The sequence below is a fragment of the Hevea brasiliensis genome, chromosome 9 (assembly GCF_030052815.1).
Source record: "Hevea brasiliensis isolate MT/VB/25A 57/8 chromosome 9, ASM3005281v1, whole genome shotgun sequence".
NCBI lineage: Eukaryota > Viridiplantae > Streptophyta > Magnoliopsida > Malpighiales > Euphorbiaceae > Hevea > Hevea brasiliensis.
In genome coordinates, this window is record NC_079501.1 from 24,093,474 (window position 1) to 24,164,577 (window position 71,104).

General features: G+C 31.9%; 7 protein-coding genes across 9 annotated transcripts; 3 read left to right on the forward strand and 4 right to left on the reverse strand.

Moving 5' to 3' along the window:
• Positions 1–2,111: 2,111 nt before the first annotated feature.
• LOC110659511 (uncharacterized) lies at positions 2,112–5,907 on the forward strand. Its single transcript, XM_058153488.1, has 5 exons — positions 2,112–2,687; positions 3,232–3,330; positions 4,217–4,261; positions 5,010–5,147; positions 5,326–5,907. Exons 1-5 carry the CDS (start codon positions 2,304–2,306, stop codon positions 5,686–5,688), a joined length of 1,029 nt encoding a protein of 342 aa, XP_058009471.1. The 5' UTR covers positions 2,112–2,303; the 3' UTR covers positions 5,689–5,907.
• A 518-nt stretch (positions 5,908–6,425) lies between these two features.
• On the forward strand, positions 6,426–11,944 carry LOC110659510 (DNA repair endonuclease UVH1). 2 transcript variants are annotated; one of them, XM_021817469.2, is made up of 9 exons: positions 6,426–7,386; positions 7,749–7,972; positions 8,060–8,145; positions 8,386–8,547; positions 9,163–9,984; positions 10,343–10,453; positions 10,539–10,799; positions 10,876–11,099; positions 11,492–11,944. In XM_021817469.2, the coding sequence occupies exons 1-9, from the start codon at positions 6,515–6,517 to the stop codon at positions 11,700–11,702; spliced, it is 2,973 nt and encodes a 990-aa protein (XP_021673161.2). In that variant the 5' UTR covers positions 6,426–6,514; the 3' UTR covers positions 11,703–11,944. The 2 variants fall into 2 exon arrangements, with proteins under 2 accessions (XP_021673161.2, XP_021673160.2); XM_021817468.2 differs by having other exon boundaries at positions 6,443–7,386; positions 8,057–8,145.
• A 753-nt stretch (positions 11,945–12,697) lies between these two features.
• LOC110659509 (phospho-2-dehydro-3-deoxyheptonate aldolase 2, chloroplastic) lies at positions 12,698–16,446 on the forward strand. The gene is made up of 5 exons (XM_021817467.2): positions 12,698–13,302; positions 14,274–14,551; positions 14,962–15,235; positions 15,672–15,917; positions 16,022–16,446. The coding sequence occupies exons 1-5, from the start codon at positions 12,775–12,777 to the stop codon at positions 16,304–16,306; spliced, it is 1,611 nt and encodes a 536-aa protein (XP_021673159.2). The 5' UTR covers positions 12,698–12,774; the 3' UTR covers positions 16,307–16,446.
• A 572-nt stretch (positions 16,447–17,018) lies between these two features.
• On the reverse strand, positions 17,019–17,973 carry LOC110659483 (germin-like protein 9-3). Its single transcript, XM_021817433.2, has one exon. It carries the CDS (start codon positions 17,830–17,832, stop codon positions 17,191–17,193), a length of 642 nt encoding a protein of 213 aa, XP_021673125.2. The 5' UTR covers positions 17,833–17,973; the 3' UTR covers positions 17,019–17,190.
• Positions 17,974–23,108: 5,135 nt separating this feature from the next.
• Positions 23,109–23,905, reverse strand: LOC110659482 (germin-like protein 9-3). Its single transcript, XM_021817431.2, has one exon. It carries the CDS (start codon positions 23,844–23,846, stop codon positions 23,220–23,222), a length of 627 nt encoding a protein of 208 aa, XP_021673123.2. The 5' UTR covers positions 23,847–23,905; the 3' UTR covers positions 23,109–23,219.
• A 2,201-nt stretch (positions 23,906–26,106) lies between these two features.
• Positions 26,107–32,048, reverse strand: LOC110659508 (putative glucose-6-phosphate 1-epimerase). 2 transcript variants are annotated; one of them, XM_021817465.2, is made up of 9 exons: positions 31,542–32,048; positions 30,540–30,614; positions 29,940–29,996; positions 29,697–29,857; positions 29,341–29,481; positions 28,234–28,336; positions 28,026–28,125; positions 27,016–27,041; positions 26,585–26,715 (listed from the first exon to the last, which is right to left on the reverse strand). In XM_021817465.2, exons 1-8 carry the CDS (start codon positions 31,638–31,640, stop codon positions 27,025–27,027), a joined length of 753 nt encoding a protein of 250 aa, XP_021673157.1. In that variant the 5' UTR covers positions 31,641–32,048; the 3' UTR covers positions 26,585–26,715; positions 27,016–27,024. The 2 variants fall into 2 exon arrangements, with proteins under 2 accessions (XP_021673156.1, XP_021673157.1); XM_021817464.2 differs by lacking the exon at positions 27,016–27,041 and having other exon boundaries at positions 26,107–26,715; positions 31,542–32,042.
• An 8,629-nt stretch (positions 32,049–40,677) lies between these two features.
• Positions 40,678–43,874, reverse strand: LOC110659481 (cationic amino acid transporter 6, chloroplastic-like). The gene is made up of 5 exons (XM_021817429.2): positions 43,413–43,874; positions 43,066–43,288; positions 42,343–42,673; positions 42,034–42,262; positions 40,678–41,511 (listed from the first exon to the last, which is right to left on the reverse strand). Exons 1-5 carry the CDS (start codon positions 43,834–43,836, stop codon positions 40,952–40,954), a joined length of 1,767 nt encoding a protein of 588 aa, XP_021673121.2. The 5' UTR covers positions 43,837–43,874; the 3' UTR covers positions 40,678–40,951.
• Positions 43,875–71,104: the final 27,230 nt, after the last annotated feature.

Genomic DNA, 71,104 nt, shown 5'->3' on the forward strand with positions numbered 1-71,104 from the left:
TTTCATTTTTTTAAATATTATCATTATTATTGATATTACTACTTTAATTTTTATGATTTAAATAATTATTTTTTTTTAAAAATTAATCGTGAAATCCACGTCCTTTGAGGTTAAATTTGTTATTTAAAATTTATTATATTATTTTTTATAATTTTGTTTATGTAAGTATAAAATTTTAATTTATACTTCACTTATATTTCATTTTCAATTGATGAAATATTTTTATTTTTTTTATACAAAATTAATTATTAAAATTATTTTATTTTAATTAAATGATAAATATGAATTTTATATTATTGTTACCCTTTACAACGTGCTTTTAACTTCTAAAAAAAATTTTGCATCGTTATTATAATATTTACTTTTATATGATTTTCTATTAATTTTTTATATATGATTATTGTTTCATTTTAAATAGTAATAAAATTAAATAAATAAAATAAAAATAAGTAATAATTGAATTTAAATGGTAAAATAAAAATATTAGAATAATAATTATCTTTTTGATAATAATCATAATATCTTTTTTTTTACCTATATGGCACAAGTTTTCTCTTTTTCAAACAAATCTTTAAAAATATCAAACATATTGTGAAATATAACAACTCTAATTTTAAATCCTTAAAAAAAAATTATAAGTGAAAAATCAAATATGAAATATAAAAATAAAGTTTATAATAAATGATAATATTTACCTTAAAATAATCTATGTTTCCATAAAATTTATTTATAGAATTAGAAATTAGAGATAACTGTTAAAATATTTTCAATGATTTAAAATTTTCATAGTTATAATTTCTTATTTGATTGATATACTCATATTCTTATTAGTTTATATTTATAATAATATATTCTTAATCTTCTCTCCATATATAATAATTTTTAGAGATAATTTTAAAAATCATAACATATGATTTGGTATATTATTATAATAAAAAATAAAATTTTATTTTTATCAAATTAATACATTATACCTGTATTTATTTATGTAAAACTTACATTTTTTTTTAATTTTATTTATTTCAATTAGTGTTAAAGTCAAGTTAATATTTTGTTAAAAACATATATATACACAGCTATATATGTGTTAACAAAAGTAGATGTATTTCGATTAATTATAAATAAATAAATTTAATCATTTCTCAGAGTTCATATATTTTCTTTTATATTTTATATTATTTTAAAATTCATTTTGTTCGTCTTATTTATAATTCATTTTTTTTAATTTTTTTTAAAATATGTTTACGTAATTATTTTTTTATCGCATTAAAGATTCCAATAAAATTAAAAATATTTATATATTTTCACAATTTCACATATTTATTTCTTAATTAATAAATTAAATTTATATCTTTTTTAAATAAATTAAATTTATATATTTTTTAAAACAACTCATGTAGTTAGAATTTTCATTTTTTTTTATCTCATTAAAATTGTAATTTAGTTATAATTTCTGATTAAAAATCTTAACTGAATTATATTTGTTGTACTTTAATTTTTAATATTTTAAGACTAAAACTACATATTTTCATTTAAACAACATATTTTTGTTTATTTAAATTTAAATAATTAATATTTTATAAATAATATTTTTATAATTATATTAAAACTATACAGATAAATAGATTATAGATTAATTATATTTTTTATTTTTTATTTATTAATTTTTTATTTAATTAATTAATTTTTTATAAAATTTTATATTTAATTAAAATTAAATACAAGTAAGATTAAAAATTTTAAATTCATATAAACTCTAAAATTAAAAATTTTAAATTTATATAAATATTAAAATTAATTTAAATAATAAAAATATACTTATAATTAATTTAAATAAAAATATATTTTTAGTAAAATTAATATTTTCCCTTCTTTCTTGCATTTATATGTAATACAGAATATAAAAAAAAATTCATATAATTTATAGATGAAAGTTTAATTAATAAGACTGAAATTTAATAAAATTATAAGTTTGGAATTATTTTTTTTTATCAGAGATGTGATAATTTATTTTGTAAGGAAATTTGTTTAAAACGATGTCGTTTTAAATCGTCCCTGTCAACTTCACGGAAAAAAACAAATGTAACCAACTTGCCTCAGATTCCACCGATCTCCATTGACTGAACCTTCTCTCTCCCTCACTTTTCTTTTAATTTTTAATTTATTGCCATGACTGCGCATCGTCCTCTCTGTCTTATCAGTCAACGCCAAACCAAACCCATAATCCCTTCTTTCCTCTCTCCTTCAATCCTCAATCTGAAACAATCCTCATCTGGATTTTACTCTCCACCCCAGAATCTCAAATGGGTCGCAGACTAAACGACCCAGAAGCTTCCCGTTTCACCTCTCTCACCCTTCTTCTGCTGGGTTTTATCTCCTGCGCGTTGGTCTACACGATCCTCTCCTTAGTGCTTAATCCCAGCGCCAATTTTACAAATTCAGGCTCCAAGTCTTTGGCATTGATAGAGGAGAGTTCAAAGGGTAATGATGGTGGGTGCTGTAGAGGGATTGATAATTTGGAGCTGTGGGGGGCTGCAGTGAAGTGGGGGTCAGAATTTAAGTTCAATTCTTCTACGGCGTGTTGTGAGGCCTGCAAGGCTATGTGTCATGGCAATGACGGGCCTTGTTTGTGTGATACTTGGGTGTTTTGTGGGAATAAAGAAACTTGTGGATCGAAATTCGGTGAGGTTAGATTACATTCAATGTCTTACTTACTTGAATTTTAATGATTTCAATTAAATTTCTATCCTTTATATATCTATATATATATATATATATATATATATATTCCTACTTTTGGGTTAGATTTTATTTGTTTGAGATAATATCTGATTTATTATTAGAGAAGAATAATAACTAACGGTTTTGTGATTATACACTGTCAAACTGGATGAAAGACAAGGTTTTGGAGTCGCTCATTCAGTCATTTATTTAATTTGCTTGGTGATCATTATTTTGTAGAAATCATCATGATAAAATCATTCATATCAAGTATAGTTTTAATGAGCGTCCTGCATTAATTGGATTTAACCTTTAGAAGTTTTCACTTAGCATAGCATGCTTGGTACTGAGCATTTGGCATAATTGAGAAGGTTTTGTTGGGAACTTATTTTTATTGTAGCTATATTCTATGTAATGCTGTTGCGAGTTATTTGGATGATTTTATGTAGTTTCAATTACTGCATTTATAATCTCACTAATTTAGCAGTTTGACTTACTGCATTTCTCCAGTGTTGGTTGAAGAAACAGAAGGATACATTGACCCCTGATCGGCAGGAAGCAGGTGATAAAGTCAGCTGGACTTCAGGACTCATCTTTGGAAAAGGAGAGGTATCAGTTTGGTTGAAATTTTTTCACTCTGGTTTTTAGTCAACTACATAAACTAATCCATCATCAAATAAATAGAATAATGCTATCACTAATAGACTACTCCCTCTGTCCCACAAAAATAGGCTTTTTTTTTTTTTTTTACATTTTAAAAATATTAGTATATTATGTATTGAAAAGATAAAATCTATTAGTTCCAAGATTAATTTATAAACATGAGTTATTTAATTTTTAATGGAGCAATATGAGTGAAGGGTATATTAAGAAAGGACTAAACAAAATTTATTGCTTTAGCTATATTAACTATGTTTTCTTAATCTATGTGAAAATAGAAGCAGAGGAAATATTTCATTCACAAACCGTAGTTCAACATACGCAATGATGTTTACCTTCTCAATGAAATCAGCCAAAAGCACACAAATCGTTATTCTCACATGCAAGCATAAATACTGTAAGCCAACCAAGCTTGGCTCTTTTCAGTTCATCACAGCAACTTGTGGCACTCCACTATCCACAGTTCCACACACAACGTCAAATTGTGGCACCCCGAAAAAGGATAGAAGCTCTGCTTTTTAGAGGCTCTGTTGGCTGGTCTACAAGGTCCAAATATAAATTTGGACATCTCCTTTCCAAGTTGAATTCAGTTGTGGATTACAGTATTCAAACTTCCACCATTTTTTGTTTAAATTCGTTTTTCTTCCTTGTCTGCTGCTCTCTTTTTTAGCCCTTACGGACTTAAATTCATAACACTGCCTCCTAAGAAATTCAAATACTGCTCTTTTTTTTTTTTTTTTTTTGGTATTCTAAGCAAAATACCTTCACTACTGTTGCCGTATTAAATTTAGTAATTCACAATATTGACATTCTAGCTTTTATTTGCTCCCTTCAGGGCATTGTTGGCTTGGAAACAGACTATGGCACTCTTCATATAAAAGTAAGTACTCATGCTTTTGGCTGGTCTATGATCTTAATTTGACGTAGTTGTAAATATATCAAGCAAGGTGCTCATCATTGATTATTTTTGGGTGCATTTGGAAGTACCTTTAATGTTAATTATTCCAGAGACCATAGTATACAACCTAAGAGCACATTTAGATGCGTCTGTGCCAAGTAGCATGTTGGCTTTATGCCTAGTCTCAGAGTAAATGAACTGAACACGATCATGATATATTTTATATTTTGAAAGAAATAATTGATGACTGTAACTGTATGACCAAATTCATTTTGTACGTACCCTGATATTTGGATTGAGGTATTCTTGTGCCATTTCATTCCTCACGTGATTTCTGGAATAATTTGGTTTTAAAAGTGCTATGGTTTTATGGGTTGAGACGAGTTAACATTGATTCATGGCACGCTATGTTCAGTGTTTATTGTGCAAAAGAATTCAATTAATATGGTATCCCTGTCACCATGAAGGACCATGCTGCAATCCTTATCACTGGATGAGAGGTTTATTTATTTATTTATTTATGTTTTTGAGATAAAACTGACTGCACAAATAAACAAACAGAATTCCCATGACTTGTATATGCTTTTCGATGCATACAAACATGTTTGTTTTCCTCTGCTACTGAGTCAGTTGAAACGTTCTTCATTTTCTTAGGTTTGTTCTGTTTCTAAGGATTTATGTATATCACATTTTAACAAATTGTCCCTTATAAAAATTTGGTTTGATGCAGCTTTTCCCTGATTGTGCTCCACATTCTGTAGCTTACATTCTTGAGTTGTTAGCATTGCGCCATTGCGCTGGTTGTGAATTTTTTCGTGCAGAGAGCCGGGGCCAATCTTGGGATTCAGAAGGAAAGCACATAAAAAATGTAAGGGATTATCAACTTTTCATTTTGTTTTCGTTTCTTTTCCATACAATATAAAATCCGAGTATATGTTTTTTTGCATTACTGGGGCATTGATTTCTGTTGCATTATTTTATCGTTGTCTTATGGATTTGATCACTTAATATTTCATAACCTGAAGCTTTTTTTATAAAATTTTCAGGCTCCTTTTGGCCCTCCTTTTGCCTTGATTCAAGGAACATTGGAAGCTCAAGGAAAAACATTCAAGAAAATCCCAAAAGAAGTTTGCCCAACCATAAGAAGGGGTTCAGTTGCTTGGGTTGGTTCTGGCCCAGAATTCTTGATTAGCCTAGCCAACCACCAAGAATGGAAAAAAGCATATACTGTCTTTGGTTCTGTTCTTCCAGAAGACATGAAAATTGCAGAGAAAATTGCCCAACTCCCTACCAAGTCAGATGTTTGGAACAACATTAATGTATCTGTATTGGAAAAGTCTGTTCCCTTGACGTTTCTAAGAATCAAGACAAGTCATGGAGAACTTGGAACAAATGTGAAATCAGATTGAAAATATTTATAGTATAACAATTCCTTTGTTATTCAGAAGAATCAACTTGAATATTGAAGAACCATGTACAAGAGTGAAGCTATATGGTTGGTGAAGCATACCGACGTGCCCTCTTATTTGGTTTTGTTTGAGTTTTGCTTGTTTATGCTCCCTCAACTGTACATTGTGAACTCAATTTTTGTCTTTCTTTGGTTTATATACATTACCAATTGATTGGCCGTCAGCGATCCTCTGTTTTTTACCATAATATGATCAAATGTTTGCATTAACGCCCATGTTTTAGCCCCAGAAAAAGCACCATAGATATTCAATTTCCTAATCTCAATGGATCGTCAATTGAAACAACTAAAAATTGAGATGAAAATTGGATCATCAATTGTTTTTGCTGTGCCATTTAGCAATGAGGAAATTTTGAAGAAAGTGATAGTGTCAGCATTTCAAACCAAAGATTGGTAATGGCCCAATGGCTCTGTTTATGGATGCGAGGTGGAAACTGCTTTTCAGAAAGGTTGACAAGTACTGTGTGCTAAATAATAATGAATGTTTTCACATTTTCAGGTGGTCTTTATTATTATTATTATTATTATTATATTTACTTTCTTTATAAGGCATTACTTCTGTGTTGAATGATTTATTATTAATACAGAATTTTTTTATATAATAATAACGATAATAATGATAATATCTGAAAACGATGTCGTTTAAAAGTTGAACTCTTCGAACTCAAACCTTGACTTTTGACACTCGACCTTTTTTAACACCACCATCATCCATTCTTCTACCCGCCACCGCCACTCTCCGATCATCAGTATCCAATCCGGCCACCATGGTCCAATTCCACGAGCACATAATCACAGACCTTCTGGAGGACCCCACTGGTGGACTTGTAATCCTTTCCTCCGGTCTTTCCCTTCCCAAACTCGTTTCCTCTCTCCTCCTCCTCCACCACCCCTCCCAAGGCACTCTCCTCATCCTTTCTCCTTCTCCTTCCCTCAAATCCCAAATCCTCCACCACCTCAAAACCCACCACCACTTCTCCCCTGAAAACCACCAAATCACTGAAATCACCGCCGAGCTACCCTCCCACTACCGTCTGTCCCTCTATTCGTCCGGTCAAATTTGTTTCATCACTGCGAGAATTCTCATTGTTGACCTACTAACTAACAAAATCCCTGTCACTAACCTATCGGGACTGATTCTTCTTAATGTTCACTCTCTCTCTGAAGCCTCGACGGAAGCTTTCATAGCTCGAATCCTCAAAACCCTAACTCAGTCTATTTACATCCGTGCCTTCACCGACAAGCCGCACGCTATCGTGGCTGGGTTTTCTAAGACTGAACGTATAATGAAGTCTCTTTATATAAAAAAACTGCACCTTTGGCCGAGGTTTCAGGTTTACGTATCCGAGGAGCTGGAGAGGGCCCCGCCGGAGGTGGTTGATGTGAGGGTGCCGATGACTAAGTACATGTTGGGGATACAGAAGGCGATTGTGGAAGTTATGGATGCGTGTTTGAAAGAGATGAGAAAGACCAATAAAGTGGACATCGACGATTTGACGGTAGAGAATGGGTTGTTTAAGTCGTTTGATGAGATTGTGAGGAGGCAGTTGGATCCCATTTGGCATATCTTGGGGAAGAAGACAAAGCAACTGGTTTCGGATTTGAAGACCCTAAGAAAGTTGCTGGATTATCTTGTTAGGTAAAGCTTGAACTTAATTATTTGGGTGAAAACGTTTTTACTTTTTGATTGCTGGGTTAATTGTGGGTTTACTGATTGATTTGTTATGGATATTCTGTTAAATGGAGAAAATTGATAGGCTCCGTGATATTGTTAGCTGAAGAATGTTTTATTTGCTGATCGGTTTTACAAATGTAGGTTAATTTTGCCAAGTTTGATTAGATTATTGGACTAAATAATAGTGAAGAAGTTCATATGTTTCTAAGTCTAGTTGAATTGTTGTTTTCAGTTATGCTGGATAATTTTTCATTGGTAGTTTTGTAATGACCTTTGACTAGTTATGAATTTTTGAATTGACTTGGATGGATGTATGATTTGAGTAGGTATGATGCAGTGAGTTATTTGAAATATTTGGATACGCTTAGGGTGTCAGAGAGTTTCCGGTCTGTTTGGATATTTGCAGAGTCCAGCTTTAAGATATTTGACCATGCAAAGAAGCGTGTCTATCGTTTGGCAAGATCAAATGATACAAAAGTAAATGGGCTGAGTAAGAACACTTTGGGCAAAAAGAGAAAACTAAAGAGGGATGATGATAATGAGGAAAAAGGTGAAGGCATATTATTCTATTTTCTGATTTGGCAAGCTCTTCTGTGGCATTATTTTAACTCTTCTTGTTTACATGCTTATTTAGCAGCTGATGGTGCTTCATCCACTGGTACAAATAGTGAGGTTATATTGGAGGAGGTTTTGGAGGCAGCACCAAAGTGGAAGGTGTTACGTGTGAGTGAGTGAGTGAGTGACATTGTCTATGTTATCTTATTGTTACATCAACTTGCTACCCCATATATGTAAGCAAATGATCTATAGCGATTGAGCCGCACCTTTTCACGTGTCATTTTGTTTTCTAGTTATATAGTGCCTATCATTGTTTTAGATTGGAATTTTACGGTGAAAAATAAATGATATAAACAAAGGTGTGGACTGTTTATGTTTATTTTAGAGGTGATAATTTTATTGCAGGAGATTCTTGAAGAGATAGAGGAAGAAAGACAAAAGCAGGCCTTGTCAAGAGAAGACCTGGTTGAAAGTGAAGAGGTTGATAGTGGCATCATCGTAGTGGCGTGCAAAGATGAATGCTCATGCATGCAGCTTGAAGATTTCATCACAAATGGCCACCAGAAGGTTTTTATGCTATTTTTACTTTTTTCCTTTTTTTTTTCTCCAAATTTTGTTCTTTCTTTGGAGCATTATGTTCATTATTTCGCCCTTTGTAAGGCATGTGCTTGTAGTTTTTCCCAGGCTAGAGTAGCAGTGTAGACCTGAGCGAACCATGCAAAAACAAAATTTTTATTTTGGTAAGTCAGTTTGGTTGATTTTATAAAAGCCCTAAGCTAGAGTGTGAACTAGTGCGCAGTTAACACCATCCTTTCTGGCCTAGCCAGTTTTTGGCAGCTCATGTCATTGCATTTTGCTTTCCATTTTGGAAGTGAGTGCTGTTGTTTTGGTATTTTACTGAGATATAGATAGTTTTCATTAATGGTCCAAGGCTAGGTTACAAATGCATGGCAACTCTCCCTTGTCACTAACAAAGTTGGGCTTCATACCGAGTCTTTGTTAGGAAGCCAAGAGACTTTCAGCTAAGCTAGTGCTATGAATCTACCATCTTCAAAGGCATAGGGAATTTCTGCTTCAACTCACTGAGAGTCATATCTAAACTATAAGTAGTTACTCCACATTACTGGACTTACATGTTAAAACATTATATGTAGCCAATTCATGGCATGTTTTCTTTTGAAGGTATTGCGAGAAGAATGGGAGAAGTACTTGTTGAGCAAGGTAGAATTGCGTCATTTGCAAATACCTCAGAAAAAGAAACATAAACCAAGGGAATCAAAAGGATTTGGCATTCTTGATGGAGTTGTTCCTGTTACAACTACAAAGAATGCAGAATCTACCAGTGTAAACAAGCAGGAACATGATGCCCTGTTGGCAGCAGCATCGGAGATAAGAAATCGGTGTAGGAGGGATTATATTGTTGACGATGAACCGCAGGCTCTTGTTGACAGCAAACATCAAAAAGGAAGGGGAAAAGGACAGGATAAAAGAGGTCGAAGAAAAAATGCTCTGAATTCCAGAAATAAAGATGATGATGCCAATAACAAAGTGGCAAGAAGTGATAAGCCTGAAATATCTAGTTCAGAGCGAAAAGGCCAAATAGCTGATAATTATCCAGCTATTGCAGATGGTTATCCTGAAAACAGCTTGAAGAGTGCATCTATAGACCAAGGGGATATTCGGAGGCGTACTCAACAGCCCAGTTCTGCCTACCGCAATGCTAAGCAAATACCGCCAGTGCACTTTTACGCGCAAGAAAGCGATCAGCCTATACTCGACATTTTGAAGCCCTCTGTAATTATTGTTTACCATCCGGACATGACATTTGTCCGAGAAATCGAAGTCTATAAGGCTGAAAATCCCTCAAAGAAGTTAAAAGTTTATTTTCTTTTCTATGAAGATTCTACTGAGGTCCAAAAGTTTGAGGCAAGCATACGCAGGGAGAACGGAGCATTTGAATCATTGATTCGACAGAAATCTTTGATGATGATTCCAGTTGATCAGGTATGTTCTTGAGTTTTCTCTCATCCTTTCCAGCTAAATTCATATAAAAAAATCCTATAAAAATGTAAAATATTAGGATCGTGATTTACTGAGCTTATGTCAGTATAATTAGATGTCTTTGGCCAATCCTATGAAAGGAGAAAAGGATGCATTTTTTTGGGGATCATAGTGTTTGAGATTCAACTGTTTGTAATATTATTGACAGATATTTTTTTTTTTTTTGGGGGGGGGGGGTTGTCTTTCAACAAGGGAATAAAAAAGGAACACTTAGTTATAGTGTTCTGTCTTTTAAACTTTTACATCTATGCTAGCTACTAATCTCTATTTTATTTGTGGATTTCACTTGACATTGGATCAGAATGCAAATTGCCTGGGATTGGATTCTTCTATGGAGTCACAGCCTTCTAGTTCCCAAAATTCAATAACCAGAAAGGCTGGTGGAAGAAAAGAAGTTGAGAAGGAAATGCAGGTTCGATAGCATATCAGACCTTTCCTAAGATTTGCATTCTTCATCTCTTCTACAAAATATTATTTAGAGAATTCTGCCGTTTCAGGTCATAGTGGACATGAGGGAATTCATGAGCAGTCTTCCAAATGTTCTCCACCAGAAAGGGATGCGTATCATACCAGTGACCTTGGAAGTGGGGGACTATATCCTCTCTCCATTAATATGTGTGGAGAGAAAGAGTATTCAAGATCTTTTTATGAGCTTCACATCTGGCCGCCTTTACCACCAAGTGGAAACAATGGTCCGCTATTATAGAATACCTGTTCTTCTGATTGAATTTTCACAAGACAAAAGCTTTTCGTTTCAGGTAAACTAAGTTAAATCTAAGGGAAAGGCCTCTATTGTTGTTTTGCTACGTTTATTAATTGGATATAAATTTGCAGTCAGCAAGTGATATTGGTGATGATGTCACGCCAAATAGTATCATATCCAAGCTCTCATTGCTTGTTATGCACTTTCCACGCTTGCGAATCATCTGGTCTCGCAGTTTGCATGCTACTGCTGAAATATTTGCTTCACTGAAGGCAAATCAGGATGAACCCGATGAAGCCAAGGCAATCAGAATTGGTGTCCCGTCAGAAGAGGGTATTGTGGAAAATGATGTGAGGTAAGAATAAGATACATGGTGCTATTTTCCTTTCCTGCGTTATGCTTTGAGGGAAGATGGAGGGAGAATTTGCTACTTTTATTTGGCTGGATGTATCTGGTGCTTTTTAGTGAGATGTAGGTGGATGGCTGGATGTAACTGGTTGAGCGCAAGCCCCAGTTGCCATCAGTTAATGTGGCATTTGACAAGGGACCTAGTAGTTGAGTTTCACTGAATAAACATGGAATACGCTAGGCCTCAAGATGCCAACTTTTCTGTTCGAGTCTATTGGCTTTTGTTACCTTGTATCCCACCTGCCTGGCGGCAGGACCCAATTAGAATTTGATTGGACTAGTTCCTGTCGCTCGTTATTACTATTGTTATTTCGTGTGCTAACATTTAATCAATTACAGAGCTGAGAACTACAACACATCTGGTGTCGAGTTTTTAAGACGACTCCCCGGAGTGACAGATTCCAACTACAGGGCCATAATGGATGGATGTAAAAGCTTATCTGAACTTGCCCTTCTTCCTGTAGAGAGGCTAACTGAACTAATGGGTGGTCAAAAGGCTGCTCGGACTCTGAGAGACTTCCTTGATGCCAAGTATCCAACCTTGTTATAATGTTGTTTAGTATGGTTCAAGTGGTACGGAAGTTGTTTCTTATTTATTCATTGCTGTGTTATCACAGAAATTCTGAATTAGAGTAACATGCAATTTATTGTTGTTGTAGAATTGGTAATTAGGGATTTTTATCATTCGAGCAGAATATTGTTATTTTCTCATCTTGTTTCTTTGCATGGAAAGCTAAGCTTTTATGCAGACACGTGAGATTTTTATCAAAATGTATACTTTGATTTCTTCAATTTCACAATTTGCAATTTTAGTTTCTCACATTTATTAATGGTTCAGTCAATATTCTAATATTTTTTTTAATTATATAATCTTGATAATTTAAATTATATCATTTTTTTCTGAAACTTAAAATTTAATTGCACTGTAGTTGATATGAATGACTAAATTATATTTGGTAAAATGTTTAATTTAGTTCTTGTATTTATTGAGAAAATTTAATCGAGTTTGTTTTTATTTTTTTATTTTTAACTTAGTTTAAAAATTTTAATTTAAATTCAATTTAGTTTAAAAGTTAAAATTTATAATTAAATTTATTAATTTTTTTTATTTAAAGTAAAAATCTTGAAGTTTATTTTTTAATTTTTAAATTTAATTTTTAAATTTTTAAATTTTTAAATTTAATTTTTAAATTTAATTTTTAAATTAAATTAAATTAAATTAAATTAAAAATTTTAAATTAAATAAAATAAAAAATTTAAAAATAAAATAAATTAAATTTTTTCTATAAATACATAGTTAAATTAAACTTTAAGCCAAGTATATTTTGAGACGAACCTCAGAATATTTTTTTTAGTTAATCCATATTTCTGTAACAGCTTAGAAACTAATAAAACGGTGCGTCAGGCTGTCGCCTGTCAGCAATTGGCAAGCTACTCTTTTTTTTTGTCTTATTCCAGATGTCTGACAAGCGACTGCAACACGGTACCGTTTAAATGCAACCACTATTAGCAAAACGATGTCGCTTGATCCGGATTTCTTAATCAGAACAAGTTGATAGTGGAATGTCATCATTCTTCAATCATCAGTCACACTTATCCATCCTTGCGCTTTTCACAGAGAAATGGCTCTCTCTGCTGCAGCCAATCTCACCGCCGCCAAGACCTCGATCTGCCATTCCGCCGCCACCTCCGCCACCGACACCTCCGCCTCCCCTTTCAAACCTCAAATCTTCCCTGTCCATCTCACCAACACCACCATCAACAAAAAACCCAGACCTACCATCGTTGCCTCAGTCTCCACCTCCTCTTCCTCATCATCATCTTCGTCCAACTTAATTTCTCCCAACTGGTCCTTGGACAGCTGGAAAACAAAACAGGCCCACCAGCTTCCGGAATACCCTGATCAGGGAGAATTGGAATCGGTGCTCCACACCCTCAGCAGCTTCCCGCCAATTGTTTTTGCAGGGGAGGCGAGGAAGCTCGAGGAAAGAATAGCCAGTGCAGCCGTGGGAAATGCGTTTTTGCTTCAAGGTGGAGATTGTGCCGAGAGTTTCAAAGAGTTTAATGCCAATAACATTCGTGATACCTTCCGGGTTTTGCTGCAGATGGGTGTTGTTCTCACTTTCGGTGCCCAAATGCCCATCATCAAGGTCCCAGCTTTATGCGTAATATATAAATGTGTGTTTGTTCTTGTGGTTGAATGTGAGTTTAAATGGATTTGTGGAGGATTGGATTCTCTCTTGGATGCCAGTTTGGTTGCGATTGCTATAAATCCAATTTCGCGCAAAAACCAAATATTTACAATTTTAAAATTTGAATTTTATTGCAATTCTACACAATCAAACGCTCTTGAGGCTCATTTGGATTTGTTTTTGTCTGTTTCGTTTCTGATTCAGTTTTCTGTTTGCGATGAATGTCGGTTTTAAAGGATGTCATTCGTGATGGATGCTTTGATGCATTGAATTTTCTGTAGAAGCCATGTGAATTTGGTTTGATACCTGTATCTTCATTTTTATTTCCATAGTTTTTTTTTTTACACTATCAGTTACTGAGTTGCTTGACTAGTGAGTCCTTAATATGTTTCTTTAGAGGAGTTCCCTCGAATGTTTCACGAGTTATGAAAATATTGGAACTTTACAAATGTAAGTTATGAACTGATACTCTTTTCATCAACATTCCAAATATTTAGATTCATTTTAAATTCTTTTATTCATTGGAGATTCATTCCAAATAATGTGCTTAAATGTGAAAATATTGGAACTTTTTGAATGCTTTCACTATGAACTGAAATTCTTTTCTATGTACAAATTTGCGAGATGTGCTACAATTCTTTCAGAACTTACTATAAGTTGTATTTGCAATGATCTACTTGTATAAATTCTGCGTGTAGGATCCAAGTCGCTTAGTTGCTCTCATAATTTATCATGCTACTAGTTTATGTTTTTGAAATTTTAGCTTCTAATATTAGTGGATCCTAATTGAAATTTGCTTCAGTTTATTGATGTGGAGCATTTACAGTAATCACATAATTTACTTGGAGCCTTGTATTCCAAATTGATTTAGTTTCTTATAAAGAAATGGATTGTGAAACTTTTGTTCATTTTGATTAACCACATGACAGGTGGGAAGGATGGCAGGCCAATTTGCGAAACCTAGGTCGGAGCCATTTGAGATAAAAGATGGTGTGAAACTCCCAAGTTATCGAGGAGACAATATTAATGCTGATGCTTTTGATGAGAAATCTAGAATACCTGATCCTCAAAGGTTGATTAGAGCATACCTGCAATCTGTTGGCACCTTGAATCTTCTTAGGGCTTTCGCTACTGGTGGATATGCTGCCATGCAAAGAGTTTCACAATGGAATCTTGACTTTGTTCTGCATAGCGAGCAAGGGGACAGGTGTGTCCTGGATTTATACATCTTTATATGTTGTTTAGATTTTTCATCCACTTTCAACTTTAGCTGCAGTTCCAGCTTGGCCTTGCACATATGACCAGCTCTCTAATTGTAGGTCTTGCATAGTCTAAAACTGAAGAGTGAGTTACTGTTGCATAAATTGGTGTGCATGATATTTTCACATTGAGGTTCACTTTTTAAGCCATTTTTTATGACAGTAATAGTATGATGGCCCAAATGTTTTCTGCTATATGATTTGTGAATTTGGTTGTCATTTTACTGGCATCATATTAGTCAATTAAATCTATAAGAACGAAAATGTTTTTAGATGTATTGGTAATTGGTATTTATATTTACAGAAGCTGGTATCTTTTTGTAATTTTTATTGTTGAATATCTTTTGCACAAAGCCAGGTACATGGAACTTGCACGAAGAGTAGATGAGGCTCTGGGGTTCATGGCTGCCGCTGGTCTCATTGATCATCCTCTAATGAACACAACTGAGTTTTGGACATCTCATGAGTGCCTTCATTTGCCATATGAACAGGCGTTAACCAGAGAGGACTCAACAACTGGCCTCTTTTATGACTGTTCTGCTCACATGCTCTGGGTAGGTGAGAGGACTCGGCAGTTGGATGGAGCTCATGTTGAATTCCTCCGAGGTGTTTCCAACCCTCTTGGGATCAAGGTAGGTCGCAATTACAACCTGTAGAGTCTGAAAGCCTAAACTGTATATAACTCTAAAACCTTGCCACAAAATTAGTAAATGGCAATTGAATGCTGAATTTCATTGCTAAGAAGGGGGAAAAAAATCAACATCAAAATTTGATCCAACTTTAACTCACATGGGATTCATGTTTTCCTTGAAATAAATGAGGACACTTGCCCTCGTGGCTTTTTGATTGTTGCTCGGATTTAATCACGAGTTGAAATATTTTGTTGCATATATTTATGGGGAAGAAATTTTTTCAATAAGTTGAGAGTTTAATGGATTGATAGGATTGAATCAATCAAGAAGGCTCAATTGTTTGCATGCAGTTTACTGTCAAAAGAAATGAAAAAAACATTTTAGTGTCAATTCTTCTTTTACATTTTTAATTTGTTGATACTCTTGACTTGTACAGGTGAGTGATAAGATGGACCCAAAGGAGCTTGTGAAGTTGTGTGAAATTCTTAACCCTCACAACAGACCTGGAAGGTTAACGATTATTGTCAGAATGGGAGCAGATAACCTGCGGATAAAACTCCCCCATCTCATTAGAGCTATACGCCAGGCTGGGCTTATAGTCACCTGGGTCAGTGACCCCATGCACGGCAATACTATTAAGGCTCCATGTGGTCTCAAGACACGGCCATTTGATGCAATTAGGGTAAGAAAAGTCATGAAACACCTTTTCTCAGAACTTCGAATTCATCATTTCTGAATTCCTCTCCCTAGGGGATATTAATAGCAATTAACTTGGGCTTGTTTCAGGCTGAGCTTAGGGCATTCTTTGATGTGCATGATCAAGAAGGCAGCTACCCAGGAGGAGTTCATCTTGAGATGACAGGGCAGAATGTAACAGAGTGTGTTGGAGGGTCAAAGGCTGTGACTTTTGATGACTTAAATTCCCGTTACCACACACACTGTGACCCTAGGTTGAATGCATCACAGTCGCTAGAGCTGGCTTTTGCTATAGCAGAGAGGTTGAGGAGGAAAAGGTTAAGGTCTGGTGATGGCATCCTTAGAGGCCACAATGTTGGTGGATCTGTGGCATAAGATGCTTGACTTTGGACTTTGTTACTTAGTTGTGGAATTTAGTTTGTTCTTTTATGCTTTTGTAAACTGAAATAAACTACTGGTACTTCTACGCAAATTTTTTTTTGTGGAAGGCCTCTTAACTATATTTGTCCTCTTAACCATATTTGTTTCCCCTCTCTCTCTCTCTCTCTCTCTCTCTCACACACACACACCTCTCTCTCTCTCTCTCACACACACGCGCGCACACACACACGCACACACACATGTGCTTTGTATTTGTATTAGATCTCTCTCTCTCATATATATGCGCTTTGTATTTCTATTTGAAACTGTATCACCGAAAGAGTGGAACTGAAGCTTCCATGACTAAATGCCTCCGATCACTCATAATCGAGCATCTACGAATTCAATGTTGCTCCATCCGAAGAAGATTATGGTAGTTTTTTTTTTTTCTTTTTTTTTTAAGTGCAATTGGCTTTGATTTGAATTCGAATTAATTGTCACAATTAGTTAGAGAATAAATCAGCTATTTTTTAAAATCGAGGGCGTCAAAGTGTTAATAACGGTGTAATCTAAAGATTACAAAATAACTTATTTGCATAGGGAGAAAATATATCAGTCCAACTGAGAGATTTAATGTGTTCTTTTTTCTTCTCTCCGTTTGGATTTCAGCATTAATTATTCAACTTTATTTGATCAAGATCCATAAAATAAGAGTTGGCAATACTCATACCCTCAACAAGAAATATTGCATTAAACATGAAATAATTATTTCTAAACGGATAACAAACAACAATACACAAGTTATTGTCTATTTCATTTGACATCAGAATGTTGTTTTTGGCTTGATCATGTTCATCATCATTTTTATTTTATTTTTCTTATTATCAGAGTCAACAACTTTATGCTGCTTTTGTGATGTTATTAGCAGCAATTAGCTTGGATATGGTCTCCAAATCAGTTTTGAAGGCCTTAGCAAGAATTTCTGCACTAATCCCACTTGCAAACACAGTACTAGGCAATGAAACAGTCCCTGCATTTGCACTTCCGAACATCCCAAGAGCAAATGCGGGAGAATCGCTCCTTGTGTTAACCTGGAAATGAACCAGTCCTTTCGGGAAGATAAACATATCAGGAACCTGAAGAGTTTGTTTGAAAAGCTTGTTTGTCGAGTCGACGAACCCAACTTCAAGAACTCCTTGTAAGACTATCAGGAGCTCTGCTGCTCTTGGATGAACATGAGGAGGGTTGCTGCCTGAGGGAGGATATATAAGTGCAGCAATAGACACGGCTTGGCCTTCCAGGGCAGGGAATTCTTTCATTGATGCTATTGTTACTATGGCTGCAGTTTTTCCTGTTGCATTCACGTTTACTAATTCTCTGAACCCTGTGTAGGTGAAGAATTGGCTAGTTATGTTGCTGGGGTCAAGGCCTGTAGGTATTAAGAAATCCTTAAGGATATCTGGGTCTCGTGCATTACCCAAAAATGAATTGGCTAATGCCAGGATCATGGCCAAGGCTATGAAGCTGCAGACCTTTCCCATTTGTGGATTGAGGATTGAGAATTGATAAATATTTCAAGATAACCTGAAGTTCCAAGATGTGGCTCTAGACTATATATAGGTAGTGGATTAAGATGGGGAAAATTCAAAGCATTTTGCAGTCGCTTATCTCATTTCTTAGTTGCCTGCAAACTTACAAGAGTGCAATAATACACAATTAGTTGGCAATCGATGCTTCATAGGTGATTGATATGACCTATATTTTGTTTTCTGCACGTAGCCAGCTTGGCATTAGATTCTGCAAACTGAACTATGCAAGTAATGTCAAGTGTTTTTTTCCCCTCTTTTTAAGAAAAAGTTATTTGGTAAGCGACAAAACTAAGAGGAAGTTTGGCAGTCTCAGTGGCCTTGGGAGCACAAACTTTCAAGCAGCACCACTTGTCTAGACCAAGTCTATATTCGTATGAATGGACCAAACTAATAGCATTACAGATTTTTGAGTTTTATTTTACAACTTTTATTGCATTTCACTATATGCAAGTCTTTGATTCAAATTCAAAGAGCTGCAATATCATTGATTCTGTTTATTAGGCTTAACCTAAGCAACAATTTTCCAAGAAGGCCAACATCTTCTCTGAGCTTTAGAAATAAGTTTATGGATTAAGTTGCTTTTTCAGGTCTGAGAGCTAATTTGTACCGCCAAGGCCAAGACTCACCATACAACCAATTAGGCTTTAAAGATAGTTCTGTCCTTTCTCATAAATCCCGATATCTTCTTACAAGAGTTGAACAAGAAACTTTCGAAAAGTAAATTGCATATCTATATGGCTTAAGAGTTCCCTTTGGTAACATTATTCGCTAAGCATTTTCAAGAAAATGCAAGGTTTGGATTTGCTCCAGCTACTGTGAAAAGAGCCTGAAAGGTGACAAACGCAATGCTAAATGTGTCATTAATTGTAACGTCTTGACAGAGTATTATTTTTGAAAACAAGAAGGTGCAAATAGGAAACTGATCATCTCCTCTTACTTGCCAAACACAAGAATTTTGGAGATTAAAAGAGATTTTAACTTACAAGTTGCAGTTGTTTTATATTGAGCATATCCACATATTCTTTGCTGCAATGCTTGATTAATTGTATATCTTGATTATCATATTTAAGTACACTAGGTAGAGGATGCCAAAACTAGCAGTCTTGAATCTACCTGGAAAAGCAGTCTTGGTTAATTAAATAATATAATTTATGACTAGCAATCTAATGAAACAACCAAAATCTTCCATTGGAGCAAGTGAAATTTTAAAATCCTCATATGTACTAATGTCTTTATATTGATCTATTATGTGCCTTTGCATTTAGCATTGGGTAGACCTCTCTACCTTATCTTTTGTTTCTTTCTTCTAGAACAATCATAAACACTTTTTTTGGCTTTTTATTGATATATTTGACTTAATAGACAAAATTTGTTGTTTTCAAAAGATACATCAGCCAGTTGAATAAAAATTTTAAAAAATATATAAAATATAAAAGGACACATTAATAGCTCATGTGTTTTCGTGCTTCCTTTTATATATATATATATATATATATATATATATATATATATATATATATATTTTTTTTTTTGTAACACTTTGAATTTTTAAATAATTATTTTATATGTAAATTATAATATTTTACTTTATTAAATATTATGGAAATTAAATTTGAATTTTTTGGATTTTTATAATCGGATTTGATTTTCTTAAGATAATAAATTCATATATTTTTAAAAATTAATTTAAAGACCATGTGATAAATTTAAAAATATATTTGAACTCCACAAAATTTCCTGAATTTTCTATAATTTTTTTAGAATTTTTGAGCCTCTTTTTAGGTCCCAGGGCAGAGTAAAAATTTAATTTCGAGTACCTTGAACCGAACCGCCAAATCGAACTAGATTGGATTGGACCAGTCGAATCGGACCAGCCATCTTCTCTTCTCTTCTCCTCCCATGCGTTGCTGCTCAGCTCCTTTCCCTCTTCATTTTCTCTCTCCTTTCTCCTCCCCACCACCGGCCACCAACTCCCCCTCCTCCCCAGCTCACCGTCGCACTACTAGACCTCCTCCCCGCCGCCCCAAATGTCGGAAAATCCGGCTTGAAACTCTCTCATGCGCAGCGTGTGACCTTTCATTTTTCCGACCAAAATTCAATCGATCAGGGCACAAATTGGATAGGATCTTGTGTCCATTTTTCTACTCTTTGAGAGCTTTTCAAAGACACCAAGTAAATAATTTTTCCTTGAGCGGTTTATTCAATTTAAGCCCGATAAATTTTAGCACATTTCGATTTTTGGACTAAATTTCTTTCAAACTGGGAACCTTACGGAGATTCCAAAAGTACTAGTGTGCTCCACTCGGTGAGAGCTTCGCAGTGATATAAATTTTAAAATTTTCTGACATCAAAAATCTAGTGGGTCCCACAAACTTCATATTGTTTTTTCGAGCTTTAAATGAGCCTATTTAATTTCATAAAAATTATATTCTAACTCCTAGTGTTGTGGGTTTTGCGTAGGTACCTTTGTTTCGTGAAAATTTCACTGGCACTCATATCTACATTTTTGGGCGGACAAACGAGCTGTCGGAGCCACTTCAGAAATTAGTCGAAACTATTGTCCTTGCCATCATTTTCAGATGCCCTGAACGCGTTCCAAGTGTCAGAATTGGTGTAGGTAAATTCGAACTCTAAGTTCCCTTATTTACCTAGTACTGGGTTTAGAATAAAAATTCATAAAATATTTGTGGGCGGTTAGAAAATTATAATTCTTTTTGCAATAGCCTTATAATATTGTTAAGGACCATGGGATAAATTTTTAGAATTTTTAGAGCTAGTCTGGCCGACTTTTGCAAAATATCAATTTTAAACCTTATAATTGAATTGTCGGACTATGTGAGATTTGTCTGGATTTGAGGGCTCAGGAGGGGCCAGGTGATGTTGTTGAGTTGACTTGTGACTTTAAAAGTATAATTTGAGCTACTTTGTAGGTTGGGTAGGACCTAGGTGTAAGGAAAGCTCTGTTGGATTTTTATCATAAATTAGGGTATCTTTGGACTCTTTAAAATATTATTTTGAGTTAGTGTTGATAAATTTATAATCTAATTATTTAGGTGATCAGGATCAGTCATCCTTCTCCATTGAGCCACCACAGTGATTCCGGTGTACTGTGAGTAGATATTGATTTTATTTATAATTTCAATATTATTATATATACACGGTATGCTTATACATTCACTTATAATTATATGTATATGGCTATTATAGGCACGCTTTGTGTTACATTATTATTATTTGATGAAATTGATGTGGGTGTCGCCTTAGGGTAATTTAGAGCTGTGTGCGTGCGTCGGCATGTGTGAGGTGTGGTACTGGATATGAGTAGGACGGGCAGATCGGTTTAAGCAAGTCTCAATTGGGGCTCGGTCCTTTTTATGATAAGTCGGGGTGAGTACAACTTTGAATTGATCTCGCTGACCCCCGCATTTGGATTATTAAGAGAAAGTCTAGCTCGAGTTGATCTCGCTGGCACAGGTTAGAATTAAGAGAGCTGTGTAGGAGATCAGCTCCCATATATATATATATTTGATTGATGTGACACACGAATGTGTGAGTGCTCTAAATTATTCTTTGTATAAATATTATTTGAACTTGATTGAATGTGTTGATATATGCTGCATTTTCATCCTTAGGGATGCATTAGCCCTAGATTGTTATAGAAATTATATTTAAAATCAATATCTTACTCTATGAGTCAAACGCTCATTCTTGTTCACCCTATTTTTTCAGGTTACAGGAAGTTCTCTTTCTTTGTGAGTAACCTGCTTTCTTCCTCGCAAGCCTAATAGCAGCAAATATCAGTATTTCATAGTATTGATTAAAAATCTAGACTCCGCATGTGCTAGGAATATATATTTGGCGTGAGACTGTAAAAGATTATTTGTTTTGAAATTATAAACCTATATTTATGCATGTGTGATTGAATGGGATGAATACATACCTTGAATGAAGGAACTGAGCTCCCATTTGATATAATTATTATGTTGAGGATTGTGAGGGTGAGCATAGCTTTCCAAATTTATATATTTTGTGATCACAGTTCAAGTGAGCTAAAACTTCTCATTGGGTAGTCCAGTTTATGGCCAGACTCTGTCCTGTTGATTTCTTGAAAATGGGCTCTAGATATGGGTTTTATGGTTGGGCTAAAATTAGTTAGCCTTACTACAGACTTTAGGAACTTTATGCTGACCCAAGTCCTAGTGTCGGTTCGGCTCATTTGAGTCATGACATATATATATATATATATATATATATATATATATATATATATATATTGAAATTATTAATAGTTACGTCCTTTAGCACGAGCAATTCCCTAATTCTTCTATATAATCTATGACATTGATGATATCAATACTCTTCCATTTGATAATACCTACTCATATGATCTATGACATTTATGATATCGATACTTTCCTGCTATTTGATAATACATACTCATAGGTAGGTAATTTTATCAATAGTCTCTCAATTTAAGTGATTGTATTAGCACAGTCCCTTAATTTCAATTATAAAAACCTTTAAATTTCAATTTTAGTATCATTAAAATCCTTATAAACCGCTACCTATCACCAACTTTCCTATTAACATATAGCTAAATTTTATGTACCGTCACTCAACTGAAATAGGTGTATAAAATCATCCTTCAACTTCAATTTGCATTAATATATTTTGACATATTTCTATGTTTTATGATTATGTTCCATGAATTAGATCAAATATGTTGAGTCCCCCGTTGCTGCTGGTTATATTGCGATTCTAGCATGTTTGATTATTGGAAAGACATCAAGTATCTAAATTTGAAACTCAAATTTTAGAGCTCAGGAATGGCTTGTGCTTTTGTGAAAAATAAAAGTTGATAGATTTTATAATATTATCATCGAATGATCATAAAATTTTATAAATATAGTTAGGTGGGTAAATTTCTTCTATTATGAAGAAGGATTCAATGCAATGATGATCCTAAAATTTTATTCTTTTTTTGGTAGAATGAAAATTTATTAATTCTTTTATTATTGAGTTGTCTCTTCATTATTTTATTTATGAAATTTAAATTTTGGAGGCATTCACTAATTTAATGGTTACTCAGTTGTTAAATTAAAGAAATTAAATGGACATGAAAATTATGAATGCCATTATTTCCAAATTTTGATGGGAGGATGAAACAGAGATACAAATATTACATAAACATTCTTGCTTATTACTTGGAACAGAATGTTGATCTTGGCTTGAAAATTAATTAATCTACATTTTCAATAGCATTCAAATGCTTTATGCTGCTAATTTATTATTCTTACTGAAGCTGCAAAGAAATTAAAGAAAGCATGACCATTGGGATGCTACTTATTTGCCTCAATTAGCTTGGAGATGGTCTCCTCATCAGTTTTGAAGGCCACGGCAAGTATCTCTGCACTTATTCCACTTCCAAATAAAGTACTAGGCAATGAGACAGTCCCAGCATTTGCACTCCCAAATACCCCAAGTGCTTTAGAAGGAGAATCTGTTTTGGTGTTCACTTGAAAATGAACGAGTCCTTTTGGGAAGATAAACATGTCAGGAGCCTGGAGAGTTTGTGTAAAGAGCTTATTTGTGGAGTCGACAAACCCAACTTCTAAACTCCCTTGGAGTACCATTAGGAGCTCAGATGCTCTGGGATGAACATGAGGAAGGTTAATTCCTGAAGGAGGGTATATTATTGCAGAAACGGATACTCCTTGGCCTTCCAGGGCAGGGAATTCTTTCAGCGTTGCTTTGGTCACCAGGGCGGTTGTATTGCCAGTTAAATTTACATTGCTGAGGTGTCTGAAGCCTGTGAAAGTGAAGTATTGCCTTGTTATGGTGCTGGGATCAAGGCTTGGAGGCACCAAGAAATCCTTCAGGATATCAGGATCTCCTGCAGTGGCAAGAATTGCATTCCCTATTGCAAGGATCAAGAAAATAGTTACATAGCTGCAAATTTTTTCCATTTTAACTTTTATGGATAAAAAGGCTTTACTAAAACTTTGGAAGTGGGTTCAAAATTCAAGTTGTGGTCCTCCCTATAAATAGGCAGTGAGATCAAGACGGAGACAGTTCACAGCATTTTCTGCCTTGGCTATTTCTGAATTGTTTCCTCACATGAAAGCCTGCAAGAGTTGGCAAGCGATACTTCTGAGTATTCTGATGGGACCTGGGTTTTGTTTGGAAATTGCTACACGTATCGTAATTTCAACTTGCAGGATTATCGATATAAACTTTGGAATAATAGATATATTCCTCCCCATATAATTTCATAGACGAGACAACCTAGATGCTTGAGATTAACTTTTTGACCTCACGCCCAAATTTAATTATAAGAAACAAGTGACTAGTTTCCATTTACTTAAAATAATGCATTTGAAATTTAATAATTTATCAAAAGGAGTACATAAATATGATAGAGATGCACAATTTTAATATGCTTAAACCCATTTAATTCAAATTATAGAAGTGAAATTGAAAGGAATCGAAATGGAATTACCTTTTTTCAATGAATTCAATTCCAAGATATTTGTTTTTCTTAAAAATTAAGATCGAATAATATTAAAATATGAAATTTAATGGAAATTCTCATAATTACATTTGATATAATTTTATAATTTCATGTATTTTTATGTTTTGAAATACTCTCAACAGTAAAATAACAAATACTTTTTATTATCTAACCAGATATTTGAATCAAATTATTGACTCTTTTTATCAAATCAAATACTCGAGTTAATAATGCTTTATATCCAATTATTTAGCAGATTTAAACTAAGGTATTTAGCTAAAAATAAGACTTAGTAAAACTCTTTTTTTTTTGGTAGAATTAGAACTAATACATTCTCTCTTAAACTAATATTTGAATAGAATTAGACCTGACCCATTTTCTCTACATGGCATTTTCAATATTGTGCCACCCATGGATACATTTGCTTACAAATTTTAGTTTCAAATGTTATGCCTAGGCATGAGGATTCTCAGTTTTTTCCTCTTTTTTTTGGCCCAATAAAAAATCTATTTTCTGGGTGCTTTTTCTCTCAACTAAACGTACCTAATCGATTTCAATTCTGAGGGATTTTCTGGGTGGCCTTTTTTTTCTTGGTAAATGAGGAATGCTACACATACTAACATATCCTGCACAGAGTGTTGTCATTCCATGTAGCAATGTAATACTAGCAAGTTAGATATTGTTTTTCAATGGTAAATAGCGAGACCACTACCAAAGGATGATTTTTTTTTTTTGCCTTATTCTTTTTCTCAGTGTATCGATTGACCTTGATAGTTTCGATAAGCTAGTTAGTTCCAATTATTTCCTTATTCACGCCTGTCTAGTTTATCATATTTGCGTTTTCTGAACTTTTGGGCGCTGCTGACAAATACGAATTAACATTGAATTGCCATGATGAAACTTTTTAAGCATTACTGGGCTTGGTGAGGATAGGAAGAATGCTGTGGAAAGTTGCATTGAATTGCCATGATGAATGTGGTGAAAAAATAAATTGAAATTGTTACTTCTTCTAAACCTCCACCTCTGGCAATTGGAATGGCCACCATTGTACCGCCTGTTTGATGTTATTTTCTCTGACGTATGTTCTAAGATTGGAGGGTTTGAAGTTCATTGTGTTGTCTTGCCTGGAATTTCAGGCAAAAAAAGTTCATGGTTAACTGATCTTGAATTAGAATCAAGTGAACAGAACATGTCATGCTTTTTGTTTTTTTAATCCTCTATTTCAGTGATCATAAGAACAATATATTTTGCTGTAGCAGCATTATGGCAGTCTGTTCAAATTATAGTCATTTTCAACACAGGAAAAGAAATTCTAATTATATATATATATATATATATATATATATATATATATATATATATATATATATATATATATATATATAGGAAAATGTCTTTGACATAGAATTTTTTTTTTATAGACAGATATCCTGAGTGTCCTGAGTGGCTTTATAAGATGAAACTTGGAGCCGTTCATGATACTATTGCCCTGTCACCAAGATTTCTAGAAATGCTACCACGTCAATCGAGTTCCTTTGCATGAAACACTGGGATGTCCAAACATGTCTCAGTGCCTTTTCTTTCTTCTCTGTTTCTTACCATTACAACCAATAGAATATGTTTCTTTGTATATTGCACCAAATTTTCGGTTTTAAGTTTGGAAGATCTTAAATTCGAGCTCCACCAAAATTAGATGGAGTTTTAGCCGGAAAAGGGAAGTCCACTGTGTCATATTACTTACCCATAAATAGGAAAAGAAATGTCAACCAAAAAATTGCAATGGTTTTTAGATTCAGGACAACAAAAATCAAAGCCAGATAGCCATGTCCTACTTATGTGGGTTACACTCAAGAATACATGCTATGCAGGCTTCCCAGTTTCTCTTATATCCTTTAAAATTGATTACTACCTAATGCCCTAAATGAAAATGAAACAAATTTAAAGCTTTGCACTCCATGCATTCTCCATTTCAGGATTTCATACGTGTACACATGCAATATCATTACGTCCTCATGAATGGTTCTTTAGCCAGCAATTTTAGCAGGAATGATATATGTCAATTCCATGGTTGAGCTTCAGAAATATGCCTTAACAAGTGAAGCACATTTTTATCTGCATTGGAGTGTTCTTCAATGGTTAACGTCGACTACTGCAATAACTGGAAGGTACAGCAGACAGCTCCTGTCTTCCTTTCCACTCTTCACCAGGTTTCAGGGTTATGGGCATCTCCACACAAGTAGCATCTACACACAACATATGCTCGTATTCGTCATCCCCGAAATCAGGCATTGCCTTTGCTTTCTTATCCCAGGGATTCCAAACCACTGCACACGAAAAAGAACCATGCTAATAAGGTGACTTGTTCTCACTAGAATATGAGATGGAAGCATATGCTATTCTATATAGGCTTCAGTAACGATTACCTTTCAGAATCAAAAAATTTTTTATTGATGTTGCCAACAATTGAAAATTATATAAAACAAACCAAAAGCCTACAAAATAACGAAAGAAAAAAAAAGTGCACGCTTTTAAAAAATGGTCAAAGTTTTTCTTGAATGTACTCTAAATTGTTAATGTTATGGAAGAAGAAGAAGATATATTAAGCCTCTGGTTTGACCTCTTACCAATTTTAGTCACCACCAAGCCTTACCTAAGCATGGAAAAAGAGGGCTAAATTAATATCCCATCCTACAGCTTTCTAAGAGTGCTGGAACTTGAGCATCAAAAATTTTTATTCAGAGAAACCAAACCTTTTGCAAGTAGAAAATATTTGCAAGTTCAGGAAAGGAGATGCTCAAAGGAAAGGAAAGCTAACAGCAGGCAAGCAGCTATATTTACATGCAGCACATATCTACAGTTTGTGCAAGCAAGCATAAGCTATGAGATGCTTAGATCAATTGGATTTGATATACTAAAGTTTTGCAATAGAACTAGTAATCCACACTGCTTGAAACTGTGATCTATCCTAACATCATCCTGCCCTTACACCATTAATTTTGAAGTCAAAGGAGTAGAAAATACCTCTTTTATTTAAAGGCAATTGAAAAGAGGACAAAAGGAAAAAAAGCAATGTTTGGTTATACATACATCAACAAAATAATTTCTTGAAAGAAAAAAGCAGGAAAAGAAAAGGAAATGAATTACATTTAAGATGAAGAAATGTTTCTTTCATGAGAAGTCATGCTAGTCTATCTTGAGTTTTAACAGTAATCCTCAGGAGCATTATTTGCAAATCGTTATAGAGGAGAGAAAAAAAGGATAAGACAATTAGAAAAGATAGTAACTGTCCTTTCTTTCTTTCCCTAAAAATTTACTTAACAGCATCATTTTAAGAAAAATTATAAGTTGCATTTGGAGAAAGAAAACTAAAGGCGAAAGTTCAAACAAATGATGCCCAAACAGTATGAAAAGGATTAGCCATAGCTATTTCCGACTTGTGAGACAATTATCAGGCCTTGAAAACTCACTGACCATATATTGCTAGAACCATTGCTCATATAATGGTACTGCATCTCCAACTCAGCAACTCTAGCAATAAAATATACTATATCTGCTAACCTTACTTTAGCTTCCTAACCTGACGACATGATTAAAAGCAAGAGAATGGTGAAGCATGTGGGTACTGTTAACTTACCAGCATCAGGAAGTCCATCCTTTCGCAATACAAATGTTCTCTTCTTTTCATGGTCCAAGATAGCAATTTTTGTGGGCGTACTAACATATATTTTATCCACCTTTGCAATTAAAAAAATAGTAATAGTTAAAGAATTTTCTTTTCTTTTTTTTTTAAAAAAAAAAAAAGCAAGAAAACCATGAACATTTATTTTCAAACAGATACTAACTTCTGATTCAAACGTTATTGCATCCCCTTGTTCAGTGAATCGCTCTCTGTTCTTCAGATTATCTAGATAATCCAAAGTCTCGAGTCCTTCCACACGCACTTCACTGAACAGAAAAAGGGGAATAAATTGGCAATAATTAGAAATCCATATAGATATTTTTTTTCCCAGTTATCTTTTGTTCCAAAAAGACATGCTAAAGGCATGACTTTATTGATTGGTCATACAACTCATAAAGATAGATTTAGGAGCATTTTTGTGAAATGCAACATACATAACTTGTTTTAAATGATACCTTTAATGTTGGAAATGTACAGTTCAATAGGATACTATTCTCATCAGTTCCATTAGGAGTGTAACAATTAATTATCAACTAATCTGACCTGACCATATAAGGCCCACATGAAAGAAAACAACATTTGCAAACAAGATATTGATGCTCAACATATTTAGTTGATGCCATGTACTCTTGGCCCCAAATTCGATCCTGCCTTGATTTTCATTTATTGATACCATATTACTATCCATTGAAAAGATGTCCCAATTTGAGTCATGTTCTGGCCACCCTAGAACATAGTTAGTAAGGGTAAAAAATTTTCCCAACCTGTCATCGGTCTTTGTAAATCTCAGCCATAGAAAAATTGCTAAATATATCTTCTGACACAAGATGTTTAAATGTAATAATTCATGATTGTATTCTCATAATTGGCAAGTTGTTCTGCAATCAAAATCAAACCATGGTCCCTATAAATATTAACCACCCAATGGTTTTCCATCTAAAAAGTGAAACGTGATTTAAAATTTCAAGGGCCTTTAATGACTGGGACCACAAACAGACATAATGCCTTCAAACAAACTTGTTTGTAGCCAAGTGCATTTGGATTATCATTTTTAAGTAACTGAAAGTATGAAAGAAAGATTGGATTATCATTTTTAAGCAACTGAAAGTATGAAAGAAAGACAAATAGGGAGTAAAAGAAAAAACAAAAGAAAAGGTAAAGTCTTGGACGCACAAGCTGTGTCTACCACAAATGGTCAGGCACCCAGAATACTGCATGATGCAATAAATTTTCAAAAGACTGATAGAACATATAAATCTGGTCATAAAACCTGATATCAGAAATGGCAAAATAGGTCTGATAGGAAAATGTGAATGTAAATGGCTTTCCATCAGTGTTTGTATTTCGAATTCGAGATGTCAACATCAGATCTCCTCCAGGTCCCAGAGTTACCCTTAGACGAAACTCATATCTGCAAATAATTTTAAAGCATTTTCTATCATTTAATTCAAATAAAGCAGCAGAACTAAGGTGTTCAGAGATCAGACATTAAGGATTCAAGTAACTAGCTAGTGTACAACTTTGAGATTGGTTCCTTAAAAGTAATGAACTCAATTATGTACTAAAATCAGCGGAACACTGCATGATACCTTCAACTGAACTAGAAACGTAAATTTCAGTACATACCTGTGAGGCCAGTTTTTAACGCCTTCTTCAGAATGTTTAAGTATCAAATCAATGAAGGCCTTGTTGGAACTACTTGTCCCAAAAGGTGGGGGATCAGGATCAATGCACCATTCCCTGTTCCTTGCAAATCCACATTGCTCAAGAGAACTGTGACTTCCAAACTGCAAATGTCAAACGATTTACTTCAAGAAAGAAATATAAAAAATTGAAAAATTAACTCATCAATAACAGTTTAAGACATACTTGAGGAAAACAAATTTGGACACCTCCATTAATTACTTTCAGGTGCTTAAAAGTAGCCTGCACAAAGCATAAATGTTAGCAGTAAGAGTAAAAGCAAGAAGCCAATTTGATGCCACCTTCACAAATTAAGGGCACATAATACAATTAATTTAACAGTCTAGTACTCTGTAGTGTTCAGAAAAAAATTAGTCATATCAAGTCTTATAATTCGTTGGAAGTTTTAGGATTTACATCATAGAGTTTCAATACCAAATTTGTTGAAAGAAGAAAATTTCAAATTATCATATAGTCAATGTAGGCCATTCATTGGGCTTCTTCCTAAAGCGCGACAAGACCCTGTATGCCAATATGAGTGCTTCTTACAATCAAGAGACAAAGACAGTATCAAAAGAGCCACAAAAAAAAATCTCAGATAAAAGAGACTTCTTATTGAACACAAAGAATGGCCATAAAACAATATCTTGAATACAAAATAACTATAGAATCTCTAATGAATTGTTCAATTAATTATTGGGTGGTCATTACCACCAAGTCCAAAGAAGATGCTAATTCACTAAGGTTCTTCAGCAAAACAGCTTCTTACAATGACCAACTTGTTACCTTGTTACTGACAAAAAGCAATTCTTCACCATGTTCATTCTTCCAAGATGTCACTTGGCCTCCATACAGGTACACCTGTTTAAGAGCAAGTGCTATTAGCATGTGCACTCTAACCAGTATTTACTAATTAAATTTCACTTGGCCATCCCTGCTGCTAGAGAAAGAAAAGAAAAGAAAATAAAAGAAAAGAAAGAAGAAGAAGAAGAAGAAGAAATTAATGCCCTTGAATCCACAACAACTGGCATAGCAGCCATAACCTCGTCAACTATGGAAAAAGAAAATAGAAGAAAAGCTTTTATTTATAAGATGCAAGGGGAAAAACATTTCTTTCAGAAAAGGGCAAATACAAGACAAATAGTCTAAAAAGAATCACATTCCTCATCTCAATTGATATTCAACCTAATAAAATTATAATTCTTTACGTCAAAAAGAAAGGTTTCTTTATATTTAAATTATCAAAAAAAAAAAAACCCAATAGATGGGATCGCACTGGTTACAGACAACAGAAAGCAAAACACATGCAAAGGACGAAAGAGCATCATTTGCTAACGATGGGAAACTCGTTCACCTATTGAATTGAAATAATGTTCCAAGTACCACAATTCCAAATGAGAAATCCATTGATTCACATTTCTCAAATATAAGAGAAACTGAGAGAAGCAGAACAAATATCAGAGCAGACCCAATTCTCTCAAATCAGGATAATAAAGCAGAAAGAAAGAGCAGCCCTGTTTGCTCTAAGCAATCAGATGATTAGAGAAAAAGTAACACAAACATAAACAAATGTGACTGTATGAGTAGGATGATCTTAAAATTTCAGATCCTTAACAACATTTAAACAACAATGTACCTTAAAAATTGGAGAAGTTGCATGGTAAAATAAACAAATAAAAAAAAAAGCACCATTTGATCATTCATTCTGAATTTGTTCGTAATATTAAAGATATCAAGATTCAAATAGAGGAAAAATGTTTCAGATTTTGGAGAAAAAAAAAATTATACCTCAGCAGAGAAGCCACGAACCTCTCTGAGAATAACCTTGTCAAGGCCATTAACGCCCTTGCACCTCTCCACATACTGACACGTTGTCTTCTCTGCCATCCCTTCACATTCTTTTTCTCTCTGGTTCTCTCAAACTCTGTTAAAGGTGAGGTTCATATACAAATGCTAGACTCAATGGCATTGGCACCCACAGTGCGAGTGTGTGCGCCTTCCACCACTTTAAATTCCAAAGGCGCCCTCTACTCTATTTTAAACCATAACCAAATTTAAGCCATGCTTCTGTTCTGTCCATCCAAATTGTTCATCTTTACATATTCATTTGAATCGAAAGCAGGAATTTAAGGATTTTCTTGGTGGCCCAAGCCCAATTTTGATCAATCTCGAATTATTAGGGGATTCATTAGAAAAAGAAAATGGAAAATTCTCATTTCTTTTAAGAATGTTTATTGCTTCCTATACATAATTTTCATCAAACATGCTTTGAATAATATATTGGAAACATTCTTGAAAATTTCTCTGTTCATTTAGTAATTTTAATTAATTCAATTAAAATTCATTTATCTTATAATTTTTCCTTCTAAATCAGATTAGCATTATTTTATGACTAATTAATATTAAATTTTAGCACCACAAATGTAAAGTACATGTTAGTCAAAATAATTATACTTTTTTTATAGTGTATTTTTTTAATTATATTTGATGCTTATATAATTATAAATAAATATATTATATTCATTCATATACACAATATTATTAATTTGGCTTTTTAAAATTTTCATTACTATTATTCGTTATGCTAAAAAAAAAATCTTCATGATTTTCATGACAGTGTATGAATATGTCTGGCATGTGTATTAAGAAGATTTAAAATGCACATAATCTTTTTATTAATTATTATTAGTATTTTTATTAGTTTAAGGAGAATGTTAGCTTTGTATACTTTTAAGGATAATGTTAGCTTTGTATACATGTTAATAAATACGAATCTCAGCCAATCAGGATAGTCTAGTTAGCCTTCAACACTTATATAAAGAATGGAAAATTTTAAGTTTGAATCTCCTCATCTATCTTTTTTAAAAAGATTATCTTCTGCTGTGTAACCCACCAATTATAACCGGCTTATTGTGCTCCATTAAATCCAAAAAAAACAAATTTAATTGCAATTTTGCATTATAATCAAGCCAGCCGATACGATAGAGAGGCATTAAACCCAACTCATACAAGAATCCCTGAACCCAAAAACCAAAATACTAGGAGAACCGAAACATCAGAGACGTTGTAATGCTGCCAAATCTTCTAGCAGCCAGAGTTGGAGCAGGAATTGGAAAGGAAGAAAAAATGGAAGCTTAATTGCTTATTTTATTTTATTTATTTATTTATTATTATTATTATTATTATTATTATTATTATTATTATTATTATTATTATTATTATTTTATTTATTTATTTATTTTGGGCTAAAGTTGAGTCTAAATTTAGAGCCTTCAAGTGATATTATGTTAGTCGGGGTAGTCATACAGTTTTTCAAGAATGGGTTTTTAAGTTGAGTTGTGGTTTGGATAGATAATTTAAAAAAAAAAATAGTGATAGTTCCATTGTAAATACTAAAAATAAATATTAAATAAATAAAATTAAAATTAATTAAAATTTTGAATTTACTAATATTTTCATCATAAATCTTGAAAAACAAAATAAATAAATAAATTAAATTAAAGTAAAATTTAAATATTGGAGGTTTAATGATAATTTCATCTTAAACTCTGTTTGTCATGAATTTACAATTAATTATTCTAGATCTATTGATAATTGCATCTTAGACCTTGTGACTAAAAATATTAATTAAAGGATTGGTATTTATTGATAATTTGATCATAAATCCTAAAAACAAAAAATAAATTGGAAATGAGCAAATTGTATTAAAGGAACAAGATCTCCAATCTAATGATAATTGTATCTTAGACCTCACAAAATCATATTAATTTGTTGAGCTTATTGATAATTTTATCATAAATTTTAAAGATTAAAATCTAAAATAAAGCTTTGGGATTTAGTGGTAATTTCACGTTAAAATCCTATTTAAAATAAAGTTTTATAATTAATGCTTAATGTTTAATAGTAAGGTCACCTTAAACCTATTAAAATAAATAATTAATCTAATTTTTGGTTTTAATGTAAAGTTCTTCTTAAACACTATTAAAGTCAAATGGAAATAAATTAATTAAATCTTTGGGTTTATTGATAATTTCATTATGGACCCTAATTAGTATTTGATGGTAATTTCATCTTAAACATATTTAAAAAAAAAAAAAAGAAATCAATTGTTAATTAAAATTTGTTGGGTTGGTTGATAGTTTCATCACCTAAATATAAGTATAACCTTAAACCCCATAAAATGCACTAAAATACAAAATTAAAATAATTAGAGGTCTAATGATAATCTCATCTTAGACCTTTTTGATGTATGCATTTTATATCATCATTTAGGTATAGTGTTTTACACATAATTTACCCTTGTTCATAGCTATTACTATAGATATTAGCATATATTTAGTCAATTTTGCCTTTTTACACTTCTTAGTTTAATTTATGAAATTTATTTGCTTTGAAGGTTAAATTTAGAGAAATTTAGTGTATTTTGATCAGAGTAGCCATTTGGAAGAAATTAGAGTTGAATTGCAAAAATTTTTAAGTTGAGTTAAAGAGGCCAAAAGTGACACAACGCGCAACACAACCGATTCAGCTTACGTCGCAGGTTGTGTCGATTGTCAGATATGCAGTTTTTCTCGGGCAGCAGGTTTCACAACCTGCGACACAACCGATTCAGCTTGTGTCATTTTACTGAAAATGGCTGACGTGGCATTTTCGTTCCTCTGATTTAATACATCATTTTCTCTAGAATTTTCTACCTTTTTATCCATTATAGGGTAGATCTCTGAACCATATAAAAGCTCTTTTATCTATTTCTTTCCATAAGGAGAAAGAGGAGAGATTTTCGGCAAGAAAGAAGGAAAGGAAGAGGAGCACGTCTGGTTTTGCAGCAGCAGTAGAGGACATTTCTGCAACTCTCCAGCAGCTGATACTTCATCATTCTACTGGGTTTTTCTATTCCTTAGCTTAGTTTTTCAATATTTCTTCATTTCTATAATTGGGTTTGTCTTGAAACCATGATTTGTGAGTAGATATTTGAGATTCTAGAGATGGGTTTGTAAATATTGCTTTGTATTGTGGTTTTTGAACCGATTTAGTCATTTAAATGAGATTTGCTACATTTTGATTTATTACTTGTGAACTTGTTGCCTTGCTTGATGAATGAGCCCTCATTAAGTTAAGTTTTAATCCTTGATAGATGGACTGAAAAGTGAATGTTTGGAATAGATAATATTGCAATAAACTTAGTTTTCTTGGTGTTAGAGATAAGCTAAGAGGATTAAGGGGACTTTCTAAAATCAATTAGAGCTTTAATTGAGTTTTTATTAGGTTTGAAATACCGTGAAAACAGGATTTGATTTAATGAATACTAACTTTGAAATGCTTGAAAAATGTTTTAAAGAACTAAGAATTGATTTCCCTCAAAATTGTAATTCTCATGTGTTTGGCTAAATTAGGGATAAACCACATGCAAACAATATTGAAAACTCTATCTCTAGAATCACTTTAATTTTTACTGAATTTAGATTTAATTTCTCCCAATTTCATAATTAGCAAATTCAATTTAAATTTTGGTAATCTAGTTTAATTAATTTAGTTAATTATTTGATTTAGTTTAAATTCCTCACTTTTTAATTACAAAATTTGAAATTAATTATTTCAGATCTAATGACAATTGTATCTTAGACCTTAGGATTTAAAAATTTAAAGTATTATTAAGATTAATGATAATTTCATCTTAAATCCTACAAACTTGAAATAAAACATATAAAATCTTTCAGGGTTTAATGATAACTTTATCTTAAATCTTATAAGTCAAATAATAATCAAGATTTTGGAGTTTAATGATAATTCTATCTTAAACTCTATAAATCAAATAAAACTAAAATAATTAGAGGTTTAATGATAATTTTATCTTAAATCCTACAAAATAAAATAAAATAAAATAAAGATAATAGGTTTGGTGATAATTGCATCTCGAACCTAAAAAATAATAATTAATAGTTTGTTGAGCGTAATGATAATTTCATATTGTATCCAATAAACCAAAATAATTAAATTAATTTCTCTTAAACTATTCTAAACGTAATAATAAGTATAAAATATAATATTATTCTCGTATCTGAATTATTTAACTGATTGAGAGTTACGAATTTTGAAAAGTCCAGCATTTGGGGGCATCTCGCTAAATCTCACTTGTCCAATCTGTAAGTGATATACATGTTTAATCATTAAGTTGCATTTCAAAAATAATTAGGCATACCACACACATAACACCCTCAGTCATTTAGACACCGACGATGGAATTAGCGATGGAAAGTTGAAAGCTTTCATGATTTATCGAAATCCGTAGGAGCTGAATTACACATTTCCTGATATTAAAGTTTTAATTAAGGAAAGGGAAGAAAATAACAAAAGGATAATGATATTATCCGCATTATATGTTTAATGGGTTCCTGTTTATTTTAATGCGTAATTAAAATAAATGTCCCTTTTAGGAACACAAAATAAAATTCATTGTATTTTTTAAAAAAAACGGCTTCTATTTTTGATGATATGGATTTTAAAAAAAATTAATTAAAATTCTCTTTTAATAAAAAATAAAAAATAATAAAATTTAAATTACATTTTTCCTCCCATACGTTATTTCCATTTCCAGTAAAGTTTACTTTGGGTAATTTTTCTTTCTTCCAGTCCTTTAATTCCCAGACAAATTTTATTCCATACCAATTTGATTTCGATTAAAATTTTAATTTTAGATCACATTTAATTTTAAACCTTGCATTTCCAGATTTTGTTCAAATACCTCATTTTTTTTTTTAAAAATATTCAACCATTTGTCAAATTTAGAAGCCTATTTCAAAATGAAAAGTTTTCAAAAATAAAATAAAAATAATAAATGGAGGCAAAATTTACTTTTAGGCATTTTCAGTTACTCGTGTATGTGACTTACCTTAAGAGTGAGACATTCAAGTATTCCTATATTTTTTTTAATCAAAACAAGGAACAGATATTATAAAATAAGCTTTATTTCAAATTATTGATATTAATTTATTTGAGCACATACTTAAATTCATCTACCCTTTTAGGATGATGTGGGTTGCCTAATACATTATCCACACGTGTAAGGATCCCGAACCTTGAATATCTGAGACAAAAGTGGATCATTTTTTTTAAACAAAAATTTCGAAAATAAAATAAAAAGTTTTCTCTATTTTTCCTATAAAATTAGAGTGGCGACTCCTCACATTTTCACTTCTGTATGAATTGCCTCGCAACCGCAAAATACATTGCGATAGATACTAGCTCAATATCCTTGAGATAAGCACCATCACAAATGTAGAGAACCTCCATGAGAACGATGGCCGCTAAACATTAACTAGTGGCACAGTTCAAGCAAGGGCAAAACTGCCCTCACTTTATCCTCCAGATCTACAAGAGCCAACACAAACCAAAACCCTATTTACTCCTAACCCATATGGAGGAGAGCTACCCGCAAATCAGGCTGGACAAAATTGATGACTTCTCTTGTCCAAGGGTAGGAGAAGCTAACGGGAGAAGAATGCTCGACGAAACCAAAAAATGATAAATGCAAGAATAGTTTGACAGCTCTAAAACTAGAGAGAAAAGAGTTTAAAAATTTTTACATGTATTAATTAATGAAATTCATATAAATTAATAGTTTAAATGAGTCAATTCAGTCACTTAAAAGTAACACTAACATTTCTCTCATTATAATTCACCTCTAGATTTAAAAGGAAAACATTAATAATATTTAATTACAAAATTTAACGTTTTATAAAAAATGAATTTCACAAATATAAAATTAAATATTTATATTTAGATTTTCACACTCATCACATACAATTTAATTGATTTTACACAAATTTTAAAATAAATATTTAATCTAATAATTATGAAATTTATTCTCATATAAATTAAAGTTTATATTAAATTCACCCAAATATATATAAAGGAATAAATATGAGCACTCCTTTTCGTTCTCTTTCTTGTCTTTCTATCTCAAAACTTTATATATCAACATGTTTTCTTGTTTATATCTACATGTTTTTGTTGTCTCCCTCCTAGTGTGGAGAAATGTATAAAAGTTTGTGGATTTTTGTCTTTCAAGACTAGATCTGGATATGAAATTGATTTCTTTCCCTTTTGCTTTTATATCAAGACCTTGTGGTGATGAAATGAGCCGCCGAGATCTTATTTGCAAATCTTGATGGGGCAAGCAAGCAATGGTTTCTTATCCAAAGTTTTCCAAGTGACGTTCGCTCAAATTTGTCGTTTTGAAGCTTCACTATAGCATCGATGGCAGTTTATGGGGTGTTGTAGTGGTGGAGTTTTCTCCACCTCCCATGGTTGCAAAGACAACCATTTCCTTTGCATGTTGGAGCCATCAAAGCTTTGTCGTAAATGACTTTATTGGGTGCCTAAATACTAAAAAGTTCTTCATCTTTGGCTGTGACTTGTGATCTATTTCAGATATAATTTTGTGCTTGAAATTCTTTTATATTTTTACAAGACTTTTTTTTTTTTTGAAATTTTTACCAGCCCTTTTCAAAAATAAATTTTTATACTATTTGATAGCATAGTATTTATACTAATATTTAGAAGTTGAGGGAGCGTTTTATAAATAAATATATTTACTAGGTTTTAAATGTTGAGAGAGAATTTTTACTAAGATAATCTAATAATAATTTTTAGTGAGATATTACTATTTTTATATTTAACAGCTAATTCAATAATTATATATAAAAACTAGTCACTAATAATTATTATCTAATAGCTAAGAAAATAGCTGATAATTACTAAAATAATTAATAGCTATTATAATAACTAATATTATCGAATATAGTTAAATTATAAGGCTATAATTGATTTGGGTGTAATATATATATGTTGGCCAAATTAATTTATTAATTTTAGTTCAACTTTTTTTCTTTAGAAAATATCAAATAAATTAAATTTTTAAAAATTATAAATTAAATCGAATTAAAATACTGATTAAACTGAATTTAAATTTTAAATTAAATTGATTTGATATTTTTTTATTTGAATCAAATTCTATTTATTTATATTTTACATCCATTAAAATTTATTTGATACACAATTTTAATATAAGAAAATACAATTGTAATGATAAACACAGTTTTTCCGTACTAATTGAATGCTTTTGTTAGTAAAATTATAGTAGTAGGTTCATTAAATAAATTTTAATGGGTGTATATTCATACCCATTAGGAAAAACATAAATAAAATTAAATCTTAAATAATGACCACTTGATTTAAAAAAAAATAAATATGTGAATTTTTATTTATTTATATTGTAAAATAAACAATCTAATTTTCATTAAATACCTCAATTCTTATATTTTGTATCCATTCAACATAATTTTTTTTAAGTCGATGGATGGTATAATTTATATTAATAAAATAAAATTGATGTGGCATTGTGAGAAATTAAAATTTATTAGTTTAATAAAATATTAAAATTTAATATTACTCACTCCTTTTTCATTATATGAATTTTAAACTCAATTGAATTACTTAAATTTATCTTAATAAAATTTGATTAAATTAAATACTAAAAGATATTTGATATGTACATAGAATTTATTGCGGCTGAAGAAAAAGGTGATTAATTATGCAGGCAGGTCATAGATGTATACAAAAATGTTTGAATTATTATGATAATGAGGAAAAGGAAATTGTGAAGATGGGGAAAAAAGAAAAAAAAAGGGAAAAAGTAGGGGTGAAAAAGCAGTGAAGTGAAAACCAAAGGCCCCCCAATGCAAAATTAATAGAGTCACTTTCCATCACATCCCTGCTGTAGGATCTTTGTAGGTCTCAAAGAATTGGGGACCCCACTTCCATTTTTTCTTTCTACTTTCTAGCCATTGAAGTGTTGCTGTTGATGACAGCTCTTCTCATCACAATCATAAAATTTGGACTCAATACCAAGGGTTGTTGACAGCTGTTGGAACGGAATTGGCTGTTCTTTAGTTTCTTTAGTTGTTATAGTTAAAAAAAAGAAGAAGAATGGTTTGTATACAAGATAAAATAATTAATTGAAGATTGAAATTTGGCAAACATTTAATTTCAATGGTTAAATATCTTTTTTTTTTTTATATGTTGAAAATGAAGAATAAAAATTTTATTTTTTAATTTCCATTTTCATTACTCAAAATTTTTATAAGGAAACAATAGTGTATTTTTTTTGGGGGTCAGTAAGTCGATAAATTGAGTCATTTTTTAATTATTATGATTTATCAAATCTATCAGTAAACAATTTTTAAATAGTAATTAATGAATTATAATTTTTTTTTAAAAATTTGACTAATTAAATTTAATGAGTTAAGTTTTAACCTAGAAGTTTAATAAATGAGTTAAATATAAATTACAAGTTTAATAAATGAACTATATGCAAGTTGAGTTCATGAGCTTAATAAATAAGCTAAATGCTTTTCCAGATTGATGCGAGTTAAACCAAGCCTTGAATTCAAGCTAGATAAAAATTTAATAAGCTGAACTTGAATTTTTTAAAATTTAATTCGATTTAGGTCGCTCGTTAGTATTAATATTTTTTTACCTTAATTTTTTTCTAAAAGAAAAGATAAAATTTGTCAAGTCATCCCTTTGGGTTTTTTGCTCTATTCAATGGGCTAATCATGTATTTGTTCTAAATGAATATTCTCTTTAACTCTTTGTTTTAAAAAAAAAATGGAGGGATAGAAAATGATGAGTTAAAAAAATAAGGGAGAGATATTTCTCCTCCTTTTTGTGAAGGAGAGAAGATAAGGGAAAGATAAAATTAATAATTTTTTATTAATTTTAAATAATAATAATAATATCCCTTATTTTTTAAAAAAAAATAATATTTAAATATTATATATTTTGCCATTTTCTTCATTTCTTTTTTATATCTTTTCAAATAGGAGTAAAAATGTCAATCGCCCATATTGGAAGAGCAAGTAAATGACAAAATTGAAGTATATGTGGATTACTTTTTGGAGAGGTTGAATATTGTATTCATCATTGCCTCCTATGGCCTAATTATGACCTCAATCATCCTCTCCACTCCTTGAAAGAGCATGTTCCATGAATATATATGATGGCTGTGTCACTATCACATTCACACCAAAACAAAAATAAAAATAAAAAGCTTAAAAAGGGCAGTAACGCACATACACAATTACAGAAGGGAAAAAAAAAAAAAAAGGAGCAAAGAGTAATTATTTGTTGTTAACTTGTTATAGCACTTGAACATCTAGCTTAGTTTGCTGGATTATTGAAGGGTGGGGTATTTGATCAACTCCCACCACTTCCATCTCTTCGGCTTCATAAGTTGAGTGTACACCATATAACACATAAAACATAGTTATCAAGCATGCCCATATAGCAAACCTCTGGAAAGACAGCAGCTTTAATGTGGTCATGAGAAAGACATTAAGGAATATTGATATTGCGGCTGCCCATGGCATCAATGGCACTGACCATTCTTCATTTTGTTGGCTAACGGATGGTACCTTGTATTGAAAGAAAGCTGTAATGGCAACTATACCCATTCCAAATAGTGATAAACCCCATCTTTGTTCTTCAAGTTTCCATGAAATGGAGAAGCCAATTGCACTAGACGAGAGGAGGAGGAGGAACAAGAGCGTATGTGAAGGTGGGTTTTGGCTAATGATTACATATCGACGGTAGATGAGAGCATTGGCTACCAGGTAGAAAACCAGTAGTGTGCTAATGGAGATCATTTCAAGAACTATGCCGAGGTCAGTGAAGAGTGCAATTGAAGCTGTACAAAGCCCTACATCAGGAGAGGAGAAAAAAATTTTCAATATTGGATCTCTTTCCCCTTGCCCTTTCTTTTATGTTTCATTTTGTCCAAATTAAAAATCAAAAATATTGCGGCTAAACAATAGTACAGTACCTCTAGAATCCCAACATGGTTTTAGTGCGTTAGGATTTTTTTTTTAATTAAATGAAAATAAAAATAAATATTTTCATTGTGAATCTGAATCAAGGAAGCAGGCAAATCAATTTTATATCCCATATCATATTCTTTTATTATTTCAACTTCTTATTGTGAACATCTAAACTGAAGAAAGTTCTGCAATTGTGACAACCCTACAGTCTATCTCCCAAGGATTTATTCCCTATCTTCTTTGTATTAGTACAGCCATCTTCCTCCCTTATTAGCCAAGTTCCTCCAATTTTAAAGCATCTTGATTGCGTTAGATTGTGCGTGTGTGTGTGGTTTTTTTTTTTTATATTAACTTGTGGGAGAAGTCATAAAAGAAGTGGAACTTTTAATTAAGGAATCACTTACCCAAGAAGACTGTAGCATTCAAAGGGGTGCCTGTGGAAGGATGCACCTTGGCCAACCAGCAAGGCACAAGCTTAGCCCTTCCAATAACACAAAGGTACCTTGCTTGGCCTAACATAGCAACCAGGAGAGAAGCAACTATTCCCAAACTTGCTCCAGCCCCAACCACATTGCTTGCCCAGTTCCAGCCAATCTTTTGGAAAACAATGGAAAATGATGCCTCTTTGGGTATCTATAAATGATTTAAATTAATATTAGGATACCTAATTAATCGATCACTGGAATTTTTGCAAATTTAGATCGACCACCTACCTTATTGTAAGGCACCCCCACACACAAAGACAAGGCCATAAGGCAATACAGCACACAGACTATGAGAACAGAACCCACAATGCCCACTGGAAGGTTTCTTGAAGGGTTTTGGATCTCTTCTGCCATGGTAGAAATGGAATCGTAGCCAATATAGCTGAAGTAAACTATAGCCGCTCCATTAACAACACCTTTGACACCAAAAGGAGCAAGTCCTCCTGGCTTAACCAAGTTCTTGGCACTCCCATTGCGAATGCCAGCAATTATGATAAATCCAAAGAAAATCACATGGAAGACTGTCATAATAAGGTTCAACGTTGAGCTTTCCTTTGTACTGCAATCCAAAAAATAAATTAAAAAAATAAAAGAGAAGGGACTTCCATCACTTTCAAAATCCTTTAACCATTACTTCACAATCCAACAACGAAATCACTAAGCAGTAACGACAAAAAAAAAAAAAAAGTAATGCCATTAGCTTTACTAATTAACAAGAAAATTAAACAATATGTAAACCAGCCAAGATTATAGATCTCCCAATCCAACACTAATAACTATTAATCTAAATCCATTAATAAGCTAAAATGCCCACTTACTCTTGCCAAAGAGAGCGACAAAAAACAAATGCTGCACCAAGATTATTAAATGGCAATATGCATACTGTTCATACATACAAGGAAAAATGAGGTGACCACAAAATAATAAAGGTCATAACATAAGAGATAAAACCTATGGCAAAGACAGAGAGTGAGTAGAAGAACAACAGCAACAGCTGTAAAATCCAACTTATCATAACCCTCCACTAGTCCATGAACTTCAATTCTCCATGAGTTTGAATCATTCTCCCCCAAGGCATGGCAAAGATAGTCGGTGAAACTTCTTGCAACCGCAGCATTTGATAATACATATTCCATCAGGATATTTGCCCCAGCAAAATAGCCTACAAACTCTCCTATATCACATCCAAAAAACAAGAGCAAAGAAAGAAACAATTTAACATCAATCAAGATCAATTGATAAGAGTTGTGTGTCTATCAAGAAATGGAGAAAGGAGTTGTAGTGAGCATTGTGGATACCAAAGGTAACTCTTAGGTAACTGAAGGCGCCCCCGGCAACCGGCATCTGGACTGAAAATTCAGTGTAACATAAAGAAGAAAGAAGAGCTGATATGCCAGCAATAATATAAGATATGAAAATTGCAGGGCCAGAGGTCTCACGAGCCACAGGGCCAGTGGTGACAAAGACTCCAACACCAAGCATGCCTCCTACTCCAAGAGCAATCAAGTCATGCCATTTGAGTTTCCTCTTCATATCTGCACCAGACCTTAGCCTTACTTGGTTAAGTTCCTGGTCTGGGGTCCATGTAGCTAGCATTCTTCTTTTAAGCTTGTGAGGGGTTTGTGAAAGGGACTGCAGATACTTGGAGAAGCAAGTATTGGTTGGTGAGGATTGAATGGTTGCCATGTTAGTGAAAGAAGTGAGTGTTTTTTGGGTTTCCATGAGAAGCCTAAGGTGAGGTTTTTAAATATACGGAGTTGTGAGAGAGAGAGAGAGAGTGAGTGAGGATATAAATCTAGATTCCTTGGCTAAAGGTTGATGGGAACCAAATGGTTGTCCATAGCTTTATTGAAAAATACCTAGCTGCTCATTGGGTTGATGTTAAATGACAAGGATACCCTCAAATACACTACAGCTTTTTAGTGCCCCAAGAACCCAAAGGGTGGGTTCTTCTGTTATGGAAGCATGCAAATAAAGAAAAGGTAGAAAAAGGCAAAGAAATTTTGAAAATAAGCTTCTTTCTTGTTTAAGTGGAATCACAAAACTCACAACCAGTGTGAGAAGTGACTTTGACCCAAGCTTTTGGAATTTCTTCTTCACCTCTTACTTTGAAAAAGATGTGACAAGCATCCATCCACACTTACTTTGTTAAAGCAACAAAAGATATATTTCTTCACTAAGATCCGCAAGAACACCTGGACTTGATTCCTCAACAGAACCGTTCCACAGTTGCACATAATGCCAGGCTTCAAGATATCTCTAAGTTTTTTTCAAGTGAAACTCATGTACGCTCACCAAGGTAAGTGGATTCATGTTTTCTTTTGATTTGATTACTTTACCAACAGATCTAACAACAGCCTACACATGATCAGTCCAAAAATGATACTCCTGTATATTTTATAGTCATGCGTCTTTATATCTTAGATGCACAAAGGTGAAAAATAAGCAGAGTTTATCTTTCCTTATTTTTCTGTTAGGGTTCTTTTAAGCTGGTATTAAAGTTGCTTCTTTAATGATTTGTGTAAGTTTGCATTGCGAAATTTATGTGGTTTAAAAGCAGATATTTTTTTTTATAAGCAGTGGATACTATTTTTGTAAAATTTTATTAATTACAAAATCTGGAAAAATTTAGTATGACTATATCTAACTGATAAATCACCTATTTATATTAACTTAGACAATGGAATGCTAAGTAAAAAAACCTAAAAACGAAACAAAGTATAGTAGAATTCCATAATAATTTTTGAAGGGAAAGACAATCGTTAAGATTTGAACCATACAAATTTGACATTGCAAAACAAACATTTAACAAAAGGAAACACTTGAATATAATTAGTACAATACAATACAAGTATATATATAAATTAATGTACATTGTACTAATGTCTCCTTAGCCTCATCTAGAAGCGTAAAGTGAAGTCAACAAGATTCACTCCCACCATTGAATTAATTAGCTTAGTTCCTCTTGTGTAATAGCATAATTGAGTTTTAGTGGGAAAGGTGTTTAACCTTATTATATATGGAAAATTTCTGATTCTCTAGGTTATGGAATTAATAAAGTGGAAAGGGCATTCAAATGTCAATTCAAAACCAAAGCAGTCGGCTTGATGCAATTGAATATTAGCATTTTTAAGCATCTCGAATATCATTTGCTTATCTCCTTTAATTAGTTATATGAAGATTTGGTATGATATACAAGCTACTTGAATGTACTAGTCTGTTCGATCTAACAAATGTTATAGCTCTATAGGGTATATACCCAACTCAAGTATAAGTGTGCCTTTCGGTAGTAGTTAGAGATATGGTTCAGGAGCGAAACAGACTCCGGATTTATCCCATATATATGAATGCTTTATCTTTATTTTTATAATTTTTTTATATAAAAAGTTAGTTTATCATATTAAATATAATCTTTATTTAAATATTTTTAAATTGTTATTTTTATAAATAATTATATAAAATATAATTATTTAAAATTTTTCTTATTACATTTTTTAAGAATTTTATTAAAATTCTTAAGTTTAGAATTTTAGATATTATAAAACTATGTTCATCATATTATATATATCTAAAAAAATTAATATTTTTATAATTAAATTTTCAGTCATACTAGCTAGATAAAATCTAAATTATTTTTTAATATATATATATATATATATATATATATATATATATATATTAAAACAATGATTCAATAAAAAATTATTTATAAAATTGAAAATTTTATTTTTAAAAACATTTCTTATATTTAAGGTTTAAGAATTTTAACGCTACTTCAAAAGCTGTCATATGACATATGATTTTTTTATTATTTTATTAAAATATGTTAATTAATTTAAAAATAATAAAAAAATTAATTAATTAATTTAAAATAAAATTATAATTAATTAAAAATTTTATAATCAACAAAATTTTATAATATAATTATGAATATATATATATATATATATTATTAAAATAAAAAATAATTGGACAGACAAAACGATTAGTTTTTTTATTTTTATTTTTTTTAAAATGTCGAAACAAAGCATTTGCCTGGGCTTAGCGTATCCAATCAAAAGAATACATCAAGATACTTCACTAGCTATAGCAAGCAAGCGTGCGATATAACTTTATGTAACTATCAGTAAAAGGAAGAAAACTTGGGTGGGAATCAGTTATAGCAGTTAAGTTAGAGATGATGGTCGAAAATCCTATTAAAAAATCAACAAATGGGAGATATCAGGTATGGTGCACCAATTCCACCATGGAAGATTTATCTCGTGCGCACTCTTTTCTAGTTAGTGACTAATCTTGATCTCTCTCTTCTTCTTCTTTTGCTTTTTTCTCCTCAAATTCTTAGCATCCTTTTCAAGTCATGAGGCACTCTCTTTGGGATGAATCAAATCCAAAATATTCTCCCTAGCTCTATATGATCTTTGCTGGTGCCGCTAAAACCCAACCGTACACATCTCACTGTCATCAATATCCATCAGTGAATAAGGAACCGTTAATCTTTACTCAGTAAAAGCAGAATTTGCTGGAAAATTCTGAGTTGAGATTGAGTGGCCCATGGCACTTTCACTGTCAGATATCCACACTTGTCAATATGGGAAGGCTTCAGAATTTTGCTTCCTTTGGGACCATATTTTCTTTCCCTGCATGTCCACATGGATTTCATCACTGTGTGGAGGATAAGCTATCCAGGCAAACACCACTGGGGAAGGAAGCATCTGAAGTTTATTCATGCTTCAGTTAATGTGTTTCCCTTAATAGCAAAGATAATCATACTCTCTCCAACTGAAATGAGTGGGAAAATAAAGTGGATAGCTTTTGGTAATGATCAAAATAATTAGAAGCAGGATTTTTCTTTTCTAGTCTCATGACCTAATTTCCAACAAAAAAACATATGATTTAGAAAAACAAAAAAAAAAATGAAGTGATTGATACAGAACTTTTCCTAACATTCCATAAAAAACATTATGAAATGGATGATGAACACTAACATGACTAGGGCATATATATATATAGTGATTGATACAGAACTTTTCCTAACATTCCATAAAAAACATTATGAAATGGATAATGAACACTAACATGACTAGGGCATATATATATATATATATGTGTGTGTGTGTGACTATTTTTTTGGCATATGTGACTTTTTTTTTTTGGTAAGGAACTTGACATATGTATATATAGATGTGACTATTTACATTATTTGTTCTCACTAATTAATGATGTCGGTTCCATTATAATCTTGTGATGCATATGATGTATCTTTAAAAAGTTCCCTACTACAGTTACTCTTCAGCTTTAACAGGGCATATAGAGCCATATAAGGTCTGATTAGCCATATATGATACAGTAGTGAGCATATTCACATTAATTATAAATGAAATAATGGAAGCATTAGAGAGTGGAATTTTTCTTTTTCTATGGTTAAATTACACTGAGGAAGTCAGTAGGAAGGAATTGAAGCATTTTGCTTTAGATTTCTGACCTGGTTCATCTCAATTTCCATTGACCTCATTCCCCACCTCATAGATGCAATTTAGTAGTCTGTGGTGGAGGGAGGAGGACGAGAGAGTATATATATATATATATATATATATATATATATATATATAGAAAAATGAGGGATGCAATAAGAAGTCTTCACCCTTAAAGCACTTATAAAGAATTTTAAATTAAATTTATAAATTTTTATTTTTTACTAATTGACACTCTATCAAATTTTTCTCTAACAGTTTATAATTTATTTATTATAATTTAAATTGAAATATTAAAATTATTTGATTGTAATAATTAAAGAAGTTAATTCAATTAAAATTATTTTTTTATATTTTATATTTACAAATTAAAATTTGATTTGTAATTATAATTTGAAAGTTAAATACAAGTTAACCTAATAATTATTATCCTCTGCCACACCATCCCAAGTCAAATGGGATTTCTCAATTTTGATTTGTGCTCTCCCTCCTCCTATAAGCTACAATATAATTCTTTCCCCCTTTGTTTTATCTCCTTCATGCAATTCAAACTATAAAATAACTGTCACGACCCAACCTATGGGCCGGACCGGCACTAGGACCTGGGCCAGCCTAAAGCCCCCGAGGCCCGTAGTAAGCCTAACTGTTCATTTACCCAATTCTAAGGCCCATTTGGGCCCAATTTCAAGAAACCAAACGGACAGAGTCCGGCCATAAAATGGACTTTCCAACGGGGAGTTTTTGACTCACCCGACCTGTAAACACAATAAATACTCAATTGGGGAGCTCAGCTCACCCTCCACATACTCATCAGCATAAAAATAAATGAGAGCTCAGCTCCCTCATCCAATCCATCAAACATGCATAGAATATTAAGTTTACAGGTCCAAAATAATAATTTAGTTTACAGACCCAAATCAAATAAACATTTCTAACACATGCGGAAATTCTAAGATTTAACAAGTTTATACAAACATTAGTAATCGACCTGCGAGGGAGAAAGCAGGTTAACCTCAAAAATATCCTCCTGTGGCCTGGAAAAATTTTTGAACAGGAGTGAGCGTTCGACTCAGAGAGTAAAATATCAATTTTAACCATAATCTCTATAACTATCTAAAACTAATGCACCCTGTAGAGTGAAATGCAACATCAACAACATTTTCACATCATAACATCAAAAAGGTAATTTGGAGCACTCACGCACCCTGTAGCATCAATCATAATATATGGGAGCTGATCCCCTATCTGACTCTCTTAAATCCAACTGGTGCGGCCAAGAACTCAAGCCGGACTTTCGCAATAAACCAAATCGAGGGTCCCAGAGAAGAACTCAAGCCGTGACTACCCCTCGAAGGATCGGGTCCCAGCGAAGAACTCAAGCCGTGACTACCCGTCCTGTCCATAGTCCACACCACATCACACGCACACCAACGCACGCACACTGCTCCAAATTACCACAACAACATTCATGGCACGTTAACAGTTATGAATGCAACATAAGTCGTGCCTAGAGTTTAACTATATAATATATGCATATAAGTGATGCATGGGCATGCTGAACATATAATAATATCGAAATTACAATTAAAATTAATATTTTACTCACAGACTTGACGACAATCACTGTGGCGGCTGGGCGGAGGAAGAAGGCTGTCCCGGCTCACCTGACAATTATATTACAATTATTTAATACAATTGACTCAATACAATTCAAGAAAAGACCAATTGCGTCCTAAGTCGTGCCGAAAATCCGGCAGAGTCTCCCCTATACCTAGGACCTACCCAACCTGCAAAATGGCTCAAAACACACTTCTATATTTACAATCCATATATCCACAGCTCAATCATATCACACAGCCCCTCCTGGGCCCATCAAATCAATCATCCATCACAGTATGTAATATTTCAATTTAATCCTTATAATTGACCATTTTTGCAAAAACTGCCCAAATAAGCTCTAAAAATTCTAAAACTTTGCCCCGCGGTCCTTAGCAATATTACTAAGCTATTGCAAAAAGAATCATAATTTTCTAAGCTACCACAAATATTTTATGGATTTTTAATCCTATTTAAGCACTAGAAAATTACGAAAAAGCAAGGTTCGGGTTTACCTTTGCCAATTCCGACTTCGGGAACGCGCTCGGGACGTCTGACAATGGGGGGCTAGCCAAAACCTCGGTCCAATTCGGAGACTTTTCCGGTAACGGGTCTGTCTGGCCGGAATTTCGCAGACCCGGTCAACTGTCGAATTTCCGCGAATCGAGGATACCTACACGAAGCCCATAACACGGGGGTTAGTACATAAATTTTTCAAAATTTTCTAAGCTCATTAAATGCTCGGAAAAACACTGCAAAGTTCCGTGGGACCCACCGAAAAACGGTGTCGAAAAAATTTGAAATTTATGTCGCCGCGAAGCTCTCGACGAGTGGAGCGTGCTGGTACCCTCGGTTTTCTCGTGAGATTCACGGTTTTCGAGAAATCTAGCCCAAAAGTCAAAATGGGCTAAAAATTTCCCGAGCAAAAATTGGACAAACCGCTCTATGGATTTCGGCGTTCTTGGTGTCTATGGAAAGCTCTCGCCGAGTAGATGATTTTAGACACAAGACCCGATCCAATTGGTGGCCGGATCGGCCGGATTTTGGCCGGAGAAGTCGAAATGCCGCGCACGCGAGGGAGGGAATTCGCGCGCAGTTTCCGTTGAAGGCGCACGGCCATTAGCCGGGAGGTCGGGTGGCGCCTACCGGGGTGGCGGGGAGGTAGTCGGCAGGGGCAGGAGGAGAGAGAAAACAGGAGGAAGAGAGAGGGGGGAAGGGACGTGCGCGGGAGGAAGAAAAAGGGAAGGGAGCCGGTCCGATTCGACCGGTCTGATCCGGTCCGATTCGATTCGGCCGGTTCGATTCGAAATACAAAATTTTGAATTTTTACTCTGCCTCGGGACCGAAAACGAGGTTCAAAAATTCCGAAAAAAATTTCAGAAAACTCAGAAAAATACGTAAACTCCAAATATATTTTTAGTTTTGCCACGTGGTCTTTAAATTAATTTTTAAAATTCATCAAAGTTTATATTTTCGGAAAATCAAACCTGATTTTTAAAATCCGAAAAATCTCAAAAAAATTCCTAAAATTTAAATAAAATTAAAATACCAAAAATGCTCATAAATTTAAAATTTTTGGGGTGTTATAATAACTTTACTTCTATTTATTACAAGTAGAAAAAAATTAAGGATATCTTAACTCTCATATAAATTTTGAATTAATCAACTTAAAAAAAAAATGAATTGATACATTTTATCTGTCTTACATGTACTACTAATTTATTATTTTCTTATTTTATTATTTTATTAATTTTAAAATTCTATGTTTTTTTTTATTATTTGAGTATTGGGGTAATATTTTTTTTTTTATCTTAATTATACTATATTATACTATCTAATAATCCAACTCTTTAGGATTTACATTTATATTTTTTGCTTTGAGTTTGTAAATTTTATGTAAGAATTTAGTGCAATATTTTTGACATCATCCATTATTTATTCATTTAATAAATTTAATTATAATCAAAGCCAAAATGGTATAACACTTATATTTATTATAGAAAAAGTTTTATAGTTCAATCTTTTGTATCATTTTATTTTTTAATATTTTATGCACTCAATTTTACATCCATATATTACGAATAAATCTTTCATTGATGTACTATTATTGATTTTTTAATTTAAATTTTTTGTCCACATCCTTGTTAGTAGTAGTAATTTACTATTTGAGAGGGGGAGGAGAAGATAGTGGGAGAGTTGCCAATTAGTGAAGGAACAAATTGCCTTTATTGGGAGTGGAATCAACTGGGATAATCCTTAATTACAAGTCCTTTAAACTTTTCTTAGAGACGTACATATTAAATATGGCTTTCTGGGATTTAGGAGATAAAAGTACAGTATTGTCGTACAATATTTGATTTTAACGTTATTAATTTACTAAGATCATGGTTGTAATCTATAATTGAATCTAATGTGAACTAAGCATATGTCGACATTAAATGCTATGCACTTTCGGGCTCATGTTAATTGAAGTGATTACCTACGTAATGTCTGACATCATGTCTTCTTAATATGATTGGATACAATATTGAGTGCGACCATGAAAGTTTCACGAGCATTAGGTAAAATATTTATATATAAATTTATATATTTATTATATATTTTAATTAATTTTATATAAATTTTGATATTAATATTTAATCTAATAATTATTAGACTCATTTTTCATGTGAGGTTAAACTTATCTTAAATGCACCTTATAATATATGGAGAATGACTACAGAAAGCACGTAAGATCATATTTTCTAACCATTAGATCAAAATTTTAGTTGAGATTTATGTAGCTTTAATCATACTCTTTTTTTAATATATATAAATAATTAATAAAATACAATATAAAAAATCAATGCCCATATTTTTTTTTACCATATATCTCCACAAAGCATATGTTTGGTTCTTCCTCTTCTTTTCAACAAAACTTAAATATAGCTATAATAATTTTTTTAATTATTATTACTTTTTTTGTACTTGTTATTTTGATGAGGAAGTAAAAACACATATTGATTTTTTGCTTTATTTTATTGAAAGGTGTAGACCCTTATTTTGTGATGAGTATGTGCATTGAGGCCGTGGGAAACCCGATGATGAAAAATTATATGACTGTAAGATGTAATTGGAGGCATGGAGCTGAATTATTAATTCCGTGGCATGATCTTGAAAAAATAAAAATAATAATAAAGTTTTGGGGAAAATAATTTAATTAAATTTAAATAAAATTTTATTTTGTTTAAATTTAATATGGGTAGTTCTTAAATGGATCTAATTAAATTTAATTGGGCTCTATGGGCCTAAGAAAGCCTAGTTAGGAATTTTAAATGGGACCCATTTAATTATTTTATTTTCTAAAAATTAAAATAACAAAATATCTCTCTCCTCCTACCACACCTCTTCCTCATTCCCTATTGGTGCCTTCCATTTTTTCCTGTCTTCCTATTGGTTGAAACACCTTACCCATATCCCAGTCTTATTCGAATTCTGCAATCGTAGTTGTTTAAGTCATCTAAACTTTATCACCCTAAGACTCCAAATCCTACCACACCTCTTCCTCATTCCCTATTGGTGCCTTCTATTTTTTCCTGTCTTCCTATTGGTTGAAACACCTCACCCATATCCCAGTCTTATTTGAATTCTGTAATTGTAGTTATTTAAGTCATCTAAATTTTATCATCCTAAGACTCCAAACCCTATCACACCTCTCTCCCAAAACCCTATAAATACCCTACTAGAGAAGGGAAGAAGGGGATGATGAGAGGAAAGAGGAAGAGAAAATTCAGAGCTATAGAAATTTAGAGATATTAAAGACTCTTTGAGTTCTTCCTTATTTTTTCTTTTCTTCAAGAAGATTTTCATACAAGATTTCTGGAATGTCAGTTTTTATTGTTTTCTTTTCAAGATCTATGCCACACAATATTTTAATTCTATGCTCTTTGTCATCAATTTATTTTATATGTTCATATAGATCATGTAATCATGTTTAATTTGAGGGGATACACAACTCTGCACATGTTTAGTTTCTGTCTCTCGTATTTTTATTATTTTTCTTTATTTTCTGAATCTGTAAAAAATTTGTAAAAATTATATTCATATTCTACACGAAATTCCATTAATTTTAGGCTCAAGAATCACTAAAAAAGCTTTAATATTTTGTAAGTTATGGCTGTTTGAAGTTAGGGTTCCTGTAAAATCTGATTTGCAGGATATCCGACTTGTAGAGCCCATATCTCCCTTGTTTCTTAATATTTTTGTGCAAATCTAGTGTCTAAAATTAACTTCAGAATCTTATGAATCTTTTCCAATTGGTTTTGCATTCATATCTTTTGTGGTTAATGAGTTATGAATTTTACAAAAAAGTAGTACGATTTTATCACTTAGAAGAGTTACGATTTATGTAGATCATTCGGCTAGGGTTTTGTTTGATTTATAAATTTTATGTTATTTTATGATATGTAGGCTGTCTTCTGTAATTTTTTTATGATTTTTAGGCATGTTTAACTATTTTTAAAAAATCAAATTTCTTGCTACTGTTAATCTGCCAGAATTTGAAATTTGTATATTTGTGCATGTTCTTGTATTTTCTTAGGTTTTAATTGATATTTGATCTATTTTCTGTATTCTTTTAATTCAAGAAGTGTTATAAAGTGTTTGGATCATGTTAGAAGACTTAGACCATTAGGTAGTTGTAACTAATTAGGAATCTTAACCCTTTAGGAGACTAGAGTTAGAATCCAATGTAAATTGTTATTAATATTTTCTTTATTTCTTTTATTTTCTTTAGTTTCTTTATTTTTTTTTTATTACAAACAAAATTGATAAGTAGCCCTAAGGTAAGTACCAAAGAGGGCATTTGCGTGGAGTTTATATGGAGCTAAACAGGAGTAAGCCAAGGATATCATTGCCATACTAGAAGAGAAGACCCTTTTTTTAAGGGTAGCTTGCCCCAATGGCAACTGCATTTACCAATAAGTAAGTAGCTCTAAATTTCTCGAATAACCATTGGCATGAAATTGTAGTAATAATAGAACTTTTATTTGGTAAATTAAAATTAACAATGTTTTTAATTTAACTGACTTTTGTATGTAATTAATTTAAATAAATACTTTGTAAATTAAAATTAATCTTGTTTGTAAATTAAACTAACATTGGCATATAAATAAATTTAATTTAATGCTTGGTAATTGTAAAATAAATTTGCATGTTAAAAATCTTTACTAGGTTGTGATTGTTTGGGCCTTATGTGATATTAGAATAAGTTACACATGTACATAATTAACTTCGTTCAATTATCCTTAGGGTAACTTGGTGAAAATTAATTAATAAGGTTAAATAGAAACGTAGGGTTATTTGAAATTGAATTTGTTTGAAAATTAAATTCTCAATAATAAATTAATTTTAGTCATCTGGTAAATATCATTTAAATAATTAGTAACCCCATAGATAGGAATTACTTGTGCATGAAAATTGTGTGTAAACAACAACCCTTTTGTGAATTACTTGCGTGTGTAGGATTCGAATTGCATTTTTTAGGATAAAGTTTAATAAAGGAATAATAAACAAGACTTCTAGAAACATTAGTAGAGGACTGGCACTCGAATTAACGAGGTTAGACAAGGCGTAAGGGGTGCCTAACACCTTCCCCTTACGTACCCACTATCCCGAACCTAGACATTGGGCTATGGTAATGACGGTTGTGGAAACTCTGCAAGGAGCAAGTTGCCATCCATGACCCTTGGAAGAAACACTGAATATGTCCCGGTTATTACCCGGGTGGCGACTCCTGTCTATCTATGCCTTCGTGGCATAAATCCTTAGTACCGTGGTAGTGTTATGGGAAGACGGTACTTACCAGTGGTTTGATTCTATTAGGATTGTATGAAGTGCATGTCTAGGAAATGTTGTCTAAGGAGGTGGTACTTAAGTGAGACCATTGTGACTCTACCATCTTTCCTGGGCATTACCTGGTGCATTTTATATAATTCTAATGGATGATATTTCGCCTCACGCCCCCCTTCCCCCACAGTTTGGCGACTCCACTGGGGACTAAATGGATAGTTACTCCAATATGTTTCTATTAGTCTAATATTATTCCTTTGTTAAACTTTTTGCATTGCACTACACTATCACACGGATCACCCTTACCCTTTTAGCCTCGTTAGTACTAGCCAAGGAGACCATGGTTCTACTCGAGCTATGACGAATTGGTGAATGCTAGCACCTCATGCCCGTACCTTGGAGTATATAAAAGAGCCACAGCTCTGGCCGTTGTGCTTAATGGACAAGCTCTTGCATGGGTGACCCTTTTCCTACCCAATGAAGCCCATGAGCCATAGATTTTAACCCTAGGTACCCCGTAGATTTTTGTTGTGCTAGATTTATAACTTTACTGTTCAAACCATAAGTTCTAGTGGTAGTTGAGATGAACCTAGGCCTATGCATAGGCCCAATGTGTGTATAGGCCCAAGTCCATTTCAAAACCCATGTTAAGCAAGAGGATGCTTACTTATGGTTAAACTTTAAGGATATAAATCCTTTGTTTGTGAGGGAAGGATCGTCCTGGACCATCCCCTGTCGGTGTGTCCAGTGTACCGTAGCCTAGGATAGAATTTTTTCTTACCCTGCACGTGAGAGTTAAAGGTATAAGGAGGCGAAGATTCAGTTCTTGAGATTTTTTTTTGTCTTTAGTTTTAATTTTGTCTTTGGTCCAATTTTAGTTCAATTTATATGGTCTGGTTTTGGTTTAGTTTTGGTTCTATTGGTATGGTTCAGTTTTGGTTTTGTAAAAGTAAAGGCAAAAAAAAAAAAAGAAAAAGAAAAAAAAAGAAAAAAAATGGTTCATTCATGCATTGCATTCATGTACATAGTATGCTTAGGTTAACCCTTAAATCCTATTTTTTTTTAGCAAACATAGCCTCAAAACACACCAAAGAGACTTCCAATTAGGTCACTTGGGTTAGGGAATGGAAGAAACTAGTAAGGATTTCTCCTGCACTACTTAAGATGGAAAAAACTATGGCCGTGCTCAATGAAATATTGAACGCCAAGATGTTTGAGCTAGAAGAGACAATTGTGGTCAACTTTAGAAAGAGGCCCCGAGGTAGGCCAATTAAGTGGCATTAAAGTTACTGAGGTTCAAATTGTGTCTCACACCCCAAGAAGATTTTTTCCAAATCAGCCAACCCTTATCCTAAGTTTTGGAGCGTCTCAAAGTTCAAGACCTCCTACAGCTCTTAGCACCCAGACCACTACCAAATCCACTCCCACCTAGCTATGATATCAACCAATGTTGCCGGTTCTACCAAGCCCACAATCATGACACCGATTGATGCTTTCAACTTAAGCATGGTATCTAAGACCTAACTGATGCCAAAAGGATAATTGACCCAGAAAATCAACCCAAAAGCCCCATGCCTAGCCAAAATTTCCACCTACACCAGGTCTCTACATGATCTCCATCACCCCAAATAACCCTAACAGAATTATTGACTTTATCCAACCCATCCAAAAGCCCAATAAACTTATCCAACCCATCCAAAAGCCCAGTGAACCTATCCAACCCATCCAAAAGCCCAATGAACCTCAGTCTATAATGGTTGTTGACATTTGTGATAATTCTAGCTATGATGAGGGTCCTTTAGACGTTTTGATCAATTTTGATGAGGAGGTAGTTGCATTACAACTAGATGGTTCAGTTCCACTAGCATTTGATTTTCAAGTTGTTGGGATCTATAAAAACTAGATGGATCTAAAGGTGGCTACTATGAAGAAAGGGATGAAGTTTTTTCTTAGCACAGGCCTAGAAGAAAGTATAGATGGTCTGGTGACTTTTCTTGAAATGAAGGGGTAGATCACGAGGTATGGTTTGGGCTATGAGCCAACTAAAGAGGAAAAAGAGTCAAAACCTCCTAAGTTCTTGAAAGAGAGGGGCAATTATCTAGACATATGATTAGGGGTTACTACATGTGAAAGTGCTAAAGCAGAAAATCAAAACCATTGATCTAAGGACAGCATGGAAAGCTAAGCACCTAAAGTTACACTCCTAAGTTTGAGTTTGTCTTTTGTAATGCTCATAGTAGTGATACAGATGTTTCAATTTTTGATGTACTTGATGCTGATTTTAAAGCGAAGATCAGCAACATGACCAGTCCTTCTGCTTACTTGTTTGATGTTTATTCTAATGGGCATATGCATGGCATTCATAATCATTTAGAATCAGTTTCTATTAATGCATCAAAATCGATCTCTATTAATTTGGGTACACCAAATAATCCTAAAGACATTAAGTTAGCTGAAGATTTAACCCAAGAAGAAAGAGATAAATTTATAGCCTTGTTAACAAAGTACCAAGAAGCACATGCCTCGAGCTTAAAATTAGATGGCTGATTCCCAAGCCAAGCTAATGTCCCCATAGGAAAAGAATGATCAAAAGTTGACTTGGCTAGTTATCCTAATGAGGAGTAAAATTTCATGCTATGAAGAATTAATAGTGGCACCTGTGGACCTAGAGGGAGAAGGAAAATGATATGAAGACATAAGGAGGTCTCTGGAAGTGAGAGAATACTCGCAATAAGCCTACAAAAGAGATAGAGCAATAATTCATAAATTAGCTGCTCAACTTACTTTAGCTGGGGGGCAATTCTACAAACTCTTATGTGTGATAGAAAAATAGGCTGAGCAAATAATGAAAGAAGTACATGCAGGAATGTGTGGTCCCCATATGAATGGAAAGGTTCTAGTTGGGAAAAAATGTTCAAAACATATAAGGATAGGCCTGAAAAACTCCCTTATGTTCTTTAAGGTTATCGTAGTACTGCAAGGACATCCACGGGGGCAACTCCATTCTCTTTAGTGTATGGGACTAAAGCAATGCTATCCATTAAGCGAGAGCTCAGATCCTTAAGAGTGAAGCTAGAAGCTAAGATCCTAAAAAAATGAGTGGACTTAGAAGAGATATGAAGAATTAGCTTTGATTGATGAAAAGAGGATGTGAGCCTTGTATCATATGCAAGCTTATCAGAGGAAGATAGTTAGAGCCTTTAATAAGAAGGTGAAGCCAAGAAAGATCAAAGAGGGAGACATGGTTTTGAAATAAGCTCGGCCCATCCCTTTTGATTTAAGAGGAAAGCTTAACCCAAGCTAGGATGGTCCACACATAGTCAAAAAGATCTTGCTACTGTAAGAATATCAGACCTGGATGGGAATGAATTTCAAGAACCAGTCAACTTAGACAAGCTCAAACGGTACTTTGTGTGAGATAGGCCCGCTAGGCTGAAAACTTACAAAAGACGGTCTAGGCAAAAATAAGGGTCAAAGAAAAAAAAGAAAAGAAAAGAAAAAAAATGCTAGATTGAAAACCCGCAAAAGGCAGTCTAGGCAAAAGGAGAGATGAGAGAAGATCTGGATGGAAAACCTGAAAAGGCCATTTTTCAGGTTATAAAGCTTATTTCTAACTTTGGAAGGTTAGAAATTTGGCAAAACTAAATGTAAGAGGGAGTAATGGTGTACCTGAATAAATAAAGAAGTTTTTATTGCATTGACTAGGGATGGGTTTTATTTAATTATGATCGTGAATGTTTGTGTCTTGAGGAATACATCAAATAATTAAGTAATTGAACTGCATTATTTTGATTTAATCTATGTCTTCTGAGCATGACAAGATAGGTGCTTGATATGAATGCCCTGGTAATTGTCTAATTTCAAAAAAAAAAAAAAAAGCTCGCTAGCTGGAAAACCCAAAAGGGCCACTTAGGCAAAAGTTAGAGCAAGCCCGCTGAGATGAAAACCCAAAAGGGCATTTCAGGCAAAAGTTAGGGCACAGAGAAAAGAGTTCATGGAAGAGAAATGAGTCAAGGCAGAAACCATAGGGGTAGAGAAGAAAAAAGAAAAATCAGAGGGCAATTGTATTGTGACCTTAAGGAAGTCTTTTCGGTGAATAATTTTCCTCAAAAAATTTTGAGGCTAAAAGAAAGTTTTTACAAAAAGAGGTCCCTCAGAGGACTAAGTTTTTTTTTAGAATCTCTAGCAAAATCAGAATGCCCATGATAGGAAGCAGCATACAAGAAGCACAAAAATCACAAAAAGAGTTTTGAGACCCAGTCATCTCAATTTTTTCAAATCATATATTTTTTGGGTAAGTCCTTAGACGTTGTTTAGGGCATATGGCATAGTTATGTAAAGCGTAGAAGAACACGCATAAACATGTCACCTGTAGGTGTGTAAGGCGTAGAAGAACATGCATCACCACAGTTTCAAGTGTCGAACTACGAGGGGGTCTGATTCTTCCTCAGGATAGCGAGGGGGATACGTAGGTAGTTTAGGACTATGGTCCTAAATACGAACCCACAACATTTCATGACAGATATTTTTTGGTGAGTCCTTAGACATTGTTTAGAGCATATGGCATAGTTGTGTAAGGCGTAGAAGAACACGCATCAACATGTCACCTGTAGGTGTGTAAGGCGTAGAAGGACATGCATCACCATAGTTTCAAGTGTCGAACTACGAGTGGGTCTGATTCTTCCTCAGGATAATGAGGGGGATACGTAGGTAGTTTAGGACTGCGGTCCTAAATACGAATCCACGACATTTCAAATCACACAGTTGCCATTGTCATGAGACCGTAGCTAGTCTCATGACACAGAGTGTATCGACAGAGCAAGATGCACTCAATTTTCACATGACATAGTTATCACTGTTATGAGACCGTAGCTAGTCTCATGATGCAGAGTGTATCGACAGAGCAAGATACACTCATTTTTCACATGACACAGTTATTACTGTTATGAGACCGTAGCTAGTCTCGTAACATAGAATATGTCGACCGAGCAAGATATACTTGATTCTCATAGCCAATGTTTCATAGTTATTAGAAATTTGAGTTTCACTTTGACGAAACTTGAGCAATGCTTTCGCATTGATTTCAACTTTCGCCAAAGTGGGGGGCAAACTGTAGACCCTTATTTTGTGATGAGTATGTGCATTGAGGCCGTGGGAAACCCGATGATGAAAATTAATATGACTGTAAGATGTAATTGGAGGCATGGAGCTGAATTATTAATTCCGTGGCATGATCTTGAAAAAATAAAAATAATAATAAATTTTTGGGGAAAATAATTTAATTAAATTTAAATAAAATTTTATTTTGTTTAAATTTAATATGGGTAGTTCTTAAATGGATCTAATTAAGTTTAATTGGGCTCTATGGGCCTAAGAAAGCCTAGTTATGAATTTTAAATGGGACCCATTTAATTATTTTATTTTCTAAAAATTAAAATAACAAAATATCTCTCTCCTCCTACCACACCTCTTCCTCATTCCCTATTGGTGCCTTCCATTTTTTCCTGTCTTCCTATTGGTTGAAACACCTTACCCATATCCCAGTCTTATTCGAATTCTGCAATCGTAGTTGTTTAAGTCATCTAAACTTTATCACCCTAAGACTCCAAATCCTGCCACACCTCTTCCTCATTCCCTATTGGTGCCTTCTATTTTTTCCTGTCTTCCTATTGGTTGAAACACCTCACCCATATCCCAGTCTTATTCGAATTCTGTAATTGTAGTTATTTAAGTCATCTAAATTTTATCATCCTAAGACTCCAAACCCTATCACACCTCTCTCCCAAAACCCTATAAATACCCTACTAGAGAAGGGAAGAAGGGGATGATGAGAGGAAAGAGGAAGAGAAAATTCAGAGCTATAGAAATTTAGAGATATTAAAGACTCTTTGAGTTCTTCCTTATTTTTTCTTTTCTTCAAGAAGATTTTCATACAAGATTTCTGGAAGGTCAGTTTTTATTGTTTTCTTTTCAAGATCTATGCCACACAATATTTTAATTCTATGCTCTTTGTCATCAATTTATTTTATATGTTCATATAGATCATGTAATCATGTTTAATTTGAGGGGATACACAACTCTGCACATGTTTAGTTTCTGTCTCTCGTATTTTTATTATTTTTCTTTATTTTCTGAATCTGTAAAAAATTTGTAAAAATTATATTCATATTCTACATGAAATTCCATTAATTTTAGGCTCAAGAATCACTAAAAAAGCTTTAATATTTTGTAAGTTATGGCTGTTTGAAGTTAGGGTTCCTGTAAAATCTGATTTGCAGGATATCCGACTTGTGGAGCCCATATCTCCCTTGTTTCTTAATATTTTTGTGCAAATCTAGTGTCTAAAATTAACTTCAGAATCTTATGAATCTTTTCCAATTGGTTTTGTATTCATATCTTTTGTGGTTAATGAGTTATGAATTTTACAAAAAAGTAGTACGATTTTGTCACTTAGAAGAGTTACGATTTATGTAGATCATTCGGCTAGGGTTTTGTTTGATTTATAAATTTTATGTTATTTTATGATATGTAGGCTGTCTTCTGTAATTTTTTTATGATTTTTAGGCATGTTTAACTATTTTTAAAAAATCAAATTTCTTGCTACTGTTAATCTGCCAGAATTTGAAAATTGTATATTTGTGCATGTTCTTGTATTTTCTTAGGTTTTAATTGATATTTGATCTATTTTCTGTATTCTTTTAATTCAAGAAGTGTTATAAAGTGTTTGGATCATGTTAGAAGACTTAGACCATTAGGTAGTTGTAACTAATTAGGAATCTTAACCCTTTAGGAGACTAGAGTTAGAATCCAATGTAAATTGTTATTAATATTTTCTTTATTTCTTTTATTTTCTTTAGTTTCTTTATTTTTTTTATTACAAACAAAATTGGTAAGTAGCCCTAAGGTAAGTACCAAAGAGGGCATTTGCGTGGAGCTTATATGGAGCTAAACGGGAGTAAGCCAGGGATATCATTGCCATACTAGAAGAGAAGACCCTTTTTTAAGGGTAGCTTGCCTCAATGGCAACTGCATTTACCAATAAGTAAGTAGCTCTAAATTTCTCGAATAACCATTGGCATGAAATTGTAGTAATAATAGAACTTTTATTTGGTAAATTAAAATTAACAATGTTTTTAATTTAACTGACTTTTGTATGTAATTAATTTAAATAAATACTTTATAAATTAAAATTAATCTTGTTTGTAAATTAAACTAACATTGGCATGTAAATAAATTTAATTTAATGCTTGGTAATTGTAAAATAAATTTGCATGTTAAAAATCTTTACTAGGTTGTGATTGTTTGGGCCTTATGTGATATTAGAATAAGTTACACATGTACATAATTAACTTCGTTCAATTATCCTTAGGGTAACTTGGTGAAAATTAATTAATAAGGTTAAATAGAAACGTAGGGTTATTTGAAATTGAATTTGTTTGAAAATTAAATTCTCAATAATAAATTAATTTTAGTCATCTGGTAAATATCATTTAAATAATTAGTAACCCCATAGATAGGAATTACTTGTGCATGAAAATTGTGTGTAAACAACAACCCTTTTGTGAATTACTTGCGTGTGTAGGATTCGAATTGCATTTTTTAGGATAAAGTTTAATAAAGGAATAATAAACAAGACTTCTAGAAACATTAGTAGAGGACTGGCACTCGAATTAACGAGGTTAGACAAGGCGTAAGGGGTGCCTAACACCTTCCCCTTACGTACCCACTATCCCGAACCTAGACATTGGGCTATGGTAATGACGGTTGTGGAAACTCTGCAAGGAGCAAGTTGCCATCCATGACCCTTGGAAGAAACACTGAATATGTCCCGGTTATTACCCGGGTGGCGACTCCTGTCTATCTATGCCTTCGTGGCATAAATCCTTAGTACCGTGGTAGTGTTATGGGAAGACGGTACTTACCAGTGGTTTGATTCTATTAGGATTGTATGAAGTGCATGTCTAGGAAATGTTGTCTAAGGAGGTGGTACTTAAGTGAGACCATTGTGACTCTACCATCTTTCCTGGGCATTACCTGGTGCATTTTATATAATTCTAATGGATGATATTTCGCCTCACGCCCCCCTTCCCCCACAAAGGTATGAAAGTATTTTTCATTGTTGTTTATTTATATTTTCGATTAGTTAAAGACAAATTATTTTATATAGATATCTAGCTTTATTTTTTATTTCAAGGAAATTATTGAAATTTAGCCCTTGGCGACCAATAATACAGCACCTCAATGGCATTAGAAAAATATGCATACCAAATTTTTTTTTTTTATTAATTTTAACTGATTAATAAATAAAAAATAATATGATTTTATTTAAATTTTATTGAGCTTGAAGTGGAATTAAGCTCTTTTAAGTCATTAATAATAAATAAAAAATTATATAAAATAATTAAAAAATACAAACTTCTAATTTTTCACTGATTTTAATTTATCAACAAATTTTTTTTAAAAAATAATATAGCTATTTCACTCTACATAAATTTTGTTCTATAGAGAAAAAAAAATAAATAAAAACTATACCTTTTTACAGTAAGCTACATAAAGAACGCAGGAGACTCAGGCTGTGCATAAGTTGTGTATACTGTATTTTATTGAGTATTTTATATAAAATAAAAAAATAAAAAAAAAGGAGTATGATTAAAGCTGCACAAATCCGAACAAAAGTTTTGATCTAACGGTTAGAAAGCACGTTTTATATGAGAACGTGCTTTCTATAGTCATTCCCTAATATATATCTTTATAAATAGACAGATAATTAATGAAATTTATTTGTTCGTTATTAAAAAAAGAAAATTTAACATTAATTTTTTTGGAAAAGTTTTAAGATAAAATAGAATTGTTGATTATGTTAATTTTATGTATTTTATAGAGTGAATTCTTACTAATTAATAATTTAAAGAAAAAATTTTATCTAAATTTAATTTATCATAAATTTAAGACAAAATATTCTACATATAAATTAAATAAATTAAAATCTCATATTTATTTCATGAAGTTATAATGGAATAAATCTAAATCTAGATATTTTTTTTTTGCTAATTTAAATTACATAATCACATCACCCCCACATTGGACTTATTAATCTCTTTTTAATTTAATAAATTTTCGTAAAACAAAATTAAAAAAAAAAAGTTACATTCAACTAAGTTATTGGTTTATTTCATAATGTTGACCAATGCTTTAGCCTTTAACCGATTCATAATTATGAAATGAATAGGTATATATTTGTTTATTTATTATTTAAAAAACTTCCCTTCCATGAAAACACTCACTTCCCTAGCCAACAAAAGCATGACTTTACAATACAATTATTAACCTTGTTTAATTAATGAAGCTATAGGAGAGTTGATCATGCAAGCAATCCATGCAAATAGCAAGGTCCCCACTAAGAAACTGGCATGGGAGATATTATAGAAATCAAACCTTCTTCTCATTTCACTAATCCATAATGTGAATAGATGAATCAAAGAAAAAGACTTTTCTAAGACTAGCTAGGCATTTAAGGAGAAAAGAGAGTCTGCACTATGCTTTTCTCAAAAGCATTATGGCTTCCAGCAGGTCTAAATCCCTTTCACATGACTATCATGCTCATATTATATAGAAGAAAATGGCAGCATTTCTTAAGGAATGATTATAAATTTCATTGCCCACTCATTTTCTATACACAAAAGCCAAAAATTAAGGACGGAATATAATCTATGCATATATATAGGCGATCTTCACATACACAACCCCATTTCCTAAAATCATTTCTTTCTTTTTTGCTGAAGAGTATATGTAAATATAAAGAGACCTATAGCTAGGTAGGCAAACCCTTGTGCTACTTTTGCTTCAAACCTTTTCTTCTTCTACTCTTTAATTAATTGATTTGAGTATGAAAGCCTCGCACTCACTGTGATTTCCTTCAATATTGGCTAATCCAGTTAATGGGATAACTACGTCATGCAGTATCTACATTGTTTCCAATTTAGGATACAAGTATATATAACATTTGGTAGTGGGGTTCTTTTAAAATCCAAGAAGTAGGAGATTGTTGATTTCTTTTAAGTCAACTTTATATAATGGAAACTTTCTAAATGCAAAGTAGACGTATTAGTTCACAAACACAACCTACCACAAGATAATAATACTTTTAGTGTTCAAGTTATTGATCTTTTTCTTGTTTCTTTGTTTTTATCCTCCCATGTCCTCCATTGGCTACAAGTACATTTCTATCCACTGAAACAGCAAAATCCAGTGTACCCACATCCACTACAAAGAATGAAAAATAATTTTAAAAAAATAGCAATAATGTTCATAATAGTACAAGTCATTAACATGTAGACAAAAGAGAAAGTGACTAAAGGAAAAGTAGTTTTCATGAAGACTCAAAATCACACCAGACAAAAAAAAAAAAAAAAAAAATAACTTATACATAATTTTCAAGGTTTTCCACTCTCACAATTAGAAGAAAGACTAATCCTTTTGAATTGGGGTGCGATTATATTAAAATTCTATCAATGAGTAATGATTTTATTATTTAAACCTGAATTTAAGCGCAAAGCATAAATGCACATTATCACTCCATACCTTCATGGTAACTTACCAATATAATTACTTATACATAATATTGTCTTTTACTAGGTTGCTTTTGTAAGGTAAAAACTTGATAAATCTATTTAATTAATTAAGATGGTCCTTCCATCATTGAAAAGAGACTCCAGCTAGCTATCGTTTTCTATAGTTACAAATCAAAAGCAAACAATAAAATAATTAAGACATGATACACGCTGCACTATATCTAATAATTTCTATCTCACATGCGTAGCATCGCCAATAAAAAGTGAAGAACTTGCGTTTTCTGCATGGATAATTAATAATTAAACTATATATGATAGCAGTGTTTCATGCTCTATAACTACAAGCTATAAGAGACATCACTATCTCTCCTCTCCTCCATATTACAAGATAACCAGAATATTGAAAACTTTTTTGCAATAAAGACACAGATTTTGGGGTGGAAAGCACAATTAGGGTTAAACATAAACATCTCCACTAGTCAGCATCTTAAATAGACTTCTTTCGGCATTTTCATCCACCAAGAATATAATAAAGTCTGGAGACCTTTTTACATAAAATTTTCTTCAACGAATGGACAAATTCATCCTAAATTACTTTTCTTGCGCTTTTGCTTTCCACAAAGCACCATTAACATCAACTTTTCGACCTTTTGTGAGCTGAAATATATTGTAAATTACAGATTGGAAAGGTTTTCATTTGGTTATCCAGTTATGCTTTAATAGGTCAATTTATAAAGTCATTATCAATGAAACAGGAGGATGCATATGCATATGCCATATACATATATAGAATAAAGGCTAAATGATTGAAAAAATCAAAATCTTTATAAGTTTTCTCAATTTTAGTTAAATCTTTAATTTTAATTAGTTGTTATTCTCAAATTGATAAAAATATTATTTTAATTAATTTCTTTATCATTTTGAAAGTTATAATTATATTTGTTTTGGTTATAATATTTGTTCATATTTTATGTTTAACTTTTTTTTTTGGTTGGCATTAAATTTGATATAAAATGATGAGAAATATGTGAACTAAAAGTATAAGTGGAAATAGATAGAGAAAAAAAAACTTAAAAATTTAGATAATAATATTAGATGTATTATTCATTTATTTTATATATATATATATATATATATATATATATATATATATATATATATTTATCAATATGAAGTTTTTTAAAATTAATAAAAATATTAAAATTATTAAATAAAATAATAAAATGAAAAGGAATAGATAAAATTAACAATAAATGAAAAAAAATTAAATTATTTTTGTTAATTGATGAGTTCAATTGTCTTTAATTAAATTTATTGCTAAAATTAAAAACAATCGAAAAGGTTTATAATTAAATTGATAAAATTAGAAGTTTGAACTAAAACTAATAATTGACATAAAAGTTTTGATTTTCTTTTATAATTTAGCCTAGAATAAATTGTAACCAAGTCTTTAAGGCATGTTAAAAACCTACAAGTCAGTTTTTTATTTGTTTTTTAGCAATAATTTGGTCTTAAAATTTAAATTTCATTAATAAATTAATCCTGTCATCTAATTGAAAATTAAGTTTGTTAATTTTTTAAATTTGAAACAATTTATTTCTTAAATTTTTGTTTTATTAATAAAATAGTTTCTACATTTAAATTTTATATTTAAATAGAGGATAAAAGTTTTTTTCTTTTTAAATGGAGTTTATTTTATTATATATTTCTCTTTTAATGTACCTATTATATATGTTTAGAAGAGTGTTCTATAAAGTGCAAATCCTTTCTTTGATAGGAGAACTAAATTTACAAGTTATCTGATGGACTCATAAAAAATCATAACAGTGCATGCATTTATATATATATATATAGAGAGAGAGAGATATGATCATTACTATAATCAAATCAAAATACATAAAACTGTATACGTTATAATATAATTAATATTTAAATACTTCTCAATTTTGGAATCTAATTTTTATAAATTTATAATTTGATACTTCTATAGATGTATAATTAATTTAGAAAATAATAATAATAATAATAAAATTATATATGTTTAATTACATTTAATTTAATTTTTATAGCAAGACTGAAAAAATATTTTAAAAAAATTGCTAGAAATTAATTAATTATTAAAAGTTTTATAGGTAAAATTTAAGTTAATGTAGATTAAATTTGTTTCATTAACTGAAAAAAAAAAAATAAAGAAGAAAAACAGGTTAATAGAACCCATCGAAAATTGATAATGTCTTATGGTTTGATTAATTGGATGATGCACAACCTTTTTTTTTTTTTTTTTTTTTCTTTTTTGCCTTGTGCACAATTATTCTCAGTGTTTGGAATTATAGAAGTCAAATAATTTCAGTCCCTAGTCAAGCAAATTGCAATAAAAATTCCACAAAGCCAATAAATTAAATGGTAAATTATTTAAATTTGCAATTGAGGAGTCTATTTAATGGCAAAGATTGAGGCATTGAGTAGTGAAGAATATCCTGCCCATGACTCATAAATATTTTATTATTATAAAATATCTATATAAAAATACGGAACTGCGGAGCACATAAATTAATAAAAAAAAAAAACCTCTATAAACTTATATATATATATATATTGAGTTAAATAAATGATTCTAAATAAATAAGAATTTTATATTTTCTTATAAAGAAATATTATTTATTTATAATAATCAAAATTCTACTTTCTTTAAATTTTTTTTATTGTTTATTTATTGGTTAAATTATATTTCAAGCTTTCTGTTGTAGCTAGGCTCAAAATAAGATGTGTGTCTTTTCTGAATACGTGCATATGTTCTTAACCAATTGAAAAAAAATTGAGAAATGGAAGTTAATTAATCGATCCAGCCTTATGTATATAATTATCAATTATATGTTTATCAAAGTATAATAATAATAATAATAATATTAATAATAATAATAAATTAATTTAAGATTTACCAGACAATAACAAAACTGAATGTTTATTCACTTAAAATTTGTTAATAATGATATATTTAAAGAGATATATCTTAAATTGTTTCAAATAAATACAAATTTAGAAATTATTTAAAAATTACAAAAAATAAAAAGTAAAAGAGAAATTGCCACCGATAAAAATATTCACTATTTACGGGTGACCACTTAAAGAGGAGATCAAAGGAAAGAAATGAACAAGAAGAAGAGAAATAATAAAAAGATTAAAATAAAATGGAGTTTTTAAGGAGGAGTTACTAAAGAGAAGACGAAACTTCCCATAATTAACTTAGAATTACTCAAAAGTTGATTAGTGAGGACTAATTAACAAGAGTAAATCACTTAAAGGGAATTTGATGAGCAAAGAATGACAATGAATTATATTTGCGTGACGTATTAATGCCACTAATGATAGCTTTAAAGGAGCAATTAAATTCGAAAGGAAAAGATAATGAGCTTTTTTCCTTGGCACAAAAGGAGATAATGTTTATCATAATATTCCCATCTGGGAAAGGCTGATATTGGGATTGAAGGAATCCACCCAAAGAGCTTCAGGGAAAATGGAGAAAGGAGTGGTGAAGAGAATGGGTCGGTGGCGGTGCTTCTCACATCTCATATCAACCATTTCTTAATTTGTGGGGTCTCCATTTGGGGAAATCCTACTGTCAAGTGATTATTTTATATATATATATATATATATATATATATATAGGCATTTAATAAAATAATTACATATAAATATTACGGTTATTATGTTTTTTAAAACAATTATTTGATAATTACAAATTTTTTAAGACCTATTTACATATTGGTGTTTATTTTTTATCGACTTATTATTTTATATAAGTTAGTCTTATTTATTATTTATTTTATTAATATAATTTAATATTTTTTTATATTTTTAAAATACATTATTTTATTAATTATAGTAAATATAATTTAAATTTATATTAAAATTTTAAATAGTTATATACCCATTTAAATTAAATTAAATATTCTTTTATAAGAATCTAATAATATAATATTTTTACAGCAATTATCATATTAAATACCATACAATTGACGATTCCATCGAGAATAGATAGAATGGCTTTATATTTTATCACAACTCTTTAGATAATCTTCATTTCAATGACTTTCTTGTAACAAATTAAATAAAGAAAATTTTTAAACTTGAAATATATTTTAAAAAATTAAAATAAATTCTAAATAATTTAAAATAATTTGATTAATATATATATATATATATAAATATTTAAAAAAAAAATTAAACTGTATGCCAAATGATGATTTATTTTTTAAGCATCATTATTAAGTTATTTGACTTAATTTCAGTAAGATTTTTTTAGGGTTGTATTTATTTCATGAAAAATATTTTTTTAAAAAAATAATTTTCATATTTTTTTATATTTAGAGTATTCAAAAGAATTGATTTTCCTAGTCAACGAAAAATATTTTTCTAGTTAAAAAGGAAAATGGCTTTCATTTTTAAGAGAGAAAGTCATTTTCCGTTTTCTAAATTTTGATAGTCTTATTAAAATATGAACACACTTATATATATATATATATATAAAACTAAGAGAATGTCTTCTAAAATTAAGTCACTTAATTTGACAAAAGCATTTAAAAAATAATATGCGGCGTAAACTTAGGCTTCATTTATTTTATGAAAATAACTTGTATATGGAAAATATTTTTTAATATTTTCCATAAAAATGTTTTTTATTGTTTAATTATAATATTAAATTAATGATTTGTGTTATTTTCATAAAATAAATGAAGCCTAAGTTTATGCCGCATATTATTTTTTAAATGCTTTTGTCAAATTAAGTGACTTAATTTTAGAAGACATTCTCTTAGTTTTATATATATATATATATGTATATATATATATTTTAATTTAAATTATTAAAATCTAAAAAATAGAAAATAATTTTCCCTTTTATTTGAAAAAAGAAAATTATTTTTTTTAGAAATGATTTAATTTTTTAATAAAAAAATACTTTTAGTTAACTAATTTTCTTGAGTGTCTCAAATGTTAGAAAATAAAAAAAATAAAAAAAATATTTTATGTGAAACAAACAGAACCTAATTAATAAATTAATTTTTATTTTTTTAAAATATATGTCATGTGGCGATTTCTTAAATATTATTATTGAGTTATATAGCTTATTTTGTAATTTTCTTTTTTTAATTTTATGCCTCATGAAAATTTTGATCAATTTTATTGAAGTGGCTTAATTTTGAAAAAAAAAAAAAAAAATATATATATATATATATATATATATATATATCCTTCGTAGTGTATGTGTTTATTCTTAGGGGCTCTTTCAAGTGCCACGTGGCAACCTATAAACCAATCTTTCTCTAATCAATACCCACCAATCACCATATCATTGGGAGTTTTAATCCTTGGATTTGCAATGCTTGTTGCTTTATATCAGTACACGATGGAAATCTTTTTCCTATTTATAAAGAAATCATCGTGTTGTTGACAAGTGTTGGGTGTCGTGATAAGCTTTATTGCACTATTAAAGAAATAATTTAAGTTTGATTTTTAAAAAATATA

What these genes read in the sequence shown, in the direction of transcription:
- LOC110659510 (XM_021817468.2), top strand. Translation starts at nt 6,515, where the DNA reads ATGGTCCAATTCCACGAGCACATAATCACAGACCTTCTGGAGGACCCC. An exon ending in TGATGATTCCAGTTGATCAG is followed by an intron (nt 9,985 to 10,342) that starts GTATGTTCTTGA and finishes ACATTGGATCAG; the next exon opens with AATGCAAATTGCCTGGGATT. An exon ending in AAGTTGAGAAGGAAATGCAG is followed by an intron (nt 10,454 to 10,538) that starts GTTCGATAGCAT and finishes CTGCCGTTTCAG; the next exon opens with GTCATAGTGGACATGAGGGA.
- LOC110659509 (XM_021817467.2), top strand. Translation starts at nt 12,775, where the DNA reads ATGGCTCTCTCTGCTGCAGCCAATCTCACCGCCGCCAAGACCTCGATC. An exon ending in CCCAAATGCCCATCATCAAG is followed by an intron (nt 13,303 to 14,273) that starts GTCCCAGCTTTA and finishes ACCACATGACAG; the next exon opens with GTGGGAAGGATGGCAGGCCA. An exon ending in CATAGCGAGCAAGGGGACAG is followed by an intron (nt 14,552 to 14,961) that starts GTGTGTCCTGGA and finishes GCACAAAGCCAG; the next exon opens with GTACATGGAACTTGCACGAA.
- LOC110659511 (XM_058153488.1), top strand. Translation starts at nt 2,304, where the DNA reads ATGGGTCGCAGACTAAACGACCCAGAAGCTTCCCGTTTCACCTCTCTC. An exon ending in GTGGATCGAAATTCGGTGAG is followed by an intron (nt 2,688 to 3,231) that starts GTTAGATTACAT and finishes GCATTTCTCCAG; the next exon opens with TGTTGGTTGAAGAAACAGAA. An exon ending in ATGGCACTCTTCATATAAAA is followed by an intron (nt 4,262 to 5,009) that starts GTAAGTACTCAT and finishes GGTTTGATGCAG; the next exon opens with CTTTTCCCTGATTGTGCTCC.
- LOC110659481 (XM_021817429.2), bottom strand. Translation starts at nt 43,836, where the DNA reads ATGGAAACCCAAAAAACACTCACTTCTTTCACTAACATGGCAACCATT. An exon ending in TTACCTAAGAGTTACCTTTG is followed by an intron (nt 43,289 to 43,412) that starts GTATCCACAATG and finishes GATGTGATATAG; the next exon opens with GAGAGTTTGTAGGCTATTTT. An exon ending in TGGGGGTGCCTTACAATAAG is followed by an intron (nt 42,263 to 42,342) that starts GTAGGTGGTCGA and finishes AATCATTTATAG; the next exon opens with ATACCCAAAGAGGCATCATT.
- LOC110659508 (XM_021817464.2), bottom strand. Translation starts at nt 31,640, where the DNA reads ATGGCAGAGAAGACAACGTGTCAGTATGTGGAGAGGTGCAAGGGCGTT. An exon ending in TTCGTGGCTTCTCTGCTGAG is followed by an intron (nt 30,615 to 31,541) that starts GTATAATTTTTT and finishes GCTCTTAAACAG; the next exon opens with GTGTACCTGTATGGAGGCCA. An exon ending in GTTAAAAACTGGCCTCACAG is followed by an intron (nt 29,482 to 29,696) that starts GTATGTACTGAA and finishes AATTATTTGCAG; the next exon opens with ATATGAGTTTCGTCTAAGGG.
- LOC110659483 (XM_021817433.2), bottom strand. Translation starts at nt 17,832, where the DNA reads ATGGGAAAGGTCTGCAGCTTCATAGCCTTGGCCATGATCCTGGCATTA.
- LOC110659482 (XM_021817431.2), bottom strand. Translation starts at nt 23,846, where the DNA reads ATGGAAAAAATTTGCAGCTATGTAACTATTTTCTTGATCCTTGCAATA.